This window comes from Magnolia sinica, chromosome 14 (assembly GCF_029962835.1).
Source record: "Magnolia sinica isolate HGM2019 chromosome 14, MsV1, whole genome shotgun sequence".
NCBI classification, from domain to species: Eukaryota; Viridiplantae; Streptophyta; class Magnoliopsida; order Magnoliales; family Magnoliaceae; genus Magnolia; species Magnolia sinica.
The window spans coordinates 63,687,409-63,759,497 of NC_080586.1; the positions used below are offsets into that span (position 1 = coordinate 63,687,409).

Here is a 72,089-nt window from a genome sequence, read left to right on the forward strand (position 1 = left end):
GCTCCCTTGAGAATCCTCTAAACTAGCAGAGATATCTTCGGTGGGATTTTGACGTTCCAGATATTTGCTCCCCAGGTTGTGTCGGGCCTGCGCATCCTATTGATATCCCAGGCCGATACAACTGAGAAGGCACCTGAAGGGTTTCGCAGCCAGATAGGTAAGTTTGGGCCATCAAATAAACAATGCCCCCCTTGGAAGATGGAGTCAATGTCCTGTTGGGACAGGATAGTAAGAACAGTTGAAGGCGGAAGCAGGCCAGATTTGTCCAGAAAATCTTTGATTTTAAGGTTTCGGAGGGGAGGCTTGATAGTGCAAGTCGCCCTGTTTTCCAAAGGACCCAAACCAGTCCAATTTACTCGCCATAAGTTTTGATTACCCTCACCGATTTGCCACTACATATGAGCTTCTAGAACTGGGAAGAGGTCTCTAATTCTCTTCTACAACAAAGAGAAAGAGGTTGACGATTGGAGATGGCCCTAACCCTGGAGGTCCTGGGAATACCTGGATTGTATAAACGAACACCACAACCCTTTCTGAGCACTAAACTTCACAGCCCAAGCCATTTTCAGGTGGAACGCTGTCATGACGTCAAACAAGCTCCTGATGCCCAGCCCCCCTTCTAACTTTGTAGCAGTAAATTACTTCCAACTCTTCCAATGTAGTTTTTTCCAGCCATCCGCCCAACCCCAAAGAAAGTCTGCAAATCATCTTTTCAAAGATTTTAATACCCCAGATGGGATATGCGTAGCAGCCAATGTGTGCACCGGGACGTTGGCCAGCACGTTCTTCACTAAAGTGACTCTCCCTGCCATAGAGAGGCACTGGGCTTTCCAACCCTTGATACGACCGTCCACTCTATCAACCAGTCTTTGAAACTCATCATTTTTCCTCCTTCCCACTGATATCGGGACCCCCAGATAAGTGATGCTATTTACAGATGTTGCTATCTCCAGCTCCCTTACAGATGTTGCTATCTCCATGTTCTCGACACAAAGGAAGACACTCTTCTGGAGATTGACTTTTTGACTCAACACCGCTAATAATCTTCCTAAAAACTATTTGCCAATCGGTTGGAGCGAAGGCCCCCATTAAGGAATAGTAATGTGTCATCGACAAAAAGAAGATGAGACACCACTACATTGCCACGGTGGCCTTTGAAAGGTAGACAGGATTCAGAAGCCACCAGTTTGTTAAAACCTCGACTAAGCACCTTTAAGGCTAAAATGAATAAGCTAGGGGAAAGCAGGTCCCCTTGACAAAGACTGCGAGTGGACTTAAAGAAGCCTCCTGATTCTCCATTAATTAGAACCGAGAACTAACAATTGCTCCAACAACATTCCACCAGCTTAATCTAAGGAATTGAGAAGCCAAAGCGTTCAAGCACCCTTTTGAGGAATAGTCAATCCACTCTATCATAAGCTTTCTCCATGTCCAGTTTCACCACGATGTTCCCACCTCTAACTTTTCTGTTTAACTCTCTAAGAAGCTCTTGGGAGAGGGCTATGTTTTCTGAGATAGAACGGCCCTAGATGAAAGCACCTTGCTCCAAAGAGATCAGCGAGGGCAATAACTTACTCAATATATTCGCAATAACTTTAGCAAAAATCTTATAAATCACGTTACAAAGACTAATGGGCTTGAAGTCTAAAAAATGATTCGGCACTGCCTTCTTAGGAATGAGGGCAATCAGCTAGAAGTGAAGGCCCTAGGCATAGAGCCTCCCTCAAACAAAAAGGTTGCTGCTTTAAATAGGTCCTACCCCACAATGTCCTAACAGCCAGTAAAGAAAGCGCCAGAAAACCTCTTAGGATAGAGTTAACCGCCAACTACACTTCCTAGATCGTAAGCTTGGCCATCAACTGAGCATTTTCCTTTGTCGACACCAAGGATGGGATGGAGGAGAGGAGTTCTTCCCCCTGGTCAACCTCACCTACGGAGAAGAGGCGGTGAAAATATATGGCTGCCTCATGTTTGATTTCCACCTGCGACTCCACAGTCCGAACTGAATCTAGCTTGATGGAGGTGATAACGGCTCTCCTAGCCCTCTTAGACACTGACGCATGGAAGAAGCCCATGTTTCTGTCACCTTCCTCCAACCAGTTGTTCCTGGCTTTCTGTTTCCAGAAACACATGCAACTTTTGCCTGAATGTTACAATTGATATTTGTTATAGGTAAAATCGAATTGACCAAACGACCTTTAATAAAACAGGAGATCATAGGAAACCGCAAATAAGGGCAGAGTATCGACCTGACATCAGGTGCTGACCAATGACTTTGAAGGTCAACCTTGTTCGCCAACCTCAAAAGATGACCTCTATCTTAAGTACCTCGAGTGTTGACTTCGACCTCGGCCTCAAGAGATGACCTCAACCGTCAGCTTCAAAGATAAACTTCAACCATAGACCTCGACCTCGGAGGTCGACCTCGGATGCTAGCATCGACCTTGGATACTGAACTTGGTCTCAAAATAGAAAGAAGAATCCTCTCCATATACAGGTGGATTACCTCTCGAGAGATCTCCGCCGAAAATCCCGCTAATCGGAGTAAGTTGGAGATATTCTTGAAATTAGAGTTTGACTCCAATATGGGGTCCTCAAATACGCAGACCTCCTAGAAAGCTTATAATTAAATACACCCCCTGTCATGGGTAAAGGTAAGCACAAATATACCAATTCTACTACGCCTACTATGAGTACATACACCTGACTTAGGCATCAAAGGGTTCCAACACCCTGATCTATAGCTCAAGTGGTAGACTGAGTGAAAAATACCTTGTTTCAACATTAAGGTCTTGGTATCGATTCCCTATTGGGGGTGGCTAACTGTGAAGTGTGAACTGACAGTGGGTGTACTAATAAGCTAACAAAAAAAAAGGCATCAAACGGTCCCCGGCCTTAACCAGCCCCCCTAGTGTATTATCTTATTCTCTAATAAATTACAGGTACTCAGTGGCTCGCAGGAGGTGAGGGAAGTAACATAGTGAAGCTATCACTTGTTGTGTCTTCGTCTACCCTGCAATGGCTAAAGGAAGAAAGTGGGCTTTGGCCGCCATTACTACACCAATCCCTGCACTAGATGAGTAGCCTGAGGAATCGCATTCGGAACAATATCATACTGACCCTATTCCAGCAGTGGCCTCGGGTAGGCCTCGTAAAAGAGCTGGTCAACTCATCTCCCTGGAGAATCAAGTTGAGGCCAGCCCTAACTGACAACGTGGATCGAATAATATGGATATTGGAGAGACAACAATCATTTCCTGACCAAGGCATGAAAGTGGAAGCAACAATCGAGAAATCTCAACCTCCACATGTACTTCACAGTTCATATGCGGTAAAAGACCAGCCAACACGATGCATATGAGTCCCCACACAAACAATGACAGCAACTGAGCTCGCCAAGTCCGACATGTGCCACACTCTAGAGAAGAGAAGGCGTGGGAAGACTCCTAAGGTCGTCGCAGAGAGCGAGGTCCCGTGGGACGCATAGCTAAAAGAGATTGGAGATCAACTCGGTGACATCTAACAGGAAAGCCAAGGAAAATTTTTTACCTGTGTTAAAGCCATGCTCGAGAAAGCTCAGCCCATATACAATGATGAGATCACGAGATATCAGCTACCGTCTAGGTTCTAGATGCTCCAAATCATCCCCTACTCTGGATACGGGGACCTGACCGAACACCTGGAATCCTTCAAAGCTTGGATGGAACTTCATGGTGCCTCTAAGTCCATGATGTGCAGGGCATTTTTCTTAACTTCGTCTGGGACTGTAAGAAATTGGTATAAACAATTACAGCGGAAGTTCATCAGCTCATCTTCTCACATTTGCATAGAGGAAGGACGAGCTGTTAAGGGATTATATCATTCGATTCAATGCAGAAGCAGAGCAGGTCGATGATTACTCTATCCAGATAGCTTTAACTGTCATGGTAACTGGTCTTAAATAAGGAAAGTTCTTCTTCTCTATTGGTAAGAACTCCCCGACTACCCTCGCTGACCTACTTCACTGAGCTCAAAAATATTCCAATGCCGATGAGCTCTTTATTTCATGAAGAGCTACTTGAGGAGGAAATGACTCAGCTAAGGATAGGAAGGGAAGGGAAGAAGAAGGACCCTCTTCCGCTAACGCCAAAAGAAATAAGGAGGACGACCAAAATTGAGGCCAGCGTACCAACTGACATCCGAAAAGTCGCTTCCATCAGTACACTCCCTAGAATACTAAGTGGGAGTAAGTACTTAAGGAAGCTGGGCTGAGCAACAAAACCTAATGACCGAGCTATATCAATCAACCAAGCTCAGTAATAAGGCTCATCGGCCAACCCCAACCTCGACCTCAAGTATTAAGAGACATATCGACTAAAAGATATGGAGCGTAAGCTCTTACCTCACCCATGGAACATCGATCATCTAAAGATCTACTACCCATGAGGAACTTCGATGGGTGAAATGATTGTGCTCGACTAATCGCCTCAATAGAAGTTATTTGTGTTCAACTATGAGAAACCTCCCTCAATTAAGGGAAGAAGGTTCTCCCCTTTATTTCAACCATTTTATCTACTGTTTTTATCTACATGCCCGACCTCGCGCATACTTGAAGCCTCTTGCTCACACGAAAAGTCGAAGTCATGTTAGTCCAAACCTACTTACTTCACGAACCATTGGAGATAGCTCTCGGACGTAGGGGAAACTGTTATAGGTAAAATCGGACTGACCCAATGACTAAGAATAAAATAGAGGGATAATAAGAAACCTTAGGGAAGGGCGGAGTATCGACCCGACCTCAGGTGCCGACCAATGACTCTGGAGGTCGGCCTTGTTCACCGACCTCAAAAGATGACCTCTATCTTAGGTACCTTGGGTACCAACCTCGGCCTCGAGGGACGACCTCGACCGTTAACTTCGAGGACTAGACTCGACCTCGGAGGTCGGCCTCGAGTACTAACCTCGAACTCGAATATAGACCTCGGCTTCTGAATATAAAGAAGAATCATCTCCATATATGGGTGGGATTACCTCCTGAGATCTCCTCTGAAAATCACGTTGATTGAAATAAAGTCGGAGATATTCTTCAAATTAGAGTCAGACTCCAATACGGGCTCCTCAAACCAACTCAGATATACAGACCACCTAGAAAGCCTACAAATACACCCCCTATTATGGGTAAAGGTACACATAAATATACCAATTCTACTACGCCTAGTGTGGATCCATATGCCTGACTTAGGCATCGGAGGGTCCTCGGCCCTAACTAGTGCCCCCAATGTATTTTCTTGTTCTCCAATAAATTGCAGGTGCTTAGCAACTCCTAGGAGATGAGGCAGGATCAACCAGATTTAGGCATCAACAATATTCATGCAACTGGTCACTTAACATGCGGCATGTGTACATGCCTCTCTAGTTAAACCATCTAGAACCGGGGACTCCCTCTATATGGGTCTTGGCTAAAATCACATCTAAATGATTACCCTAATTAATAGTTAGGACGTGGCTATTGTGGACCTCCTTTATAATGACATGGTAGGGTTTTCCAAGTGTGCTCCTTTGGAAGGGACACTAATTAGGTACAGCATTTGTACACTATCAAAAAAATAGGTAAAGGCTACGGATAAAATCCGTAGCTATAGACCTATGGCTACGGTTTTAGTCCGTAGCTAGTCCGTAACACGACCGTCGTCGTAGGTGCCGTAACAATAGGTCTGGAACCTATGGCTACGGATTTAATCTGTAGCTATAGGTTAAACTGCTACAGATATAATCCGTAGTAATTATATCTGTAGCGGAAACTTCAAACAGCTACGGATATTATTTGTAACTGAAAGTCCGTAGCAATATGCCAAGATTGAAAAGGCTACACCTGTCTGATTAGTGGCTACGGTCAATATCTGTAGCTATATTGTACACTGAAAAATTAAATCCTTTGTTTATTCAATTACCACCTGTATAATCATTCATTCATTCAATTACAATCATTCATTCACTTAATTACAATCCTTCATTCAATCAATTACATCATTCATTTATTCAAATACAATCCTTCATTTAATCAATTACAATTACAATCCTTCATTCAATCAATTACAATTACAATCAATTACAGTTACAATTACAATAATGCTGAAAATACAAATCTTTGGCTTCATTAGAGAAATGTGCTCGACTTCACCCTGAAATTTCAACAGCTTTGTATATTCCATCATCCTACAAACAGTCATGTCATTCATAAATTAGAATGCCCATTGGGGAAAAGAAAGACTGTGAAAGAAGTGCATCATGTATAACCACTTTTTTTTTTCTTAATGAATTAAAAAAAACTTAAAGAGGAATGAAATTGACACAAAAGAAATGGTCTCACCATATGTTATAGGTTTTGGTTTAGGTTTAGGTTAAGGTTAGGCTATAGGTTATAATTAAGTTTAGGTTATAGGTTACGGTTTAGGTTATAGGTTTTGGTTTAGGTTTAGGTTATAGGTTTAGGTTTAGGTTATAGGTTATAGCTTTTGGGAATTTGATTATAGGTTAAGGTTTAGGTTTAGGAAATCGGCTTCGGGTTCGGGATCGGGTTTAGGTTTAGATTTTCAAGTTTAGGTTTAGGTTAAGGAGTTGAGATTAGGATTAGGTGTAGGTTTGGGTTTAAGGATTTGAGAATACATTTAGGTTTTAAGTTTAGGTTTAAGTTAAAGGTTTAGGGAAAGGTTATAAGTTTAGGTTAGGTTTAAGTTTAGGTTTAAGTTTAGGTAATAGGTTATAGCTTTAGGGAATTGAGAATGGGTTATGGTTTAGGTTTAGTAAATCGGGTTCAGGTTCGGGATTGAGTTTAAGTTTGGGTTTTCAAGTTTAGGTTTAGGTTTAGGTTAGGGAGTTGAGATTAGGATTAGGTGTAGGTTTAGGTTTAGAGAATTGAGTTTAGGTTATAGGTTTAGGCAGAGGTTAGGTTTAGGTTATAGGTTTTGGAATTTGGGAATAGTTTTAGGTTATAAGTATAGGTTTAGGTTAGGTTATAGGTTAAGGTTTAGGGATTTGAATTTAGGTTATAGGATTAGGTTACGGTTTAGGTTTAGGTTATAGGTTTTGGGATTTAAGAATGGGTTCGGGTTTAGGTTATAGGTTTTGGTTTTGGTTTAGGTTATAGGTTTTGGGATTTGAGAATGGGTTCGGGTTTAGGTTATAGGTTTTGCTTTTGGTTTAGGTTATAGGTTTTGATTTAGGTTATAGATTATAGGTTTATGTTAAGGTTTAGGTTTATGTTATAGGTTTTGGGATTTGAGAATGAGTTCAAGTTTAGGTTATAGGTTTTGGTTTTGGTTTAGGTTATAGGTTATAGGTTTTGGGATTTGAGAATGGGTTCAGGCTTAGGTTATAGGTTTTGGTTTTGGTTTAGGTTATAGGTTTTGGTTTAAGTGATAGGTTATAGGTTTAAGTTAAGGTTTAGGTTTAGGTTATAAGTTTTGGGATTTGAGAATGGGTTCGGATTTAGGTTATAGGTTTTGGTTTTGGTTTAGGTTATAGGTTTTGAGATTTGAGAATGGGTTTGGGTTTAGGTTATAAGTTTTGGTTTTGGTTTATGTTTAGGCTATAGGTTTTTGGATTTGAGAATGGGTTATGGTTTAGGTTTAGGAAATCGGGTTCAGGTTCGGGATTGGGTTTAAGTTTGGGTTTTCAAGTTTAGGTTTAGGTTTAGGTTAGGGAGTTGAGATTAGGATTAGGTGTAGGTTTAGCTTTAGGGAATTGAGTTTAGGTTATAGGTTTAGGGAAAGGTTAGGTTTAGGTTATAGGTTTTGGTATTTGGGAATAGTTTTAGGTTATAAGTATAGGTTTAGGTTAGGTTCTAGGTTAAGGTTTAGGGATTTGAGTTTAGGCCATAGGTTTACGTTTAGGTCTAGGTTTAGGGATTTGAGTTTAGGTTATAGGTTTAGGTTTAGGTTTTAGGTTTAGGTTTAGGTTTAGGTTTGGGTTTTGGAATTTGAGAATGGGTTCGGGTTTAGGTTATAGGTTTTGGTTTCGGTTTAGGTTATAGGTTTTGGGATTTGATAATGGGTTCGGGTTTAGGTTATAGGTTATAGGTTTTGGTTTTGGTTTAGGTTATAGGTTTTGATTTAGGTTATAAGTTAACGGTTTAGGTTAAGGTTTAGGTTTAAGTTATAGGTTTTTTGGATTTGAGAATGGGTTCGGGTTTAGGCTATAGGTTTTGGTTTTGGTTTAGGTTATAAGTTTTGGTTTAGGTTATAAGTTTTAGGTTTAGGTTATAGGTTATAGGATTTGAGACTGTGTTCGGGTTTAGGATATAGGTTTTGGTTTTGGTTTGGGTTATATGTTTTGATTTAGGTTATAGGTTTAGGTTTTAGGTTTTGGTTTTGGTTTTGATTTAGGTTATAGGTTATAGGTTTAGGTTAAGGTTTAGGGAAAGGTAATAGGTTTTGATTTATGTTATAGGTTATAGATTTAGGTTTAGATTTTAGTTTTGATTTAGGTTATAGGTTATAGGTTTAGGTTAACGTTTAGGTTTAGGTTAAGGTTTTGGTTATAGGTTTAGGGAAAGGTAATAGGTTTTGATTTAGGTTATAGGTTATAGGTTTAGGTTTTACGTTTTGGTTTTGGTTTTGATTTAGGTTATAGGTTATAGGTTTAGGTTAAGGTTTAGGTTTAAGTTTAGGTTTAGGTTATAGGTTTTGGGATTTGAGAATGGGTTCGGATTTAGGTTATAGGTTTTGGTTATAGGTTATAGGTTATAGGTTTTGGTGATAGGTTATAGGTTTAGGTTAAGGTTTAGGTTTAGGTTATAGGTTTTGGGATTTGAGAATGGGTTCGGGCTTAGGTTATAGGTTTTGGTTTTGGTTTAGGTTATAGGTTTCGGTTTAGGTGATAGGTTATAGGTTTAGGTTTTGGGATTTGAGAATAGGTTCGGGTTTAGGTTATAGGTTTTGGTTTTGGTTTAAGTTATAGGTTTTGGGATTTGGGAATGGGTTCGGTTTTAGGTTATAGGTTTTGCTTTTGGTTTAGGTTATTGGTTTTGATTTAGGTTATAGGTTATAGGTTTATGTTAAGGTTTAGGTTTAGGTTATAGGTTTTGGGATTTGAGAATGAGTTCAAGTTTAGGTTATAGGTTTTAGTTTTGGTTTAGGTTATACGTTTTGGTTTAGGTTATAGGTTTTGGGATTTGAGAATGGGTTCGGGCTTAGGTTATAGGTTTTGGTTTTGGTTTTGGTTATAGGTTTTGGTTTAGGTGATAGGTTATAGGTTTAGGTTAAGGTTTAGGTTTAGGTTATAGGTTTTGGGATTTGAGAATGGGTTCGGGTTTAGGTTATAGGTTTTGGTTTTGGTTTAGGTTATAGGTTTTGAGATTTGAAAATGGGTTTGGGTTTAGGTTATAAGTTTTGATTTTGGTTTAGGTTTAGGTTATAGGTTTTTGGATTTGAGAATGGGTTATGGTTTAGGTTTAGGAAATCGGGTTCAGGTTCGGGATTGGGTTTAAGTTTGGGTTTTCAAGTTTAGGTTTAGGTTTAGGTTAGGGAGTTGAGATTAGGATTAGGTATAGGTTTAGCTTTAGGGAATTGAGTTTAGGTTATAGGTTTAGGGAAAGGTTAGGTTTAGGTTATATGTTTTGGTATTTGGGAATAGTTTTAGGTTATAAGTATAGGTTTAGGTTAGGTTATAGGTTAAGGTTTAGGGTTTTGAGTTTAGGCTATAGGTTTAGGTTTAGGTCTAGGTTTAGGGATTTGAGTTTAGGTTATAGGTTTAGGTTTAGGTTTCGGTTTGGGTTTTGGGATTTGAGAGTGGGTTCGGGTTTAGGTTATAGGTTTTGGTTTTGGATTAAGTTATAGGTTTTGGGATTTGATAATGGGTTCAGGTTTAGGTTATAGGTTATAGGTTTTGGTTTTGGTTTAGGTTATAGGTTTTGATTTAGGTTATAGGTTAACAGTTTAGGTTATAGGTTTTTTGGATTTGAGAATGGGTTCGGGTTTAGGCTATAGGTTTTAGTTTTAGTTTAGGTTATAGGTTTTGGTTTAGGTTATAGGTTATAGGTTATAGGATTTGAGACTGTGTTCGGGTTTAGGATATAGGTTTTGGTTTTGGTTTTGGTTATATGTTTTGATTTAGGTTATAGGTTTAAGTTTTAGGTTTTGATTTTGGTTTTGATTTAGGTTATAGGTTATAGGTTTAGGTTAAGGTTTAGGAAAAGGTAATAGGTTTTGATTTATGTTATAAGTTATAGGTTTAGGTTTAGGTTTTAGTTTTGATTTAGGTTATAGGTTATAGGTTTAGGTTAAGGTTTAGGTTTAGGTTAAGGTTTAGGTAATAGGTTTTGATTTAAGTTATAGGTTATAGGTTTAGGTTTTAGGTTTTGGTTTTGGTTTTGATTTAGGTTATAGGTTATAGGTTTAGGTTAAGGTTTAGGTTTAAGTTTAGGTTTAGGTTATAAGTTTTGGGATTTGAGAATGGGTTCGGGTTTAGGTTATAGGTTTTGGTTATAGGTTATAGGTTATAGGTTTTAGTGATAAGTTATAGGTTTAGGTTAAGGTTTAGGTTTAGGTTATAGGTTTTGGGATTTGAGAATGGGTTCGGGCTTAGGTTATATGTTTTGGTTTTGGTTTTGGTTATAGGTTTTGGTTTAGGTTATAAGTTATAGGTTTAGATTAAGGTTTAGGTTTAGGTTATAGGTTTTGGGATTTGAGAATGGATTCGGGTTTAGGTTATAGGTTTTGGTTTTGGTTTAGGTTATAGGTTTTGGTATTTGAGAATGGGTTTGGGTATAGGTTATAAGTTTTGGTTTTGGTTTAGGTTTAAGTTATAGGTTTTTGGATTTGAGAATGGGTTATGGTTTAGGTTTAGGAAATCGGGTTCAGGTTCGGCATTGGGTTTAAGTTTGGGTTTTCAAGTTTAGGTTTAGGTTTAGGTTAGGGAGTTGAGATTAGGATTAGGTGTAGGTTTAGCTTTAGGGAATTAAGTTTAGGTTATAGGTTTAGGGAAAGGTTAGGTTTAAGTTATAGGTTTTGAGATTTGGGAATAGTTTTAGGTTATAAGTATAGATTTAGATTAGGTTATAGGTTAAGGTTTAGGGATTTGAGTTTAGGCTATAGGTTTAGGTTTAGGTCTAGGTTTAGGGATTTGAGTTTAGGTTATAGGTTTAGGTTTAGGTTTTAGGTTTAGGTTTAGGTTTACGTTTGGGTTTTGGGATTTAAGAATGGGTTCGGGTTTAGGTTATAGGTTTTGGTTTTGGTTTAAGTTATAGGTTTTGGGATTTGATAATGGGTTTGGGTTTAGGTTATAGGTTATAGGTTTTGGTTATAGGTTTTGATTTAGGTTATAGGTTAACGGTTTATGTTAAGGTTTTAGTTTTGGTTTAGGTTATAGGTTTTGATTTAGGTTATAGGTTAACGGTTTATGTTAAGGTTTAGGTTTAGGTTATAGGTTTTTTGAATTTGAGAATGGGTTCGGGTTTAGGCTATAGGTTTTGGTTTTGGTTGAGGTTATAGGTTTTGGTTTAGGTTATAGGTTTTAGGTTTAGGTTATAGGTTATAAGATTTGAGACTGTGTTCGGGTTTAGGATATAGGTTTTGGTTTTGGTTTTGGTTATATGTTTTGATTTAAGTTATAGGTTATAGGTTTAGGTTTTAGGTTTTGGTTTTGGTTTTGATTTAGGTTATAGGTTATAGGTTTAGGTTAAGGTTTAGGGGAAGGTAATAGGTTTTGATTTATGTTATATGTAAGACCCGTGTCCTAATCCGTACTGTTCCGTTAGCTTCCGCGGTCCTTCCGGTCAAATTCCGGCAACCTTCGCACCGTATTCGGTATTTGCGCACGATCCTAAGCCAGGTCCCGCGCACCGACGTCGGCTTGGTCCGAAAGTTATATCATAGCGACCGCGTCGTCGCGGCTGCGAGACCCAGGCAAGAAGATGCCGATCAGCGTTTATTCCGAAGAAACACCGCGCGTTGCGGATTTCGAGGGAATCTCTACAATTAGTCCCATCAATCAACCATTAAAGCATCCCATACCTCAAGTACAACAACCCATCACCACCTTTTACAAAAGTCCACCATTCTTTCCACCTCACCACTCCTCTTTTCCAAATTTCAACAACAACCATACACCTTTTCACAAATTTCAACCCAAACCATCCCCCATCACTCCATCACCCATCTCTTTCTCTCTCTCTCCCTCCCTTTACAACTATCTCTCTTATTCTTTTTTTCAAAAAAAAATCCAAATCCAAGAGAGAGCACCATGAGTCCCCCATGGTGAGAAAACTTCATATGTGAGGTCCACCTTTCCCACCCCTTCATCTCTCATCTCAACCATCCATTTCCCATCTTCCTCCATCAAAGGGTAGTACAAGGAGCTAAGGAAGCCAAGGGAGCAAGAAGATCAAGCGGTGGGTGTTTGGATAGGATAGTTTTGATGTTTTTAAGATGGGCCAAGTGAGGCCAACCGATCAATGGTTTGGATCTCGCTTTGGACCCTAAGGTGTGGCCGATGGCCCACTTGGATCATCATGATCATTCCATGATGGGGCCATTCTCCATGGACCCCATCATGATGTTTATTTTCTTGTATGTTTAGGGTCGTCTAGACCGTTTAATTTGGTGGAGAAGGGATCTCCACCGTTGGATTTAATTTTTAATGGGCCACATAAAATGGGACCCACTTGATGTATGATTTGGTGCAAGGGAGGGCCCATAGTGCCGGGGTCCCTCCATCACACGGTCTCACTCTCTATCTCTCTCCCTTTTTATTTTTAATTGTTTTATTTTTATTTTTATTTTTATTTTTATGAGGTTATGTGTGGCCCACTTGAATGGACCCCACCATAGGGTATGTATTCCATCCAACTCACCTACGAGTGGGGCCCACCTTGTGTGTAGTATACACACCATCCTCCATGAGGTGGCCCACATAAGCAAGGCCCACCTCTAGTATATTTGGAGAGAGTCCAGCGTCCAGGGACGCTGGACGTTTCATGGAAACGGTAAAAAAAAAAAAAAAGGGGAATTTGCTTGGTTTGGGGATGGCCCACTTGTGTAGGCTCCACCTTGATGCATGTATTAAATCCACACCATCCACTCCCTTCCCAAGCTCTTTTTAGCCGTTGACCTGAAAGATGGGATCCATCAGACTTTCAGGCGGGCCATACCGTAGCAAATGATGGTCTTTACCATTAAAACTTTCCCTATTGGTTTTATGCATCGAAACAGGTCCAATATTGGGCTCGTTTAACTTGTCTAGGGCCATGGAAGGCCATTGGATGGAGTGGATGGCTTGGATATGGACCCCACCTGCAAAACCCATCAAAAAACAGAAATCAAAAAAAAAAAAAAAGGCTCGTGTCGAGCTAGGTGAGGCCCACGGCTGCAGCCGTGGCCCCACGTTGATGTTTACATGTCATCTAACCCGTTCATGGCCCACTCTCTGAAGTGGGCCCATCTCAAAACAGCCTGATCCAAGACTCGGGTGGCCCACACCGTGTGAAAGCAGTGGAATTGAACATTTACCTTTGAAACCCTTTGTGGGTCCAGAAGTTTTGGATCACGGTGAAATTTATTTTCACCCTTCATCTAGGCACTGGACCTTATCAACGGTCCTGGATGGGATATAAACACTATGGTGGGCCCCACATGGAGCCCACATTGATGTATGTGTTCATTCCCACCGTCCGCCCGGACGGTGGACGTGGAGCCACAGCCACTGTGATGTGTGTGATCAAAGGTGGGCCCACTGTGATGAGTGTGTGGGCCCACTGTGATGTGTGCGTGTGTGTGTGTGTTTATATATATATATATATATATATATATATATATATATAAAATATTATATTTCATATAATATTATATGTATTATGTATATATATATTATATACTATATATTTATTATATACTATATTATATGTATATTTTTTTTAGGCCCGTGATTGAGGCCCACCTCAGTACTTATGGCCCATGATTGAGGCCCACTTTGATGTATTATGGGCCCATGGGTCAAGGCCCATTTGAGGTATTAAGGGCCCATGGTTTAAGGCCCATTAAGACATATTGGGGCCTATGGGTTGAGGCCCATTTGATGTACATTTGGGGCCCATTGGTGTGGCCCATTTGATACACATAAGGCCCATAAGATTAGGCCCATTTGATACGTTCTAAAGCCCACAGTTTATAGTCCATTGCAATGCACATAAGGCCCATTGGTGCGGCCCAGTGATGTGGCCCACTTGATGAATACAAGGCCCATATGATATGGCCCATTTGACGTATTTAAGGCCTAATGGGACGTGCCTAAGGTCCATTGCAATGTACGATCCCAGCATGATTTATGTAATGATGTTTACGTCAGGGCTATGCCTTGGGAGCAATGGTGGTTTGACGTCCACATTGCAAGTATAGTGTGGTTAAATGTCCGCATTATGACATTCCCTAAGGCCCATTGTTAGGCTCGTGCGTGTTATGTGTAGGCCGTCTAGGCCCACCTTCGTTATGTACATCATCCATCCTATATAGCATGTTTAATTTCATGATTCATGATCATATGCATCATACGTATGCTTGATATGAGAAAGGAGATCATAGCATATGCCTTTGGGCGGATTGTTTATGGGATAGGCAGTGTTGCCCTACATGAGCGCACGATACGCGCAGGATTCCTCTGTATGAGTGGATAGTGTGATTCATGCATTTACATTGTGTGATATTGTTACGCCCTAGCGACATCGGGGCCATAGCCTCCACGGACGCATCGTGGTTGGCGGGATTGGATAGAAAATCTTGTCTACATGGGGTGCGATAGATATCCCAGGTGAAAGTCCCTAAACCCTTATGGTACCGGAGGTTGCTCCAACGTCTGGGACCGAGTGGATGCATGAGCGCCGAGTGCCGATGGAGGCCGCGTTTTCCACCGTGTCGTGGTCGGTTGGAAGGGGGTGCGGCCTTACCTACAGGTAGGGGGCAATGCTAGGCCGAGTTTGACCACTCGAGGAATGAGTCCGCTATTGACGAGCCGAGCCTGATATTGGTAGGCGGATAGTGAGGTCTTTTCCACTCACCTTATTACGCGCGATGGGGCGGCAATCTGGCTTGGAGTGTACTAGACCCCGGTGATATTTCAGATTTGAGCCGTATTGACATGTGGACTTAGATGAGGATTTGTATGCTTGACTTTGCATTGCATGGCCTTGGTATGGCCGACATCATTCTTTGCACCGCATGGCCTTGGTACGGCTAATGGGATTCTTAGCATTCATCAGCATGTTCCGCATTACTCTGATACTGCATGACTACATTATCACCTTGAGCATACACTTTCACCACCCTCTAAGCTTTCTATAAGCTTATGCACCGTGCAGGTGACGTTGCAGCGCTGAGGCTTGGACGCGTGGCTGATCTTCTTTTGGAGTTTTGGTCTATCTTCATTGTATTTCCCTTATGCTCATTGTACTTGGAAAGTTTTTTATTATAGTGGAAATGTGATGGAGTTTTTGGTTGTTGTTTGTGGGTTATGCCTTTGGTTATGCTTATTACGAATCAAACTGATGTACAAAATCCTCCTTGTAGCATCCCAGGATCGGAACCTGGCGAATGGGCGCTGGGAGCCGAGAATGGGGTTCTACGGAGGCTGTCGGCGCCGGATTCGGCGATCGGGAATTTTGTGAGCCCGGTCTCCGAGTTTGGGGCGTGACATTATACGTTATAGGTTTAGGTTTAGGTTTTAGTTTTGATTTAGGTTATAGGTTATAGGTTTAGGTTAAGGTTAAGGTTTAGGTTATAGGTTTAGGGAAAGGTAATAGGTTTTGATTTAAGTTATAGGTTATAGGTTTAGGTTTTAGGTTTTGGTTTTGGTTTTGATTTAGGTTATAGGTTGTAGGTTTAGGTTAAGGTTTTGGTTTAAGTTTAGGTTTAGGTTATAGGTTTTGGGATTTGAGAATGGGTTTGGGTTTAGGTTATAGGTTTTGGTTATAGGTTATAGGTTATAGGTTTTAGTGATAGGTTATAGGTTTAGGTTAAGGTTTAGGTTTAGGTTATAGGTTTTGGGATTTGAGAATGGATTCAGGTTTAGGTTATAGGTTTTGGTTTTGGTTTAGGTTATAGGTTTTGGGATTTGAGAATGGGTTTGGGTTTAGGTTATAAGTTTTGGTTTAGGTTTAGGTTTAGGTTATAGGTTTTTGGATTTGAAAATGGGTTATGGTTTAGGTTTAGGAAATCGGGTTTAGGTTCGGGATTGGGTTTAAGTTTGGATTTTCAAGTTTAGGTTTAGGTTTAGGTTAGGGAGTTGAGATTAGGATTATGTGTAGGTTTAGCTTTAGGGAATTGAGTTTAGGTTATAGGTTTAGGGAAAGGTTAGGTTTAGATTATAGGTTTTGGGATTTGGGAGTAGTTTTAGGTTATAAGTATGGGTTTAAGTTAGGTTATAGGTTAAGGTTTAGGGATTTGAGTTTAGGCTATAGGTTTATGTTTAGGTCTAGGTTTAGGTTTAGGGAATTGAGTTTAGGTTATAGGTTTAGGGAAAGGTTAGGTTTAGGTTATTGTAAGTGCTATAGTTTATATCCCTGTTTGTTGTCAAATTTGTAGTGCCAAAATCACTATTATACTCTGTTATATATAACTTGCATAAGTGAAGCTCTCTCAAGGATCAACATACATGTATAAGCTAAGCTCACATCAAGCAACGCTCTCAAGTACAAGACTCAAGATCTTGAATGAAAGAACTGATCACAAGACAAGACTCTTGAATGCAAGAACTGCTCACAAGACTCAAGCTGAACTCAAGACTCAAGCTGAAACTCAAGCCACTTTCATGATTGAGCTACTTCAAGGTTTAGTCTACATCAAGACTTCAAGGCTCATTCTTCATGGTCTCTTGTTTCAATGTCCATACTTCATGATTGAGGTTTGTTTGACCATAGGATGACCTTAGAAGTAGGTCATTTAGGATACATAAGCCGAATGTTATTTTTCATGTGATTGGTTTTCTTAGTCCTGCTTGACTAGTCTAGACTTGCTTGACAGTTAAGAAAATCCTCGATGTAAGTTTGTTACAAATTAGGATAAAATCATAGCCTTGACTAATCAGGAATCTGTTCGTAGGTTAGAGTGTTTAGCATCTTGAGGTCGTAGAATCTACGACTCGAAGTCCAAAGATATTGGGACTACGACGAAGGAAACCTACGACTTCGTAGGTGACCTACGACCGATCGTAGGAGGGCTACGACCGATCGTAGAACGGTTTATCCCGCCTAATCTTTCAAATATATGGCTTAGACTAGTCGAAGAGCACTCTAGATCACACGATCTTCTCACCTATAAATAGTGCGAATCTCGGAAGAAATCATCGATTTAATTATAGTATTCAAGCCAATCTTCGTCGAACTTGAGAGATAATTTTGTGCTCCATTTAAGCTAAGTGTGCTTATTTAATATCTTCTTTCCTTAGCTTTATTTTAATTGATTTTGTTTCTGCTATTCCAATCTGATTTGAAAAGAGGAATTGTTATTCCCTTTCTTTGGAATCAAAATCAATTAAGGCCCTGTTTGGTTTAATTTAAAATCTATTAGAACTAGAACCATTGTAATCGAGTATTGGACATTGAACTTGGACATTCAATCATCTACTTTGATTTGGTTCTACCGGGCTGCTACAACGAAGAAGATATTCAGGTATTTTACATATTGTAAATTCCTTTCTATTATTTTGGTTTCTTTCAAGATTTGCCAGAAAAATCTTGTTATATTGGTTATCTGAGGAAAGCCAGGAAAACTCAGAAGTGGGGGTTTTTTAATTGTGTAAGCCCACATACAAAGACACAATTGTAAGGGTTTTGGGTGAACCTGGGAAAACCTATCTTTAGTGAACGCTAATATCCCCTGTGTGAGGATATTAGGAGTGGAGTAGCTTTTTGTGTGGCTGTTGGATAACAGTTGGTGAACACACAGGCGAACCACTATAAATCCTTTGAGTTGTGGTTGATTGATTTATTCTTCTAATTTTTATTCTTTTTGTGGGATGTATGTATGGTGGTGAATGTTGTAATTATTTCAAGCTTTGTGAGAATGTTGTAATAGCTTAGAATTTACTTTCTGCTATTCCTTTATAAGCTTGATTTTCAATTTCATTTTGAAAGTTGTTCCAGCAAGGTTGCCCTGCCATTTTTATGGTGTATGGCTAGAACAATACATCTTTAATTACAAGTTATTTCAATTCAGTTCATATTTGTTTTTGTATTCCTCTTCGATTTGAGACTTGATACAAAGACCTTTCTAGAAATAAGGTTGTCCTACCATAAACTCTGTTTTTGGTGTAAGGTTGTCCTTAGAATAACGTTTGTATCAACCTCTCAAGATCTGAATTTTGAGGTTGTTTTTCTTTCCTGCATTATTATTTAATTTGGCTATCATTTTCTTTATTATTCCGCTGTTATAAGTTTTTATTTGGCATTGTCCTATTCACCCCCCCTCTAGGACATATAGCTTGGCCTTTTCAGTTATAGGTTTTGGGATTTGAGAATAGTTTTAGGTTATAAGTATAGGTTTAGGTTAGGTTGTAAGTTAAGGTTTGGGGATTTGAGTTTAGGTTATAGATTAGGTTTAGGTTTAGGTTTAGGGATTTGAGTTTAGGTTATAGGTTTAGGTTTAGGTTTTAGGTTTAGGGACTTGAGAATGGGTTCGGGTTTAGGTTATAGGTTTTGGTTTTGGTTTTGGTTATAGGTTTTGGGATTTGATAATGGGTTTGGGTTTAGGTTATAGGTTTTGGTTTTGGTTTAGGTTATAGGTTTTGATTTAAGTTATAGGTTAACGGTTTAGGTTAAGGTTTAGGTTTAGGTTATAGGTTTTTTTATTTGAGAATGGATTCGGTTTAGGCTATAGGTTTTAGCTTTGGTTTAGGTTATAGGTTTTGGTTTAGGTTATAGGTTTTAGGTTTAGGTTTAGATTTAGGTTTAGGTTATAGGATTTGAGAATGGGTTCGGGTTTAGGATATAGGTTTTTGTTTTGGTTTAAGTTATATGTTTTGATTTAGGTTATAGTCTATAGGTTTAGGTTTTAGGTTGTGGTTTTGGTTTTGATTTAGGTTATAGGTTATAGGTTTAGGTTAAGGTTTAGGGAAAGGTAATAGGTTTTGATTTAGGTTATAGGTTATAGGTTTAGATTAAGGTTTAGGTTTAAGTTTAGGTTTAGGTTATAGGTTTTGGGATTTGAGAATGGGTTCGGGTTTAGGTTATAGGTTATAGGTTTTGGTGATAGGTTATAGGTTTAGGTTAAGGTTTAGGTTTAGGTTATAGGTTTTGGGATTTGAGAATGGGTTCGGGTTTAGGTTATAGGTTTTGGTTTTGGTTTAGGTTATAGGTTTGGGATTTGAGAATGGGTTCGGGTTTAGGTTATAAGTTTTGGTTTTGGTTTAAGTTTAGATTATAGGTTTTTGGATTTGAGAATGGGTTATGGTTTAGGTTTAGGAAATCGGGTTCAGGTTCGGGATTGGGTTTAAGTTTGGGTTTTCAAGTTTAGGTTTAGGTTTAGGTTAGGGAGTTAACATTAGAATTAGGTGTAGGTTTAGCTTTAGGAAATTGAGTTTAGGTTATAGGTTTAGGGAAAGGTTAGGTTTAAGTTATAGGTTTTGGGATTTGGGAATAGTTTTAGGTTATAAGTATACGTTTAGGTTAGGTTATAGGTTAAGGTTTAGGAATTTTTATTTAGGCTATAGGTTTAGGTTTAGGTCTATGGTTTAGGTTTAGGGAATTGAGTTTAGGTTATAGGTTTAGGGAAAGGTTAGGTTTAGGTTATAGGTTATAGGATTTGAGAATGTCTTTGGGTTTAGGATATAGGTTTTGGTTATATGTTTTGATTTAGGTTATAGGTTATAGGTTTTGGTTTTGGTTTTGATTTAGGTTATAGGTTATAGGTTTAGGGAAAGGTAATAGATTTTGATTTAGGTTATAGGTATTGGTTTTAGGTTTAGGTTTTGGTTTTGATTTAGGTTATAGGTTATAGGTTTAGGTTAAGGTTTAGGTTTAGGTTTAGGTTTAGGTTAAAGGTTTTGGGATTTGAGAATGGGTTCGGGTTTAGGTTATAGGTTTTGGTTTTGGTTTAGGTTATAGGTTTTGGGATTTGAAAATGGGTTCGGGTTTAGGTTATAAGTTTTGGTTTTGGTTTTGGTTTAGGTTATAGGTTTTTTGATTTGAGAATGGGTTATGGTTTAGGTTTAGGAAATTGGGTTCAGGTTCGGGATTGGGTTTAAGTTTGGGTTTTCAAGTTTAGGTTAGGGAGTTGAGATTAGGATTAGGTGTAGGTTTAGGTTTAGAGAATTGAGTTTAGCTTATAGGTTTAGGGAAAGGTTAGGTTTAGGTTATAGGTTTTGGGATTTGGGAATAGTTTTATGTTATAAGTATAGGTTTAGGTTAGGTTATAGGTTAAGGTTTAGGGATTTGAGAACGGGTTCGGGTTTAGGTTATAGGTTTTGGTTATAGGTTTTGGGATTTGATAATAGGTTCGGGTTTAGGTTATAGGTTTTGGTTTTGGTTTAGGTTTAGGTTATAGGTAAACGGTTTAGGTTAAGGTTTAGGTTTAGGTTATAGGTTTTTAGATTTGAGAATGGGTTCGGGTTTAGGCTATAGGTTTTGGTTTTGGTTTAGACTATAGGTTTTGGTTTAGGTCATAGGTTTTAGGTTTAGGTTATAGGTTATAAGATTTGAGAATGTGTTCGGGTTTAGGATTTAGGATATAGGTTTTGGTTTAGGTTAAGGGTATGGTCCCTGCAAATACAAATATAAACACGGCCATCAGGTACAAATGGCCAGGCCCTTCCAATGCTGTCCATAAAAAATGTACAGCATCATGGTCATAATAACGGTTCCCTCCTTCCAGGAACCCCCGCTCATCCAAATAGCTCCGACGCATATCCGGGACTGCTCCATTAATTTCGAGCAAATACATAAACACGGCCTGTCCAAATGATCAGGCCCCTTCAATGTTGTCCATAGGAAATTGACAGCTTCATCATGGTTATAACAGCGGTTCCCACCTTCCAGGGACCCCTGCTCATCCGGATAGATCCGACGCACCTCCGGGTCTGCGTCATTAATTTCGAGCAAATTTAATGGAGCAAATACATAACCCCTTGGCCCCAAATACTTACTTTATAAAAGAAAATTTATCCTGTTTTCTCAAATTTTTCATTTCGATCTTTTTTGGCCCAAATCCATGTCAATGCATGAGAATCATGCATAAACATAGATTTTAAGCAAAATACATAAGGAAAATTACAACACAGATATCATGCACACGATATCACATAATGTGTTGTTTAATGAATTACACATGTGCATTCTTGACAAGGGACGTACCGGATGCTTGAATCTGAAATATGCAGCTCCAACCCTCCCACATGCAACATCCACCTGAAAGAATACGCATAACCGTCATGCTTGAGTAATCAATACAGGAATGTACAAGTAAAACCATAAAACCAGAGATACTGCATTTTCAGGATCTCCTTCATAGTTGACTATTCATTCTAAAGCCCTTCTCCCTCCTCCTTTACCCGGGCTTGGGACCGGCAATGCAAGGAGTTGCATTGGCGGAGTTAAAAAATGGCTTAGGCTTCACACTACGTGAAAAATGGAAAAAAATGACGGATTTAGAGACGGTTCTGGACCGTCTCTAAAATTGCTTGGTTTAAAGACGCTTTAGAGACGGCCGTAAACCGTCTCTAAACTTTTAGACGGCCCTTGACCGTCTTTATTATTGTCTTGAAAATTTGAACGTCCACAAATCATTTAAGACAGTCGAAAACCGTCGTTAACTGCAGATAAAAGACGGCCATTGACCGTCTGGAATGAGAGACGGTCCCTGAACGTCTTATATGCCGGAATTTGAGACGGTCAAAGACCGTCTCTATTAGAGACGGTCATTGGCCATCTCTTACTGGTAATTTGAGACTGTCAAGGACCATCTCAATTAGAGACGGTCGTTGGCCGTCTTTTCCTGTAATTTGAGACTGTCAAAAATAGTCTGTATTAGGGACGGTTCCTAGCTGTCTCTGTTTGAGACTGTCAAGGACCGTCTCTATTAGAGACGGTCATTGACCGTCTTGTATTGGTAATCTGAGACTGTCATGGACCGTCTCAATTATAGACGGTCAACGGCCGTCTTTTACTAGTTTTGTAACGCAGTCAAAAATAACCTGCATTAGGGACGGTCCTTAGTAGTCCCCATTTGAGACTGTCAATGACTGTCTCTATTAGAGACAGTCCTTAGCCGTCTTATTGTGGTTATTTGAGACTGTCAAAGACCGTCTGCATTAGACTAATGCTCAAGTCAAACATTAAAAACAAAAAAAATTATGAATTTTGAAAAAAAAAAAAAAAGTTAAAAAGCTTAGAAAAATAACTAACAATGTTTAAGAAAAAAATTTAGATTTTGAAATAAAAATTAAGAACTTTTAATAAAGTTGATAATTTTGAAAAAAAAAATTCGACAAGAAAATGATATTTTGAAAAAGAAAAATTTAAAAATTAAACAAAATTGTAAAAAAATTGTCAAATTGTAAAAAAATATATTTAAAAAAAAAAGAAAACTAGATTTTATATTTTGAAAAGAAAAATTAAAAAGTTGTATAACAAAAGTGATATTTAAAAAATGATATTTTGAAAAAGAAAATTTTAAAAATTAAACAAAATTGTGAACAAATTGACAAATTGTAAAAATATATATATATATTTTTAAAAAGAAAACTAGATTTTGTATTTTGAAAAGAAAAATTAAAAAGTTATATAACAAAAATGATATTTAAAAAATGATATTTTGAAAAAGAGAATTTAAAAAATTAAACAAAATTGTGAAAAAATTGACAAATTGTAAAAATATATATATTTTAAAAAAGAAAACTAGATTTTGTATTTTGACAAGAAAAATTAAAAGGTTATATAACAAAAGTGATATTGAAAAAATGATATTTTGAAAAAGAAAATTTAAAAAATTAAACAAAATTATGAAAAAATTGACAAATTATAAATTCTATATATATATATATATATATATATATATATATATATATATATATATATATATATATATACACTAAAAATCCGCGAACCAGTTCGTACGTACTACGTACGAACTTTTTGGAGAACTCATCCTACGTGATGTGGATCCAAAATCTGAACCGTTCATGTGAAGCAGCACCTTGTGAAACCCCTCGGGCCCAAGTTTTACTTTGATCTAAAACTTTGTTGGCCCATGAAAAATACAAATAGTTTCCTCCCTTGATTTGCATTTCTCTTTGCTATGGCCCACCAGAATTTTAGATCAGGGTGAAAATTTGTCACATGAGGTTTCATGGGATTCCGCATCACATGGACCGTTCAGATTAGACACCCATGTCACGTGTGCAAAGGTGCGCATGTGCGTAGGTGCGCAGGGGAGCATGACTCTCTCTCTCTCTCTCTCTCTCTCTCTCTCTATATATATATATATATATATATATATATATTAAAAAAGAAAACTAGATTTTGTATTTTGAAAAGAAAAATTAAAAAGTTATATAACAAGATTTCGATAAAAAAATGATATTTTGAAAAAGAAAATTTAAAAAATTAAACGAAATTGTGAAAAAATTGACAAATCGTAAAAAAAAATATATTTTTTTAAAAAAAAGAAAACTAGATTTTGTATTTTGACAACAAAAATTAAAAAGTTATATAACAAAAGTAAGATTAAAAAATGATATTTTGAAAAAAAAAGAAGAAATTAAACAAAATTGTGAAAAAATTGAAAAAATGTAAAAAAATATATTTTTTAAAAAAGAAAACTAGATTTTGTATTTTGACAAGAAAAATTGAATAAAAAAAAGGATCTATACCAAATTGAATGAATGTGGCCTACAATACACAGGGTGGGATTAAAACATGTAAACGTGAAAAGAAAAAAGAAAAAGAAGAAGAAGAAGAGTGTTAACTCGAGGTTAAAAAAAATTATACACGTTTAAGAAAGAGGAGTGCAAATCAAAGTTCCTCAATACCTTGGTAAAAAAGAAAATAGTCTAAATTCAACGGTAATATCAGATGGTTGAGATTATCCAATCATTGTGATATTAAAATAAGTGTTCTACCCAACATAATAGATGTGCCCTTCAACACAAGTGCAGACCAAAGGAGATTGAAGCATATAGATGTTTAAAAAACGAATAGTACAACTCAATGTTCCTCAGGATAGTTAAAAAGAAAATGGTCCAAATTAATCCAACGGCAATTTCAGACAGTTAAGATCATCCAATCAATGTGACCTTTGGAGAGGTACAGGTATGCCAGGTGTTGCCAACATTAAGAATTGGTACCAAATGCATACATTAGTATAGGCCATTCTCATGTTATCATTTTTCGGCTATTAACTCGTCTCCAAAGCAATGAGATGTAAACTTGCACAGCTTAGATATAGTTTAAGCTGCTTGTTAATTAAAAAGGAATTGAAATATAGTTTAAGCCAAATGGAATCTCAAAGGAAAAAAAGAAAAAAAAAAGACGACAGACATCCATCCAATCATACCAAGTCCACCAATCAGATTTTGTATTTTGACAAGAAAAATTAAAAAGTTATATAACAAAAGTGAGATTTAAAAAATGATATTTTGAAAAATAAATTTTAAAAAATTAAACAAAATTGTGAAAAAATTGATAAATTGTAAAAAATATATATATTTTTAAAAAAGGAAACTAAATTTTGTAAAAAAAAAATGTTAAATTTATTTATAATAAAAATGATATTTAGTTAAAAGAGTAAAAAAATATATACATTTTGAAAAAAAAAATTGTTAAATTTATTTGTGAAAAATAAAATTACTAAATTATTAGGCACATCCACTAATTGAACCTTTAATCGTTTTTGGACAATGTAATCAGTTCAAATTGAAGAGTAAATAACTTCAGATGTTTAAATCAAATTTCACTGAAATTGTTGGTCAATCTTGTATGCCCAATATCTTTCTCATATATATATATGTAGCCTGATTGAGGTGAGTAACTAGTCAAATTGAGAATTAATTAGTAAAATAGAGTGAATGAACTAGACATGTAAAATGGGCCAAATATTCTGGTTAAAATTGTGACCCAACTTATAACTGACCTTGTGAGAACCTAAGAATTGATGTTAGTAAGTTTTGTGGGCCTCATCATGATGTGTGTCGAACATCAACATCGTGGATTTGATGTGTCCCATTTATAGTTATGAGATATCTCAAAAATCATCGGTAAACGAAACTCGAGTGGGCCATACCATTTAAAACTATGTGAAGACATCCTAAAAAATATAAAAGCACTTGGTGGGGCCCACATGAGTTTTGGATGCGGTTGAAACTTGGTCTGACCCCTCATCCAAGTGGGACACACATAATGAGTGGGTTGGATATGTGAATCACATTTAGGCAGGCCCAATATATGATTATGAATGTTTTAAGGAAACCTTTCTCCACTACATTTAAGTGAATTACTCGTTACCTTTATCAGAGTAAACTCTGTGGGGTTCACCGTTATTTATTTATTTTATCCACTCCATTCATCCATGTTAACAGATAATTTGAGGTCTAAAGAACAAACAGGAAGCATATCCAAAGCTCAAGTTGACCACACCACAGGAAATAGTGTGATTGAACCTCTACCATTTAAAATTTCTTGGCGGCTATAGATGTTTTGGATCAAGCTGATGTTTGTGTTTTCTATTCATTTATATATTTTTGATATTATGAACAACCTTTAACTGTTTTTGGACAATCTGATCAGTCCAAACATGAAAAGTAAATAACTTCAGAAGTTTAAATCAAAATTCACTCAAATTGTTGATCAATCTTATTTGCCCAATATCTTTCTCATACGAAATATGATCGAGGCGAGTAATCATTTTTGGATGTTGGTTGGTGCTCTATGGGTCCCACCATGATGTATGTGTTTCATCCATGCTGTCCATCCATTTTTATAAATTATATTAGGGCCAAATATTAAAAATGAAAGGGATATAAATCTCAGGTTGTGAGACCCGACCCGAGTTCGCTTGTGTGCATGTGTGTGTGTGAGTATGCATTTTGTTCTTTTTGGTCCCGCGGTCCTACCGGTTAAATTTCGGCAACCCGCGACCTTTAGGTAGCGTTTGCGGTCATCCTTGAGTCTGGTCACTTTGACCCGACTCGGATCGGCCCGAGACCTATGCTATCTCGTTCGTATCGTCGTTGCGATTCCAGCGACGCATCTTGTGCATTCATCCGATTTATAGATCAAAAGTTGTGAGCATTTCATCATGTGGCCCACTTTTTGTACAAAAGCATATGGACCACTCTCAGGCACAAGTTCCCATGCACACCACCCACACACACTACAATTCCCATGGAATAAACACTACCCATCCTAAACACTACCCACACCTAACCTACCCTAGCAAGCATTATTTGTATCACCATAGGTCATGATTTCTTTCTCTAACCAAGGAGGGAGAGCAATGATGACTCTCCTACAACCTTCCCTTCCTCTCTCTCCTCCTTCATTCTCTCATTTTCTTCTTCCATGGTAGAATTTTCAGCCCTCCCTCTCCCAATTTCCAGCAACTTCCCCTTCCTTTCTTCCTCCATCTAGCCACCACAAACTCATCTTGACCATTGAACCTTTAAGCTTGGAGCTTGGAGTACCTAGTGTTGGTGGTAGCTTGAAGATTCAAGGTGGGTGATTATAATTGTTGATTTTCTTTTTTACCCTTTGATCTTATTTTTCTTTCTAGATGGATCATATGGGACCCACCAATCCATGGTGGGGATCCCATTTGATCCCATGGATGTGGTCCTTTGGCCCATCCTACATGCATGTCATGATCCATGATGGGGCCATTCTCCATGGACCCCATCATGATGTATTTAATGATCCACTCCATCTTAAGGTCATCTAGACCCTAAGGATCATGTTGGGATGGCATTCCAACCATCCATAGCAATTATATATCATGCATGTAGTGATTTTATGTTGCATGTACAATCAATGTAGTTGTATGGGTATGATTCACTCTTGGGAGGGCCCACTAGTGGCGGGGCCCTACCCCCATGGCCGGATTACTCTATTTCCTTCTTCTCCCTTCTCTGATGTATGGATGATAGTGTGTGTGTGGCCCATTTATAGTGGGCCTTGGATGTCCCAAAATAAGTAAAAATAAAAATCCAGCAAGGTAGGATGCTCTTATCACCTAACTCCATGATCATCGGACACCTTAATCAATGCATGCAAGTGTCCTAGTTCTAGTATGTGATCTGGACTTATGTGGGGCCCACTGAGGAAGGCCACACAACCTTTTTATGGCTGAGATTATTGAGATATAGGCTGATGTGTCCAGCCATGTATTGCTGTCCAAAAACCTGGACTGTTGCATGGATTGTCATGTTCAATCTTTGGCATGGATTTTTGGATCATGATTGTCATTATTTTCTTTGTAAGTATGGGGTGTAATGAGAAGGTGTGGACCCCACCATGAGGTGTGATGGGTCATACCTCAGATGGTCCATGATATGGTACCCAAAAAGGAGGCCCATAGGGGTGGGCGGTCCACCTTGTTGGGCTGTCCAACCCACATGTATGGAGGGAAAACATACACTTCAGCTTGGTTTCTCTAGAGGATGGGCCACTTTTATGGACCCCACCTTACTTTATTTTATGAAGAAAATACTAAACCTCTATTTTCCCCCTCTTGGATGAAGGTTGGGCCCACCTTATTGGGTAAATAATGCATGGACAGCAACATCTCTTCCTCGACAGATTGAAATTCCTAATTTAATTAAAATATTTATGAGTATCCAAAAATCATAAAATTTTGCAGATAGGTGGTTCCCTTATGTTAAGACCCACCTACAAAATTTTTGGGCCAATGGACACCTGTACACACCATGGCGGTGGCTGGACTGGCCCATTACAATACGGTGCCCAGATCAGTCCAATTTTTAGGACAGATTGATTTCTTTAAATAAATTAAAATATTTATATATGTCTAAAAATTCTGAAATTTTGTAGAGATATGTTCCACCCATTATAAGACCCACTTACCAAATTTCAGGGCCAATGGACCTCTGTGTACACCGTGGCAAGGGCCGGACTGGCCCACCACGTTGGGACGTCCAGGTCAGTCCGATTTTCTGGACAGTCTATTTTATTTAAATAAATTAAAATATTTCTAAGTGTCTAAAAACCTTAAAATTTTGTGGGGGTGTGGGTTACCTATGGAAGTATCACTCTGTAAAATTTTAGACCCAAAATACATTTGAGTTGCCCGTGGTATGGCTGGAAGTGGTCTGCTAGGCAGGGACGCCCAGGCTGGGGCATCTAGCCTGCTTCGTGGGCCCACCTTGATGTGTTGAATGTCCCACCACCCATCCATGTAGGTTCCTTAGGGGATTGATCATAATTGCCCCCTTTTTATTTAATTAGAACACATTAGGTGGATTTTTAGGCCAGATACCCCAGGCCCATAGGGCTGCCTACACATGGGACATCCCTGCCTTAGGCTACTGCTAGGCTTGCATTCTAACAGTCTGGCCCATTTCATATATGTATTGTATATCCTCTCTCATCTGGTGGGGCCCACAGTAATGTGTGTGAGCTATCCAGAATTAATTATACTAAGAAATACTTCTAATGCTGAACTCCAACCAACCCAGAAATTTGGGTGGGCTGGAATTTGGCATTGAGCCCAATAACTGTTGCCTATAGATGTTCTTTGGGGCAATATGGCCCACTAGATTTGAGGAGGATTTATGTCAGTATCTTATCATCTTAATTTTATTTTTTTTGGGCTTAATTAGTGTATGATTAAAGGCCCATCCCAAATAGGATTCTTCTTGGGCTAGTCTCTTAGTTAAGTATGAGCCTTATAACCTTGGTTGGGCTGAAACTTTTGATAGGCCCATTGAACCCTTGGGTCCTATATTTAGCATGTCATTGTAATGGGCCTTATGGGCCAAATACTCAAGTAGTTGGGCCCTTGTTTTCCCACTATAAATCCATACTTGGGCCGAGATGTGAGGCCCAACTTACATGTGTTAAAAATTTAAGAATTTCCCATATGTTGGGATAATGGGCTGCCCATTAGGCCCACCACAATGAATGAACCTATGACCCTTATGGTTGGGCCCTAACCTTGCTTAAGGGCCCACCAGGTTGCCTTTGTTTTTGGGCTTAGTGTATGGCCCACTAGGCCATGGGTTGATTGTGCCTTGGACCTTTCTTTGCATATGTAGTAGGCTACCTTTTGGGACCCAGTTAAGGTTAGATGTCCTCCTTGGTGGCCCTAAGGTAGGCCCATAGAGGCCCTTATAGGTGGTTAAAGGCCCACCTTAGGCCTGGCTAGGACTGTTCCTCCTTAGGATTTTGACTCTCTTAGTTTGTGGGTCATCCCAAAGTACTGGGCTCCCACTAGAGGACTTCTCTTCTTCTTAGAATACCTGTCGATGTGCCTAGATCTTGACCCTCCTTGGGACAGACGATTTCATATTCCTTAGGTAGCACACTTACATCGTTGCAACCCATATGCATCATCTGTATGAATTGATTGCATTGTATAGTGGTCATTCAGGGATGGAGTTTCTCCCCTTTTACACATTGAGTGCCTGAAACTTGTGCATGATCTATGTGTGCGACTCATGCATTGGCATCGCATTTCATGAGGATACTGCCCTTGCTTCATCAGGGCCTTGCCTCCACAGGGACATTTGTGGATGGCCGCATGTGTGGACACCGAAAATATTACTTGAGCATACTGGGTGCGTAGGATGCCCATGGGTGAGATTCCCAAAACTTGGGAGGAGTTCGTGGTCCGTTTCGACCAGAAGTTCTTCCCTGAGTAGGTTCAGATCCAACGGGCGATCGAGTTTGAGACCCTAGTACAGGGTGATATGACCGTATCTCAGTATGAGGCCCGTTTCTTGGCCTTATCTAGATTTGCTCCTCATCTCACCAGCAATGAGAAGATGAGGGCTCGTCATTTTGTGACTGGTTTACGTCCTGCCCTTCGCAGTCGTGTGGTAGGGCATTGTTTAGAGACGTTTGACCAGGTCGTTCATCGGGCACTGGTTTATGAGGAGGACTGGGCTATGACCCAGAGGTCGAGAGAGCAGAGTTTCGGTGGAGATCGGAAGAGGAGGGCACCAGCCAGCAGCTCCAGGCAGCTCCGTCAGCAGAGGAGGAGGGGCAGATCAGGATTTCGGCAACCCGCGGTTCAGTTAGTAGCTTCTTCATCATCATCAGCACCGCCAGCCGCTTCATCTTCCGGCCCTTTTCTGGTGTATGCTTCGGCTGTGGACAGGTCGGACATCGGAGGCGTGATTGCCCTCTCCCCATTCAGCAGCAGAGGCCACCGCAGTTGCCTCCTCCTCGTCCTCCTCAGCAGCAGCAGAGAGCTCAGCTTCCACCATCCGCTCCTAGGGCTCCTCCTCAACAGCAGAGGCCGTCAGGCAGCGACAGCGGCGAAGAGCAGCAGCCGCAGCACCAGCAGAGGGGATATCCATATGCTCGATCCCTCGGTCCAGTGTGTATTATAGCCCATCAGGCAAAGACTCAGGACCCTCAGTCTTCCGGGTTGCTTCCCCTACCAGCTTAGGGCCGCTTTTATTCTGCGCAGCAGGTGCCAGGCCAGGACCCGCAGTCATCGACCGGTGGAGTTGTCGAGGGTATTCTTCTTGTCTCTTCCTGCATTGCTCATGTTTTATTTGATTCTGGTGCCTCCCATTCTTTTATGGATGAGCAGTTTTGTCGATTGACCGGTATTCCATCGGAGTCCATGTCTGAGACTTTGACCGTTTCGACTCCCATGGAGAAGTCTATTATGTTGACCCGTCGCTGTCTTTCTTGCCCGGTGTTAGTAGGCGAGATATTCCTTCCTGCCGATCTGTTCGTGATGCCGATGTCAGGTTTTGATGTGATTCTGGTATGGGTCGGCTTACGAGTATGGTGTCGTCTTAGGATCGTGCCGCGAGGAAGGTTACGTTTCACATTCCAGGCTTGCCAGTGTTCCAATCGCCGAGCCCAGAGAAGAGCCATTATCTAGTTTCTTGGCCTCGGTCATTGAGGATTCCTGTGGCAGAGAGTATTGAGTAGCTGCTAGTTTATGAGTACCGGATGTGTTTCAGGAGATATCGGGTTTACTGCCGCGTCGGCAAGTGGAGTTCCAGATTGATTTGTACCGCGCCAATCTCGAAGGGCCCCTACCAGATGGCACCGTTGGAGTTGAGGGAACTACAGGAGCAGTTGGATGAGCTTCGGGAGTTAGGTTTCATTCATCCCGGTAGTTCACCTTGGGGAGCCCCGGTATTGTTTATGAAGAAGAAGGATGGTTCGTTGCGACTCTGTGTAGATTATCGTGAGCTCAATAGAGTCACCATCAAGAACTGATATCCACTTCCCCGTATTGATGACTTGTTCGATCAGTTGCAGGGTGTACAGTATTTTTCCAAGATAGACTTGTGTTGTGGTTACCATCAGATTTGGGTCCGAAAGGAGGACATTTCGAAGACGGCTTTCCGGACACGCTATGGTCACTTTGAGTTCCTGGTCATGTCGTTTGGATTGACCAACGCGCCCTCTATATTCATGCAGCTGATGAACAAGGTTTTTTGGCCGTTCCTCGATTAGTTCGTAGTGGTATTCATTGATGATATTCTTGTATATTCGAGGACCCGAGAGGACCATGCTGAGCACCTACAGATTGTGCTTGAGACCCTCCGTGCCCACCAGCTATATGCGAAGCTAGAGAAGTGTGAGTTTTGGCAGGAGGAGATGAAGTTCCTCGGTCACGTGGTGACGAGGGAGGGTGTCGCTGTGGACCCCTCGAAGGTTGATGCAGTGCGTCAGTGGGGCCAGCCCACGAACGCGTCCGAGATTCGCAGCTTCCTTGGTCTAGCGGGATATTACCGACGGTTTATCGAGAGTTTCTCCTGTATTGCAGCACCGCTGACCCGGTTGACGCGGAAGGGCGTCGAGTTCGTCTGGAGTGACGCTTGTGAGAAGGCATTTACAGAGTTGAAGGATCGCCTCACGTCCGCTCCTGTTCTCACTCTTCCTGATGGGAGTGAGGGTTTCGTTGTTTTCACTGATGCCTCCAGAGTTGGCTTGGGTGCTGTACTGATGCAGCACGGGAAGCCAGTGGCGTATGCCTCATGCCAGCTCAAGGTCCATGAGCTGAACTACCCCACTCATGATTTGGAGCTCGCAGCAGTCATCTTCGCACTGAAGGTGTGGAGGCATTATCTATATGGGGTCAGGTTTGAGCTCTTTACGGATCATAAGAGCTTGAAGTATCTATTTTCGCAGTCCGAGTTGAACCTGCGACAGAGGCGATGGATGGAGTTGCTGAAAGATTATGATTTTGACCTTCAGTACCACCCAGGCAAGGCAAATGTGGTGGCGGACGCGCTCAGCCGTCAGGTGGCACAAATGCACAGATGATGGTGCGTGAGTGGCAGATGCTCGAGGATGTATCAGAGTTTGACTTTGAGTTCGGTCTGCAGTCTTCCATTGTTCAGCTTTCGAGCTTGTCGATTCAACCCTCTTGGTGGCTAGGGTGATCGAGGCTCAGCAGACGGACAAGTCACTTCAGGAGTATCGAGCAGAAGCCGCATCCGTGGAGCAGTCAGACTGGCAGATTGGTTCCGATGGTGGATTACGCTTCAGAGGCCGGTTGTGTGTCCCAGATGTGCCAGAGTTGCGTTATGATTTGATGACCGAGGCACACCGATCGAGACTTACTATCCATCCGGGCTCCACGAAGATGTATCGTGATATGAGGAGGCAGTACTTCTGGCAGGGGATGAAGTGCCAGATTGCGATTTTTGTGGCCAAGTGTGACACATGCCAACGTGTCAAGGCCGATCATCAGAGACCCCCTGGTCCCTTGCAGTCGTTGAGCATTCCAGAGTGGAAGTGAGAGCATGTATCGATGGACTTCATCGCAGGTTTGCCGAGGACTCAGCACGGTCACGATACCATCTGGGTTATCGTCGATCGTCTGACGAAGTCGGCTCATTTCATTCCAGTACGTGCTTCCTTGTCTATGGACCAGTTAGCGAGGATATTCATTGAGGAGATAGTGAGACTGCACGGCATCCCAGTTTCGATCGTTTCAGACCGAGACTCCAGATTTACGTCTCAGTTTTGGAGGAGTTTTCAACAGGCATTGGGGGTCACTTTGCATCTCAGCACCGCTTATCATCCGCAGACAGATGGGCAGACCGAAAGGGTCAACCAGATCCTTGAGGATATGCTCAGGGCTTGTGTGATCGACTTTGCGGGGAGTTGGGATGAGCATATGCGCCTCGCCGAGTTCGCGTACAACAACAGCTATCAGGCGACTATCGGCATGGCTCCTTTTGAGGCACTTTATGGCAGACCGTGTAGATCTCCTAGTTGTTGGACCGAGGTTGGAGAGCGTCGTCTCTTAGGTCCCGAGCTTGTGCAGCAGACGTCAGAGGTTATTGATGTTATCAGGCAGAGGATGCGCACAGCTCAGAGCCAACAGAAGAGTTTTGCTGATCGTCGGCGTCGACCCCTCGAGTTCGCAGTCGGGGACATGGTGTATCTCAAGGTCTCGCCTATGAAAGGCGTGGTTCGCTTTGGTGTGAAGGGCAAGCTCGCCCCGAGATTCATTGGACCTTTTGAGATTACCGAACGCATAGGCGCTGTGGCCTATAGGCTTGCCTTACCTCCTGAGTTGTCTGCAATCCACGACGTGTTCCATATTTCTTTGTTGCGGAAGTGTGGGTCGGACACTATTTCCGTGATTGATTGGCAGCCACTTGAGGTCTGTGAGGATGTTTCTTATATTGAGCAGCCGATTAGTATTCTTGATCGGAAGTTGCAAGTCCTCAGGACCAAGGTCATTCCCTTAGTAAAGGTGCAATGGGGTCATCATTCTGAGGCCGAGGCATCTTAGGAATGTGAGGCCGAGATTAGAGAGCGTTATCCCCATTTGTTTGATGACTGATTGCTTGTATTGCCTTCTCTTGAGATTGATAATTGATATATGTATGATGAAGTTATACATTTTGCTGTTCTGGTTTTGTCAATTTCGAGGATGAAATTTCTTTGTTAGTGGGGAGGGTTGTGAGACCCGACCTGAGTTCGCTTGTGTGCATGTGTATGTGTGAGTATGCATTTTGTTCTTTTTGGTCCCGCGGTCCTACCGGTTAAATTTCGGCAACCCACGACCTTTGGGTAGCATTTGCGGTCATCCTTGAGTCTGCTCACTTTGACCCGACTCGGATCGGCCTGAGACCTATGCTATCTCGTTCATATCGTCGTTGCGATTCCAGCGACGCATCTTGTGCATTCATCCGATTTATAGATCAAAAGTTGTGAGCATTTCATCATGTGGCCCACTTTTTGTACAAAAGCATATGGACCACTCTCAGGCACAAGTTCCCATGCACACCACCCACACACACTACAATTCCCATGGAATAAACACTACCCATCCTAAACACTACCCACACCTAACCTACCCTAGCAAGCATTGTTTGTATCACCATAGGTCATGATTTCTTTCTCTAACCAAGGAGGGAGAGCAATGATGACTCTCCTACAACCTTCCCTTCCTCTCTCTCCTCCTTCATTCTCTCATTTTCCTCTTCCATGGTAGAATTTTCAGCCCTCCCTTTCCTAATTTCCAGCAACTTCCCCTTCCTTTCTTCCTCCATCTAGCCACCACAAACTCATCTTGACCATTGAACCTTTAAGCTTGGAGCTTGGAGTACCTAGTGTTGGTGGTAGCTTGAAGATTCAAGGTGGGTGATTATAATTGTTGATTTTCTTTTCTATCCTTTGATCTTATTTTTCTTTCTAGATGGATCATATGGGACCCACCAATCCATGGTGGGGATCCCATTTGATCCCATGGATGTGGTCCTTTGGCCCATCCTACATGCATGTCATGATCCATGATGGGGCCATTCTCCATGGACCCCATCATGATGTATTTAATGATCCACTCTATCTTAAGGTCATCTAGACCCTAAGGATCATGTTGGGATGGCATCCCAACCATCCATAGCAATTATATATCATGCATGTAGTGATTTTATGTTGCATGTACAATCAATGTAGTTGTATGGGTATGATTCACTCTTGGGAGGGCCCACTAGTGGCGGGGCCCTACCCCCATGGCTGGATTACTCTCTTTCCTTCTTCTCTTTTCTCTGATGTATGGATGATAGTGTGTGTGTGACCCATTTATAGTGGGCCTTGGATGTCCCAAAATAAGTAAAAATAAAAATCCAGCAAGGTGGGATGCTCTTATCACCTAACTCCATGATCATCGGATACCTTAATCAATGCATGCAAGTGTCCTAGTTCTAGTATGTGATCTAGACTTATGTGGGGCCCACTGAGGAAGGCCACACAACCTTTTTATGGCTGAGATTATTGAGATATAGGCTGATGTATCCAGCCATGTATTGCTGTCCAAAAACCTGGACTGTTGCATGGATTGTCATGTTCAATCTTTGGCATGGATTTTTGGATCATGATTGTCATTATTTTCTTTATAAGTATGGGGTGTAATGAGAAGGTGTGGACCCCACCATGAGGTGTGATGGGTCATACATCAGATGGTCCATGATATGGTACCCAAAAAGGATGCCCATAGGGGTGGGCGGTCCACCTTGTTGGGCTGTCCAACTTACATGTATGGAGGGAAAACATACACTTCAGCTTGGTTTCTCTGAAGGATGGGCCACTTTTATGGACCCCACCTTACTTTATTTTATGAAGAAAATACTAAACCTCCATTTTCCCCCTCTTGGATGAAGGTTGGGCCCACCTTATTGGGTAAACAATGCATGGACAGCAACATCTCTTCCTCGACAGATTGAAATTCCTAATTTAATTAAAATATTTATGAGTATCCAAAAATCATAAAATTTTGCAGATAGGTGGTTCACTTATGGTAAGACCCACCTACAAAATTTTGGGGCCAATGGACACCTGTACACACCATGGCGGTGGCTGGACTGGCCCATTACAATACGGTGCCCAGATCAGTCCGATTTTTAGGAAAGATTGATTTCTTTAAATAAATTAAAATATTTATATATGTCTAAAAATTCTGAAATTTTGTAGAGATATGTTCCACCCATTATAAGAGCCACTTACCAAATTTCAGGGCCAATGGACCTCTGTGTACACCGTGGCAAGGGCCGGACTGGCCCACCACGTTGGGACGTCCAGGTCAGTCCGATTTTCTGAACAGTCTATTTTATTTAAATAAATTAAAATATTTCTAAGTGTCTAAAAACCTTGAAATTTTGTGGGGGTTTAGGTCACCTATGGAAGTATCACTCTGTAAAATTTTAGACCCAAAATACATTTGATTTGCCCGTGGTATGGCTGGAAGTGGTCTGCTAGGCAGGGACGCCCAGGCTGGGGCATCTAGCCTGCTTCGTGGGCCTACCTTGATGTGTTGAATGTCCCACCACCCATCCATGTAGGGTCCTTAGGGGATCGATCATAATTGTCCCCTTTTTATTTAATTAGAACACATTAGGTAGATTTTTGTTCCAGATACCCCAGGCCCATAGGGCTGCCTACACATGGGACATCCCTGCCTTAGGCTACTGCTGGGCTTGCATTCTAACAGTCTGGCCCATTTCATACATGTATTATATATCCTCTCTCATCTGGTGGGGCCCACAGTGATGTGTGTGAGTCATCCAGAATTAATTATACTAAGAAATACTTCTAATGCTGAACTCCAACCAACCCAGAAATTTAGGTGGGCTGGAATTTGGCATTGAGCCCAATAACTGTTGCCTATAGATGTTCTTTGGGGTAATATGGCCCACTAGATTTGAAGAGGATTTATGTCAGTATCTTATCATCTTAATTTTTATTTTTTTTGGCTTAATTAGTGTATGATTAAAGGCCCATCCCAAATAGGATTCTTCTTGGGCTAGTCTCTTAGTTAAGTATGGGCCTTATAGCCTTGGTTGGGCTGGAACTTTTGATAGGCCCATTGAACCCTTGGGTCCTATATTTACCATGTCATTGTAATGGGCCTTATGGGCCGCATACTCAAGTAGTTGGGCCCTTGTTTTCCCACTATAATAAATCCATACTTGGGCCAAGATGTGAGGCCCAACTTAGATGTGTTAAAAATTTTAGAATTTTCCATATGTTGGGATAATGGGCTGCCCATTAGGCCCACCACAATGAATGAACCTATGACCCTTATGGTTGGGCCCTAACCTTGCTTAAGGGCCCACCAGGTTGCCTTTGTTTTTGGGCTTAGTGTATGGCCCACTAGGCCATGGGTTGATTGTGCCTTGGACCTTTCTTTGCATATGTAGTAGGCTACCTTTTGGGACCCAGTTGAGGTTGGATGTCCTCCTTGGTGGCCCTAAGGTAGGCCCATAGAGGCCCTTATAGGTGGTTAAAGGCCCACCTCAGGCCTGGCTAGGACTGTTCCTCCTTAGGATTTTGACTCTCTTAGTTTGTGGGTCATCCCAAAGTACTGGGCTCCCACTAGAGGACTTCTCTTCTTCTTAGAATACCTGTCGATGTTCCTAGATCTTGACCCTCCTTGGGACAGACGATTTCATATTCCTTAGGTAGCACACTTACATCGTTGCGACCCATATGCATCATCTGTATGAATTGATTGCATTGTATAGTGGTCATTCAGGGATGGAGTTTCTCCCCTTTTGCACATTGAGTGCCTGAAACTTGTGCATGATCTGTGTGTGCGACTCATGCATTGGCATCGCATTTCATGAGGATACCGCCCTTGCTTCATCAGGGCCTTGCCTCCACAGGGACATTTGTGGATGGCCGCATGTGTGGACACCGGAAATATTACTTGAGCATACTGGGTGCGTAGGATGCCCATGGGTGAGATTCCCAAAACTTCCATGGTACCAAGGATCTGCTCCAATGCCGTGACCGGGTGGAATACATGAGCGCACGAGGGCCTTATACCGTTAGGCCGCGACTCCCACTGTCGTGTAGTCGGTTGGATAGGGGTGTGGCCTTACCTGCCTAGTGTGATGAGGCATTGCTAGGCTGAGTCTGACCAGCTCATAAATGGGTCCGCTACCTTCAGGCCTTGTTGGTGATTGGTTGTCCACAGGCGGGTAGTGAGGTCTCTTACGCTCGTTTGACTGTGCGGGATCTGCAGAGCGGCAGTCATTCAGCAGTGTAATGGACCCCGGTGATTTCCTTATGATTGAAAATGTACTTGACTTATGGTTTGGATATGAGCACTGACATTACTTACATCGCATTAGCATTGGCTGTACAAGCCCCCCTTTCATACATTGCCTTGGTATGGCACCCATTACTTATTGCATCGCATTCATGGTAAGCCTTGGTAAGACTAGTGATATGTTCATTGATTATGCTTCTCTCCTTATACCTCCTACTATTCTTCTGTGCACCATTGTCACACACTTACACCACCCTCTAAGCTTCTATAAGCTTATGCACGATTGATACGTGCAGGAGACTCTAGGTAGGCACCGTAGCAGCAGAGCGTGGAGTAGAGTTGAGCAGTGAGGAATCCAGTGTTGCTGATTTCTCTCTCTTTTCCTTTTATTCTCATGTATGTCCTTTTGGACCTTTTGGATGATTGTAAAAGTTCAAATTTTTAGTGGATTTTGTGATGTTTGCCTTTGTTATTCTTAGATGTACTTGCTGTGATCTTGGGTATGCTCGCATTGGAAGTGATTATATTGTTATGAAAATCCTCCTTATAAGATCCCAGGATCGGAACCTACCTCAGGAGCCGGAATGGGGTACTACGGAGGCTGTTGCGGCCAGAACCGGCCATCGGGTTCCTTGTGAGTCCGGTTACCGAGTCTGGGGCGTGACACAGGTGGACCACACCACATGAAAACAATAGTGATTAGATATCCACCATTAAAACCCTCCTAAGGCCCACTGTACCTTTTATTTGACATCCTATCTGTTGATTAGGTCATACAGGCCCAGATGAAGGGGAAAAAAAATATCAGATTGATCCATAACTTTATATGGCCCCCAAAAGGTTTTTAATGGTCGACGCTCATTCAACACTGTTTCTTATACTGTGGTCCAATTGAGATTGGGATATACCTCATTTTTTGTCTCATACCATAAAATAAAATGAAAAATAGATGGATGACAAGGATGAAACATGCACATACATCATGGTGGGGCCCACAGAGCACAGACCATGTGACCCATGACCGCTCGTAAGAGAGACTCGCTCTCTGTCCTCTCTCACTCTTACTCTCGCGCCCTCTCTCACTCTCTCGCGCTCTCTCTCTCTCTCTCTCAGATGGACGACGTGGACATAATGGACCATACCATAGGAACACATTAGGAATAATGATTTCCACCGTTGAAATCTTCCTATGGCCTACAATGATTTTTATTTGTCATCCAACCTGTTCAATAGATCACAAATACATGGATGAAGGGAAAATCGGTGGCCTTACAAATTATTTTAATGGTAGACGTTCAGTTTATACTATTTCCTATGATGTGGTCCACTTCAGATTTTTATAGGCTTCATTTTTGAACTTATGTAATAAAATTATATGTTAAAATGGATGGATGGAGTGGATAAAATGAATAAATTATGGTGGCCCCCATAGGATTTACTCTGTACGCTTGAGAACGGATTGACTACTCCCTTGACACTAACCAATGACTAGTGTTCAGTGCTCTATGGCTCCCACCACGATGTATGTGTTTCATCCATGCTGTCCATATATTTTTACAGGTAATTTTACAATATGAGACCAAAAATGAGATATATGCAAATCTCAAGTGGACCACATTACAGGAAACGTGTTGAATGAGCGTCGACCATTAAAAATATGATCAATAGGCATAAAAGTTTTGGATCAAGCTTATTTTTATTTTTCCCTTCATCTGGTCCTGGATGACCAAATCAACAGATTTGATGTCAAATAAACAGTACAGTGGGCCTTAGGAGGATTTTAATGGTGAATATCCAATCACTATTGTTCTCATGTGGTGTGGACCACCTGAGATTTATTTCCCTTTAATTTTCGGCATAAAGCTCTAATATGATTTGTAAAAATGGATGGATGGCATAGATGAAAATCATACATCATGGTGGGGCCCACAAAGCACCGTCCAATCTCACCCAAATTTAGGCGCGCGCTCAAAAGAGCCGCGCGCGCCCGAGCATAATCCCTCCTCTCTCTCTCTGTCTCTGTCTCTCTCTCTCACCCCTGCCCTCCCTCGGCGAGGGCTCTCTCTCTCTCTCTCACTCTCTCTCCCTCGCCGCCCTCTCTCACTCACGCGCATCCTCTCTCTCTCTCTCTCTCTCTCTCTCTCTCTCGGTCGGCTCTCCACCGCGCCCTCTCTCTATTTTTGTCTCTCTCGGTGCTCTCTCTCTCGTACATCCACATGAGGTATCTCTCTCTCTCTCTCTCTCTCTCTCTCTCTCTCCCTCCTTCAATCTCAATACCGATTGAAACGATTTGGTGATTTAGGGATTTTGGGATTTAGGGATTTTGGGATATGGGGATTTTGGGATTAAGGTGGGCCCTACTGAGTTTACTCAATACAATAAGAGCGTACTGAGTAACTCAGTATGCAATCCGATTTCGTCTGCAGCACCACCATGATCTATGGCCCCACCATGATGTATATATTTTATCCATGCCATTCATCCATTTTTACAGATCATTTTAGGGCTTTATCCCAAAAATTAGAGCTGGTGCTTTTGATCAGTTGAAGCAGAATGCAACTAAGGGCCTGTTTGGATGCCTGTAACTTTTCTAAATTATAAGTAAGTTACAGGTGACTTAGTTACAGTTGGCGTTTGGGGGAGGAAAGTCACCTGTTTGGGGTGAGAGGATTTTAATACACCAAAAAAAAAAAAAATAGTTGCTAGCAATTTTCTGTGCATAGATGGTTCTCCTGCACAATAGGAAAAAGACTGGAGGATTTTTTGAATGTAAATTCTAAGGACCTGTTTGGGTTCCACTTAAAAATGAATTCATATCTTATAATTACATGAACTTGGATTACACTCTAAATTTCAGTTTATATAATTCACATTTTGGATCTGACATTAATAGAGATGCAGAACTTGTACAAGCACTTTTGCAGAAATTTGTCTGATATGTGCTCATGTATAGTATCTTTGAGCTGACTGTTCCAAGATTGTATTCCTCCTACCTGTTCTTGGCAATGCTGGGAGCAATACATTGAAATCATACATGACGAACAGGGTATACTATTTGCTGGAAGTAAGTGGCAGCTGATGTAGCATGCCACATTAGCATGTACTTCCTACATTGCTTTTTCTTTACCACTGTTTCCAAGGATTTTGTTGTAGGAAATGAGGATTTGCAAATGATATTGATTTTCTGCTGTTGTATACTCGTTCCTTGCTCATTCTATTGCCTTGGTTAAGGAAATGAGTACAGATTTTGCTGATTAGTTTCACTTGTGTTAATATCTTGATTGATTTTGGTTAAAAAATGAACTGTGTTTCTCTTAATACGCTGTTTTTCTTATTGGTTATTCATGTTTTCCCTGATATGATTGGATTTTGTTGCAAGCAAGGAGAATTGAGCTGTTTTTTGTCCCCATGAAGAACTGCTGAATCAAACTGTAGAATCTTCTTCTTCTTCTTCTTTTCTTTTTTCTAATTGGCAATGAAAATTTCATTTCTCAAAAAGAAAAAGAAAAAGGAGGTACCTATCCATTGAGGCAATTGATACAACAGAAATGGATCGAACATGACCAGTCATAGCATTGTTTACAATACAACCTTCCACCACAATACTGAAAAGAATGGGAAAGAGGATCTCATTTCCTCAGACCCCTGGAATTATCGAATGTTCAGTCAAATGTCTAAATGGACCTGAGATCTCTTTGCTTTTCAGAGGCATTGGGTAGATTTTGGTATAAAACAGTCACCAAACTCATCAGTGTACATGTTCATTTAATGTGGATTGGGCAATTTTTGACACCATCAATTGCTTTATCACTCTACCTGATGATTTGACCCACCTGATCACCAAACATCAGGCACCCCTGATGGTTTTCTCAGATGACCCAGACATGTGACTGTGCGTTGCCTTCGCAAAGCTCTGTAAATATAAGAAAAATTGCATGGCTATCTGCATTCTTACAAAGTGCTCTATAAATACAAGAAAAAAAATTGCATGGTTGTCCTGTTCAAGATGCTATTTTCTGGATACATACAAATGTGATGCAATCAGCAATTGCAGGATTTTTCTTGACATCACAGTGTGACTTTTTCTTCCTTCATCAAATTGATCTGAATCCGATTAGTTCATGGAGATCCTGGTCAAGTGTCTTTATTTTCAAGTTCTTTAGCTTTGTTGTACATTCTGTCTGGAACACTGTTAGGACCTGAAAAAAAAAGGCCCTCGTTTGCTTTAAATGAAATGTTTAACCCGGCCTAGATCCCAAGAAAAATAGCTGGAAAGTTATGGGGATCTTTGAGAGCTACTGTGCTTACATGTTGTACATGTAAAGCTGCAATTCTCTTGATCCTTTGATGTTTGATTTTTGGGGGATCCAAGTGTTGCGGTTGTGCATAGAGGTCTGTTTTTTTTTTCATTATATAACTTTGTATTGAGGGGTTGGTTAGGGCCATCCCCTATCTAGGTGTATCTATTTTGTTTCATGAAATATACACAGCAGTGGCAGTGTGGTATTATTATTTATTATCATGACTCCCTTATAAAAATTGAATGTGATTTTTTTTTTTCGGTGCTGATGCCTCAAAAATTTTGAATCATAGGTATGAGTTCAAAAGCAACCATGGAGAATGGTATGTATTGATGTGTATTGTGTTTATGTTGTAAGTTAAAGTTGTAACAAACTTATGGTACGTAAGCCATGCAGTTACAACTTTTTTCTCCTTTGAATTGTAACAAACTGTATCAGTTGCATTTTTCTCTGTCATACAGGTTGTGGCTATCAAAGATATAATATCTCCTCCTTATAGGGAAACATTTAACAATGTGTACAGGTAAATTCATTTTTTCTTATTCCTTATATTGTTTCCCAGTTATATTCCAAATGTATCGGTTGCATTTTTCTCTGTTATATAGGTTGTGGCTATCAAAGATATAATATCACCTCCTTATAGGGAAACATTTAATGATGTGTACAAGTAAATTCATTTTTTCTTATTCCTTATATTGTTTCCCAGTTATATTTGTGTTGGTTTCAGAGTACAGGTAGCAATAGAAAGTGTTAGTCGATTGTGGCTTATAGACAAAGGGATGAGTAACTAATAATACGAATATGGGAGGCCTACCCCAGGTATCCAGATGCTTTTAGATATAATTATGTTGTTTTTAAATGTATTAGCTCAAAATTAATGGAGTAGACCCGGGTGTGCGTCGGAGCTATCCGGATGTTGAGCAGGGGTCCCTAGAAGGTGGGAACCGCTGTTATGACCATGATAAAGCTGTCCATTTTCTATGGACAGCATTGGAGGGGCCTGACCATTTGGACATGCCATGTTTATATATTTGATCGAAATTAATGGAGCATACCCGGATGTGCATCGGAGCTATTCGGAAGAGCGGGGTTCCCTGGAAAGAGGGAACCGCTATTATGACCATGATGAAGCTGTCCATTTTTTATGGACAGCATTAGAAGGGCCTGGCCATTTGCGCCGGATGGCTGTGTTTATATCTGTATTTGCAGGTACCATACCCTTAACTTAAACAGAAAACTATGACCTAAAACCTTAACCTATAACCTAAACCTAAAACCTAAAACCTAAATGTATTCTCAAATCCCTAAACCTAAACTTACACTTAATCCTAATCTTAACTCCCTAATCTAAACCTATACCTAAACTTAAAAACCCAAACATAAACCCAATCCCGAACTTGAACCTAAACCTTAACCTTAACCTATTCTCAACTCCCTAAACCTATATCTTATAATCTAAACCTAAACCTAAACCTAAACCTTAACCTATACCTATAACCTTAACCTAAACCTAAACCTAAACCTTAACCTAAACCTATAACCTTAACCTAAAACCTAAACCTATAACCTAAACCTAAATCAAAACATATAACCAAAATCAAAACCAAAATCAAAACCTATATCCTAAACCCAAACGCATTCTCAAATCCTATAACCCATAATCTAAACTTAAACCTAAACCTAAACCTATAACCTATAACCAAAACCAAAACCTATAACCTAAACCAAAGCCAAAACCTATAGCTTAAACCCAAAACCATTCTCAAATCTAAAAACCTATAACCTAAACCGTTAACCTATAACCTAAATCAAAACCTATAACCTAAACCAAACCTAAACCTAAAACCAAAACCTAAAACCTAAACCTATAATCTGTAACCTAAATCAAAACATATAATCAAAACCAAATCCCAAAACCCAAACCTAAACCTAAACCTAAACCTAAAACCTAAACCTAAACCTATAACCTAAAGTCAAATCCCTAAACCTAAACCTAAACCTAATCCTATAACCTAAACTCAAATCCCTAAACCTTAACTTATAACCTAACCTAAACCTATACTTATAACCTAAAACTATTCTCAAATCCCAAAAACTATAACCTAAACCTAACCTTTCCCTAAACCTATAACCTAAACTCAATTCCCTAGACCTAAACCTAGACCTAAACCTAAACCTAAACCTATAGCCTAAACTCAAATCTCTAAACCTTAACCTATAACCTAACCTAAACCTATACTTATAACTTAAAACTATTCCCAAATCCCAAAACCTATAATATAAACCTAAACTTTTCCTAAACCTATAAGCTAAACTCAATTTTCTAAAGCTAAACCTACACCTAATCCTAATCTCAACTCTCTAACCTAAACCTAAATATAAACTTGAAAACTCAAACTTAAACCCAATCCCGAACCTGAACTCGATTTCCTAAAACTAAACCATAACCCATTCTCAAATCCAAAAACCTATAACCTAAACCTAAACCAAAACCAAAACTTATAACCTAAACCCAAACCCATTCTCAAATCCCAAAACCTATAACCTAAACCAAAACCAAAACCTATAACCTAAACCCGAACCCATTCTCAAATCCCAAAACCTATAACCTAAATATAAACCTTAACCTAAACCTATAACCTATAACTTAAACCCGAACCCATTCTCAAATCCCAAAACCTATAACCTAAACCTAAACCTTAACCTAAACCTATAACCTATAACATAAATCAAAACCTAAACCTAAACCTAAAACCTAAACCTATAACCTATAACCTAAACCAAAACCTATTACCTTTCCCTAAACTTTAACCTAAACCTATAACCTATAACCTAAATCAAAACCAAAACCAAACCTAAACCTAAACCTAAACCTATAACCTATAACCTAAACCTAAACCTAAAACCTAATGTATTCTCAAATCCCTAAACCTAAACTTACACCTAATCCTAATCTCAACTCCCTAACCTAAACTTAAACCTAAACTTGAAAACCCAAACCTAAACCCGATCCTGAACCTAAACCCGATTTCCTAAACCTAAACCTTAACCTATAACCTAACCTAAACCTATACTTATAACCTAAACCTATTCTCAAATCCCAAAACCTATAACTATAACTTAAACCTTAACCAAAAACCTATAACCTAACCTAAACCTAAACATATAACCTTAACCTAAACCTAAACCTATAACCTTAACCTTAACATATAACTTTAACCAAAACCTATAACCTAAACCTATTCTCAAATCCCGAACCCGATTTCCTAAACCTAAACCTTAACCTATTCTCAATTCGCTAAACCTATAGCTTATAATCTAAACTGAAACCTAAACCTATACCTTAACCTAAACCTATAACTTATAACCTAAACATAAACCTAAAACCTAAATGCATTCTCAAATCCCTAAACCTAAACCTACACCTAATCCTAATCTCAACTCCCTAACCTAAACCTAAACTTGAAAACCCAAACATAAACCTGATTCTAAACCCGAACCCGATTTCCTAAACCTAAACCTCAACCTATTCTCAATTCCCTAAACCTTAACCTATAACCTAACCTAAACCTAAATCTATAACCTAAACCTGAACCTATAACCTAAGTGTATTCTCAAATCCTTAAACCTAAACCTACACCTAATCCTAATCTTAACTCCTTAACCTAAACCTAAACCCGATCCCGAACCCAATCCCGATTTCCTAAACCTAAACATTAACCTATTCTCAATTCCCTAAACCTATATCTTATAACCTAAACCTAAACCTAAACCTAAACCTATAACCTATAACCTTAACCTAAACTTAAACTTAAACCTGTAACCTATAACCTCAACCTAAACCTAAAACCTAAATGTATTCTCAAATCCTTAAACCTAAACCTACATCTAATCCTAATCTCAACTCCTTAACCTAAACTTAAACCTAAATTTGAAAACCCAAACCTAAACTCGATTTCGAACCCGAACCCGATTTCCTAAACCTAAACATTAACCTATTCTCAATTCCCTAAACCTATATCTTATAACCTATACCTAAACCTAAACCTTAACCTAAACCTATAACCTTGACCTAAACCTAAACCTAAACCTGTAACCTATAACCTAAACCTAAACCTAAAACCTAAATGTATTCTCAAATCCCTAAACCTAAACCTACACCTAATCCTAATCTCAACTCCCTAACCTAAACCTAAACCTAAATTTGAAAACCAAAACCTAAACCCGATCCCAAACCCGAACACGATTTCCTAAACCTAAACCTTAACCTATTCTCAATTCCCTAAACCTATAGCTTATAACCTAAACCGAAACCTAAACCTAAACCGAAACCGAAACCTATAACCTATAACCTAAACATAAACTTAAAACCTAAATGTATTCTCAAATCCCTAAACCTAAACCTACACCTAATCCTAATCTCAACTCCCTAAACCCTAAACCTAAACCTAAACTTGATAACCTAAACCTAAACCCGATCTGAACCCGAACTCGATTTTCTAAACCTAAACCTTAACCTATAACCTAACCTATACCTAAAACCTAAGTGTATTCTCAAATCCTTAAACCTAAACTTACACCTAATCCTAATCTCAACTCCCTAACCTAAACCTAAACCTAAACTTGAAAACCCAAACCTAAACCTGATCCTGAACCCGAACCCGATTTCCTAAACCTAAACCTCAACCTATTCTCAATTCCCTAAACCTTAACCTATAACCTAACCTAAACCTAAATCTATAACCTAAACCTAAACCTATAACCTAAGTGTATTCTCAAATCCTTAAACCTAAACCTACACCTAATCCTAATCTCAACTCCTTAACCTAAACCTAAACCCGATCCCGATTTCTTAAACCTAAACATTAACCTATTCTCAATTCCCTAAACATATATCTTATAACCTAAACCTAAACCATAACCTAAACCTAAACCTAAACCTATAACCTATAACCTTAACCTTAACCTAAACCTAAACCTAAACCTATAACCTATAACCTAAACCTAAACCTAAAACCTAAATGTATTCTCAAATCCTTAAACCTAAACCTACACCTAATCCTAATCTCAACTCCTTAACCTAAACTTAAACCTAAATTTGAAAACCCAAACCTAAACTCGATCCCGAGCCCGAACCCAATTTTCTAAACCTAAACATTAACCTATTCTCAATTCCCTAAACCTATATCTTATAACCTATACCTAAACCTAAACCTAAACCTTAACCTAAACCTATAACCTTGACCTAAACCTAAACCTAAACCTGTAACCTATAACCTAAACCTAAACCTAAAACCTAAATGTATTCTCAAATCCCTAAACCTAAACCTACACCTAATCCTAATCTCAACTCCTTAACCTAAACCTAAACCTAAACTTGAAAACCAAAACCTAAACCCGATCCCGAACCCGAACACGATTTCCTAAACCTAAACCTTAACCTGTTCTCAATTCCCTAAACCTATAGCTTATAACCTAAACCGAAACCTAAACCTATACCTAAACCTAAACCTAAACCTAAACCTATAACCTATAACCTAAACATAAACCTAAAACCTAAATGTATTCTCAAATCCCTAAACCTAAACCTACACCTAATCCTAATCTCAACTCCCTAACCTAAACCTAAACCTAAATTTCATAACCCAAACCTAAACCCGATCTGAACCCGAACCCGATTTCCTAAACCTAAACCTTAACCTATAACCTAACCTATACCTAAATTTATAACCTAAAGCCTAAGTGTATTCTCAAATCCTTAAACCTAAACCTACACATAATCCTAATCTCAACTCCCTAACCTAAACCTAAACCTAAACTTGAAAACCCAAACCTAAACTCGATCCCGAACCCGAACCCGATTTTCTAAACCTAAACATTAACCTATTCTCAATTCCCTAAACCTATATCTTATAACCTAAACCTAAACCTAAACCTAAACCTAAACCTATAACCTATAACTTTAACCTAAACCTAAACATAACCCTGTAACCTATAACCTAAACCTAAACCTAAAACCTAAATGTATTATCAAATCTTTAAACCTAAACCTACACCTAATCCTAATCTCAGCTCCCTAACGTAAACCTAAACTTAAACTTGAAAACCCAAACCCGATTTCCTAAACTTAAACCTTAACCTTTTCTCAATTCCCTAACCTATATCTTATAACCTAAACCTAAGCCTAAACCTAAACCTAAACCTGTAACCTATAACCTAAACCTAAACCTATAACCTAAATGTATTCTGAAATCCCTAAACCTAAACCTACACTTAATCTTAATCTTAACTCCCTAACCTAAACCTAAACCTAAACTTGAAAACCAAAACCTAAACCCGATCCCGAACCCCAACCCGATTTCCTAAACCTAAACCTTAACCTATTCTCAATTCCCTAAACCTATAGCTTATAACCTTAACCTAAACCTAAACCTAAACCTAAACCTAAACCTGTAACCTAAACCTAAAACCTAAATGTATTCTCAAATCCCTAAACCTAAACCTACACCTAATCCTAATCTCAACTCCCTAACCTAAACCTAAACCCGATCCCGAACCCGAACCCGATTTCCTAAACCTAAACCTTAACTTATTCTCAATTCCCTAAACCTATTGCTTATAACTTAAACCGAAACCTAAACCTATACCTTAACCTAAACTTAAACCTAAACCTATAATATATAACTTAAACATAAACCTAAAACTTAAATGTATTCTCAAATCCCTAAACCTAAACCTATACATAATCCTAATTTCAACTTCCTAACCTAAACCTAAACCTAAACTTGAAAACCCAAACCTAAACCCGATCCCGAACCCGATTTCTTAAATGTAAACCTAAATGTATTCTCAAATCTTTAAACCTAAACCAACACCTAATCCTAATCTCAACTCCCTAACCTAAACCTAAACTTAAACTTGAAAACCTAAACAAAAACCCGATCCTAAACCCGAACTCGAACCCGATTTCCTAATCCTAAACCTTAACCTATTCTCAATTCTCTAAACCTATAGCTTATAACCTAAACCTAAACCTATAACCTATAACCTTAACCTAAACCTGTAACCTATAACCTAAACCTAAACCTAAAACCTAAATGTATTCTCAAATCCCTAAACCTAAACCTACACTTAATCCTAATCTCAACTACTTAACCTAAACCTAAACTTGAAAACCCAAACCTAAACCCGATCTCGAACCCGAACCCGATTTCCTAAACCTAAACCTTAACCTATTCTCAATTCCCTAAACCTAAACCTTAACCTATTCTCAATTCCCTAAACCTATAGCTTATAACCTATACCTATACCAAAACCTAAACCTAAACCTATAACATATAACCTAAACCTAAACCTAAAACCTAATATATTCTCAAATCCCTAAACCTAAACCTACACATAATCCTAATATCAACTCCCTAACCTAAACCTAAACCTGAACTTGAAAATCCAAACCTAAACCCGATCCCGAACCCGAACCCGAACCCGATTTCCTAAACCTAAACCTTAACCTATTCTCAATTCCCTAAACCTATAGCTTATAACCTAAACCTAAACCTAAACCTAAACTTAAACTTTAATCTAAACCAATAACCTATAACCTAAACTTAAACCTAAACCTAAAACCTAAATGTATTCTCAAATCCCTAAACCTAAACCTACACCTAATCCTAATCTCAACTCCTTAACCTAAACCTAAACCTAAACTTGAAAACTCAAACCTAAACCCGATCCTGAACCCATACCCAATTTCCTAAACCTAAACATTAACATATTCTCAATTCCCTAAACCTATAGCTTATGACCTAAACCTAAAGCTTAACCTAAACCTAAACCTAAACCTATAACCTATAACCTAAACCTAAACCTAAACCTATAACCTATAACCTAAACCTAAACCTAAACCTATAACCTAAATGTATTCTCAAATCCCTAAACCTAAACCTACACCTAATCCTAATCTCAACTCCCTAACCTAAACCTAAACCTAAACTTGAAAACCCAAACCTAAACCCGATCCCGAACCCGAACCCGATTTCCTAAACCTAAACCTTAACCTATAACCTAACCTAAACCTAAACCTATAACCTAAACCTGTAACCTAAACATAAGCCTAAAACCTAAACCTAAACCTAAAATTGAAATATATTCTCAAATCCCTAAACTTAAACCTACACCTAATCCTAATCTCAACTCCCTAACCTAAACCTAAACCTAAACTTGAAAACCCAAACCTAAACCAGATCCCGAACCCGAACCCGATTTCCTAAACCTAAACCTTAACCTATAACCTAACATAAACCTAAACCTATTACCTGCACTTATAACCTAAACATAAGCCTAAAACCTAAACCTAAACCTAAAATCGAAATGTATTCTCAAATCCTTGAACCTAAACCTACACCTAATCCTAATCTCAACTCCCTAACCTAAACTTAAACCTAAATTTGATAACCCAAACTTAAACCTGATCCCGAACTCGGACCCGATTTCCTAAACCTAAACCTTAACCTTAACCTATTCTCAATTCTCTAAAGCTATAACCTATAACTAAAACCTAAACCTTAACTTAAGCCTATAACCTAAGCCTAAACCTTAACCTAAACCTAAACCTAAACCTATAACCTATAACCTAAACCTTAACCTATAACCTATAACCTATAACCTAAACTTATAACCTATAACTTAAAACCTAATCCTAAAGCTAAACCTAAAACCTAAACCTAAACCTATGTTAATGATCAGTTTTATTTTTAAAAAGTGCCCACTTTTTTGGAAGAAGTTTATGCAATTCTTCATGATTTTGAATTATAATGTTTTGTTGGTTTAATATTTTTTTTTCAGGTGAAAGACACAAAAAGAAAATTGTTGCTGATTTTTTTCCTTTTTTTATTTATGATGTTAAACCTATATGTATTTATGTGTGGATGAATGTAATGTGGATAAGATTGCTTGTGTTTGGATGGATGTAGTTTATGCTTGGATGATGTAGTTTATGTTGGATTTACGTAGTTTGGGTTGTTTAGATGGATGTGAATGTGAATATGATGAAATATATTATATAACAGGTGTATATCAGGAAGAAGACGATGAAATATATTGTAACAAGTGTATATTGACCCTCTTATAAAGGACGGTCCATGACCATCCTTTGAAGGCCCATAAGAGACGGTCCATGACAGTCCTTTTTAAGGACGGCCTATGACCGTCCTTTAAAAGGATGGTCTATGGCCGTCCTTTGAAGGCTTATTAGAGACGGTCTACGACAGTCTTTTTTAAGAACGGTCCATGACCGTCCTTTTAAAGGACGGTCGATGGCAGTCCTTTAAAGGCTTATAAGAGACGGTCCGAGACCGTCCTTTTTAAGGACGGTCCATGACCGTCTTTTTTTCGTCAATAAAAATGACGGTTTTCGACCGTCCTTTAAGTAATACGACACGTCAAAATTTGGCGGCCCTTGCGACGGTCCATGTCCATCCTTTTTGGTCATTTGAGACGGTTTTGGACCGTCCTTTTTTCGCAGTTTTGGCGTAGTGCCATTTGGTTTTCAAAAAAAAAATGTTTTCATAAATACTAATGTGATGACCAAATGGAGCCTAAGACTATAAATACGTTCAAATATAGAGTACAAAATTTATTCAATATTAAAAAAATAAAAAAACAAGTGCCAAATTAGTTCAAAATTAGTTCAAAATACACACAATAAGTTCAAAATTAGTTCAAAATGCACACAACACATGTTCAATTAACATTATAACGACAACCACATTAGCTTTAGCTACCCAAATATAGATTATGGGTAGGTAGAAACCTAGTTATCCTTTAGCTAATGACAACCAACCTGAATTCACATGTTCACTGCAAGGCCCAGCTGATGGATAAGACTTATATTTAAAACAAGCATAAATCAACTACACAGCACGAGAAGACTTATTTCCGTAAGCACAAGATATTTTCCTGATATTATGGTAAGCCTAAAACAAGTGGAGAAATTTTCAAAAGCAAATAACAAAAGCAACATTTCATAAGCAGGATTTATAAAAACAACATTCCTTCCTGAAAAGCATAAATCCTGAAAAAAGTTTGAATCACAAATTAAAAAAAAAAAATTTAAAAAAGTTAGGTAAAACAGAGTATATATCCTCATCCCCTTAGAACATGTAGACAGACGAAACTCTGGATAAAAAACAGCCACTTAGCCAACAGAGACTGGCAACATCTGAACCAAACAAGAACATATATCATGTACCTCATCATCATCACCTTTGAATTCTCCTGTTGTTGTTCTTTGGGAGTTATTAGTGAAGAGTCATCATCATCATTACAACCACCACCTTGTCCCAGCAATTTTTGTTGGCTTTTGGAGTCCTATTTCATCAATCATTCCTATCTAAGGCCCAGATCAGAAACAAGAACTCTCATAATTGCTTAGTGAAATTTTGAAACAGTACAGGATGATATGAATTGGATAAAGTCTTCAGAAACTAGCTGTTCAGACCATATGGAGATGAATACCTGTACTTTAAAGCAAATAGCACCCTGCCAAATTAAATGCTTCTTGGAAGTTGAAGTTATTAGAGATCCATATACTTTAAAGGTATTAATAGATAACACCAAATTTGGCCACTGTTGACATTTTTAGAAGAATTAGATTCATTAAGCACCTCAAGAATCCAAACTGCAAACTGAACCTAAACTGAACTGAACCATAACTATGAAAACTGTGTGACATGACATCCCAGCCATCTTTCATATGGGCTCACCACATAGATGACTTGATCCTAGAGTTAGGTCATTCTACTCATCGAAAGATTAATTCATCCAGTGGCAACAAATTGATAAGATAATTGGAATAGTCCAATCGTAGTCAACTACTAAACAGAGGCAGGTGAATACCAGTTAATTATCATATAATTGAATGATACATGTGCCAATGCTTACATGCTAAGGCAATGTAACTGTCTCCCTTTCACTAAGAAGCACCAACAAGCATGCATGTATTTTATCCATATGTTCACAAATTTCAACTAACTGATTTAATCCTCACTTTTCTTTTCCTTTTTTCCCAGAAGAACAAGGAAAAGATCAAAGGCAATCTCAAATTGCTGGTGGAAAGTTATGACAATGACAATGATGGTGGCCAACAAGGAAAATGCTTGGGCCAAGAGCTTGTCTAGTGAGCTTGGGTTTTCAGCATGAATAGCTGAGGCCCATGCGTCAGTGATCCAATTATACAATGCTGGGTCTCAACATGGATGGTCCATGCGCTGAAAATCCTGAATGTGCATTTGCCCATGCATATACTGCAGGTGGGCCCCACATTTTCAACATATTGGTTGGCTCCACTATGAGCATGACCTGGGCCAAAGCTTAGGCCAGATGTGCCTGAGAGAAATGGATGATAGGACAAATATGACCAATGTTCTGCAGTCAACATACATGAAGAATGAGGGGTGAACCTCATAATTATCATGCTGAAGCTGATTTACTAGTTTATATAACATCATTTCCACTTATAATAGAAAAATAGCAAACTACATTATTTTGAAGTATTTTATTTATTCATTGATCTACAAAAGCATAGCTTATCAATAAAAATATAGTTACCATTCAAATACATACTGAGAAATTAAGTATTGCACAAACAGTCTTTAATAGAATAGTACATGTACCTTCTTTTGGATCCTCCTGTCTGTTGTATCAACATCAACATAATAACCTGCTTGATGAATCTGATCCCATACCTGTGGAAATGTAGGAATAACATCAAAATCCATTCAACTTCTACATCATGCAGATAGAAAGAGGTAAAACTCTTAGTTGATATTAAAGTTCTCAAAAGCATTGTGTCCTAAATCCTTGACCTTTTTTTAAAAAAAAGAAAAAAGAAAAAAGAAAAAGAAATTACTATCTCAACTCCAAGGAGCATTTTTTGGAAGGCTACTCAACTTATATTATTATTATTTTTTGAAAGATCTCATATTAAAGAAAAAGAAGAAGAAGAATAGAAGATGATGAGAAGGCCTCCATTGCAAGTACAAGAAAAAAGCCAAAACATGACCAAAAAGCTAGGCGGATCAACCTGCATAAAAGGACTCCAAGGTGGAATGGATTCAAGGAAAGAGACATCCTAAAAGTAAGCGAAGACATTGCCCATCCTGTAGCCATGAAAAGGATTCTCCAACACAGCATGGCAATTTGCCAAGACTTGCTTGCAGAGATTCTACAACATCTTTCATTCCAGATTCACCAAAAGACAATAAAAGAAAGCATCTTCTAAGACCACATCTCCATGATAAAAAAAAAAAAAAGAAAAAGAAAAAAGCACTGCACCTCCATACCGCATGCAATTCAGCAATCAAGTGACAAGAGAACCAAACAAAATAGAAGAGCCTTAAAAAAGGAATTTCCACACACCTTCAGATGCCACACAATGGATATTTGTCAATTCTTCTACCTCCCATAAAGCACATGTCAATTCTTCTGCCTCCCATGATTGAAAATTTTTAATATACACATTAGGTTGGGCCCCGCCATGATGCATGCTAAAGCTCAGCTTATTGATCATCATTTTCATATGAAATCAGAGAACTATAACAATTTCATACATCTATAAATCTTGTGAAATATAAGAAGATGAAATTGGTGTTGAAAAAAGAGGCCCTTCCAAAAGAAGATCCATGATTCTTCAGACTGATCTAAATTAAGGGCAAACCTCTGTGAAAGAGCATACAAAATGCCTTTCCCAAGGTAGAAATAACCCAAAAATATTCTAGATTAGAACACCATTGTATGAAAAAGCAAAAGATACCAATACAAACATACATACATACATACAGGCTGGCTAAATGCATTTACTTCAGTCATTCAAGGGAGAAATAACCCAAAATATCCTACATTAGGACATCACTATATGAAAAGGAAAAAGAATACAATGCCACAACTATACATGCATACATGACACATGCATGCATGTATGCAACAAAAAGGGATTGGTTGAGTCTTTGAAGGGAGAAATAACCCAAATGTGTCCAACACCACCTAAAGTGCCAAATCCACAGATTCATGCATATATACATACATGCAATGGATGCAAGCAAATGGATATTTTAGTTCAGTCTTTGAAGAGGAAAATAACCCAAATGTGTCCTACATTAAGACACCATTTCATGAAAAAACAACAACAAAATACAATACCATCAGCATATATGACTGAATGTGTCAAGCAGGAAAATGGGTATTCTTGTTTATTTTTCAAAGAAATGAAAAATCCCATTTATATATATATATATATATATATATATATATATATATATATATATATATATATATATATATATATATATATATAAAAGCCAAAAATGTCTAATCCCCAAGTGATCTTTTAATGTGGTAGATAAAATTCCATAAATTTCAAAAAAAAAATAAAAAAATCATATATAAATGTAACCTTCCTTACTAAACAAACAGAGGAAAATAAAAATTCATAAAAAAACAAACAGAACTCAAAATATAAAATAAAAAAAAAACCCCTATGACCACAAACACTAGTTTTTTTTTTAAGAGAGAGAGAACTCAAAAACCAAATGGTATAGTTCATAACTAGCAATAACAAAATCCCAGTAAACGCACTAATCATATATAATATTACTAATAAGGGCAAAATGGGAAACAACAATGGGCAATCCAATATTTTCAAGCATGAAGGAAACTGAATACAACTCACACTGTCAAAGACAAAAATTCAACTAAAAGCACGAATCATGCATTCAAGCAGCAAAATTAAATCACTAACCCACTTGTCATCATGATCTCAGCTGAATTTTTTTATTTTTTTTTAAAGGTTGAAAGTGGAGATGATACCTCGTTTCTGCAGTGGAGCTGGATACGTAATAGGAAAGGAGGGATGGGGAAACTCCTCGTATATTGGCCGGAACAACCTCTGTAGTGGTTGATGCGTCAGAGATCGACGCCGAGAGGGATGGCTGGAAAAATTTGGCGACCGTCTGCATATTCCAGCGAGAGACAGATACAGAGGGATGACCCGTCTGCGTATTCCAGCGAGAGAGATATGGAGGGATGACTGGAAAACCCTAACGACGACATGAGAGAGAGAGAGAGAGAGAGAGAGAGAGAGAGAGAGAGAGAGAGGGTTTGGGTTTGGGTTTTGGGAGAGGGGCGGGCGCGCGAGAGAGATTTGAGAGGGATTTGGGGATTGTGTTTTGGGGGCGGTGACGGACGACACTTTTAAGTGCTTAGTTTTAGCTCATGTGGGGCCCATCGTGATGTATGTTATTTATCTAATCCGTCCATTCATTTTTAAAAATCATTTTAAGGGTTGATCCAAAAAATGAGTTATATCGAAGCTGTAAGCGGACCACATAAAATATTAGCAGTAGAAATTTATTTATTTTTTATTTCTTATGATGTGGTCCAATTAGACCTTCATTCTACCTACTTTTTGGGCTCATCCACTGAAATTATATATTAAAATTTATGAGCGGCTTAGATAAAACACATATATTCCAATGAGCCCCTTAAGCACCATCCATCTCTAATAATATCCCGGTGGTAGCTAGGCTTTAGCTACAAAATAAGGAGGTTTTAGCTACGGATTAAATCCATAGCATTTTAGCTAAGGTTTTTATCTGTAGCTAAAAACTTCCAAAGTCCATAGCCGTTACTCGATTTTTTGGTAGTGGTAATGACACCATTTTTCAGGGACATAAGAATTGAATTAACTTAATTACTAAATTTATTTTCAAGTTATAATAAAACTAAGCATCTACATTAGTGGTAGACATACCCTTGGTGAAAGGATAAGTTAAGGGATTGACTTTTAACATTATAGTATTTTCTTCTTTTTCTTCTTTTGTGCCAAAATTTATTAAACCCTAGTTGAATCTTCTAGACCCAAACCTCTCTCTCTATTTAAAGAAGGGAGACAGGAAATTTCCTAAAAAATCTTAAAATTATGAAGAGCATCCGAAAGAGAGAGAGGCATGAGGAAGAGAAGTCTCTGCTAGTAAGATTTCAACTGCTTTTCCTTCGAAAATCCTATAAATTATTTTTGAACCATATATCTAAATAATAAACAGGTTGGATCATCATATACAAGACCATGAAATGCGCGGATATGACCATGAAATGAAGGGGCATGACCGTGAAATGCGCCGAAATGACCGTGAATCAACACGGAATAGGCGGAAATGACCGTGGTATGCATGGAAATGACCATGAAGTGAGGCGATTGGACCGTGAAATGCGTGGAAATGTCTGTGAAGTGAAGGGGCATGACCATGAAATGCGCCGAAATGACCGTGAATCAACACGGAATAGGCGGGAATAACCGTGGTATGCATGAAAATGACCGTGAAGTGAGACGATTGGACCGCGAAATGCGCGAAAATATTCGTGAAGTGAAGGGGCATGACTGTGAAATGCGCTGAAATGACCGTGAATCAACACGGAATAGGCGGGAATGACCGTGGGATGCATGGAAATGACCGTGAAGTAAGGCGATTGGACCGTGAAATGCGCGGAAATGACCGTGAAGTGAAGGGGGCATGACTGTGAAATGCACCGAAATGACTGCGAATCAACACGGAATAGGCGGGAATGACCGTGATATGCATTGAAATGACCATGAAGTGAGGCGATTGTACCACGAAATGCGTGGAAATGACCATGAAGTGAAGGGGCATGACCGTGAAATGTGTCGAAAAGACCGTGAATCAACACGGAATAGGCGGGAATGACCGTGATATGCATGGAAATGACGATGAAGTGAGGCGATTGTACCGTGAAATGCGCGGAAATGACCGTGAAGTGAAGAGGCGTGACCGTGAAATGCATCGAAAGGACCGTAAATCAACACAGAATAGGCGGGATGACCGTGTTATGCATGGAAATGACCGTGAAGTGAAGCGATTGGACCGTGAAATGCACGGAATGACCGTGAAGTGAAGGGGCATGACCGTGAAATGCACCGAAATGACCGTGAATCAACACGAAATAGGCGGGAATGACCGTGATATGCATGGAAATGACCGTGAAGTGAAGCGATTGGACCGTGAAATGCGCGGAAATGACCGTGAAGTGAAGGGGCATGACCGTGAAATGCGCCGAAATGACCGTGAATCAACACAGAATAGGTGGGAATGACCGTGATATGCATGAAAATGACCGTGAAGTGAGGCGATTGTACCGCGAAATGCGCGGAAATGACCGTGAAGTGAAGGGGCATGACCGTGAAATGCACCGAAATGACCGTGAATCAACACGAAATAAGCGGGAATGACCGTGATATGCATGGAAATGACCGTGAAGTGAGGCGATTGTACCACGAAATGCGCGAAAATGACCATGAAGTGAAGGGGCATGACCGTGAAATGCGCCGAAAGGACCGTGAATCAACATAGAATAGGCGGGAATGACCGTGATATGCATGGAAATGACCGTGAAGTGAAGCAATTGGACCGTGAAATGCGCGAAAATGACCATGAAGTGAAGGGGCATGACCGTGAAATGCCTTGAAATGACCGTGAATCAACACGGAATAGGCGGGAATGACTGTGATATGAATGAAAATGACCATAAAGTAAGGCGATTGGACTGTGAAATGCGCGGAAATGACTGTGAAGTGAAGGGGCATGACCGTGAAATGCTCCGAATTGACCGTGAATCAACACGGAACAGGCAGGAATGACCGTGGTATGCATGAAAATAACCGTGAAGTGAAGCGATTGACCGTGAAATGCATGGAAATGACCGTGAAGATAAGGGAATTGACCGTGAAATGCGTTAGAATGACCATGAATCAAAACGGAATCGCTGGGATTGACTGTGAAATGCATGGAATTGATCGCGAAGTAAATGAAATGAATGAATTGACCGCGAACTGATTGAAATTGACCGCGAAGTGAATGAAATAGATTTTCGACCATAGATCTGATGGAATCTTGAAAAATAACCAGGTTGGTTTGCTAAAGTAGCTTCTCCTACCCCAAAGTCATATAGGGTATGTCAAGTAACTAATTTTGGTTTAGAAGATATTCTTGTTAAATGAATAAAGAAATAAATGAAAAAAAGTGAGATTTTTTTTTATATGCTTATATATACATATTTATATAAATATGTATTAGAGAAAATTGTAGGTAGAATAAATTTATCCATGTAAAAAAAATTAAAAAAATTAAAAAAATTTAAATTTTTTTTTCATAAACTGGCAGAGACTACAGTTATGGCTACGGTTATAATCCGTAGCTATTGGTCATATCACCTTCGATACACATCGAATACTATTCGATACAATCGAATACTCTTCGATATATATCGAAAATTGCAGGATTTTTGAGGGAAACTCGCTGGATAGTTCCGGACCTTTTTTGATTAATCGAAAGACCTTCAATGCATATCGAAAGACATATCGAAAGACCTTCGATACATATAAAATGACATAGTGAAACGGCGAGGGGCTACGGATATGGCTAGGGTTATAATCCGCAGCAATAGAAAACACCGTAGCCATAAGTTCCTGACGTATTTATTTATTATTATTTTAATTTTTACTGTTGTAATCCCCACCGCTTTTTGTGAGTCCTATTATGAGGTATGTGTTATATTCAAACCGTCCATACATTCGACGAACTTGTATTAAGGCTTGAAACAAAAAATAAGATAGATCTAGCTATCAAGTGGACCACACTGTAAAAGGCTGTGGAGGATTAAACGTCTACCATTAAAACCCTTCTAGGGGTCACAGAAGTTTTGGATTATTATGAAATTTGTATTTCCTCTTTATCCGGGTCTCTGTAACCTTACGAGACCTTATGAATAGATTGGATGGAAAATAAATGTTATGGTGGGCCCTATAAAATTTTTAACGGTGAAAATCAATTTTCCCGTTGCTCTTTGTGGTGTGGTCCAGTTGATCTTTGGATATAAATTTTTTTTTTTTTTATATAATGCTCCCAAATGATCTCGAAATATGGATGAACGTTGTGGATATAATAAATACGTAACTGTGGGGCCATGTAACTTTGATATCTTTTGAACCGTTCGTACAACTCGGAGTTCGAGGGGTGTCAGCGCTCGTCTTCGAGCATGAACCGCGTGAAGGAAAAAGTAAGGGCATTTTCGACCTTTGTAAGCCTTCCGTACTGCTGGGGCTTAATTTTGCACGGTAAAATAAGGTGGGCACGGTCTCGCAAATGGGCCATAAATGAGTCGTACAGTCGCAAATTTCTCGCTAGGTCAGGACGCGACAGTTGGAGGCGGATTGGGTACTGAGTAACTCAGTACGAATAAACTCTATGGGTCTATTATAATTTATGTATTTTATCCAATCCGTCCGTACATTTTACCATATTATTTTAGGGCCTTATTCAAAATGAAACATATAAAAAACTAAAATAGGCCACACCACAGGAAACACCATGAATTGAAATTTTACCGTTGAAAATTTCTCGGGTTCATAGAAGTTTTGGATCAAGCTTATATTTGCATTTTCCAGTCATCCATGTTTGCGTAACATTATTATAAGGTTGTATGACAAATAAACATCACTGTAGGGCCTATTCCTGTGGTATGGTCCACTTGAGCTTTGGCTAAGCTTCAATTTTGGGCTCAACTCCTTAAACGAGCCGAAAAAATGGATGGACGGTGTGTATAAACCACGTACATTCACTGTGGGCGTAACAGAGTTTACTCGGTGCGATAAGAGCGCACGGAGTAATTCAGTACGCAATCCGATTTCCTTACCGTTAGGTCAGGTCGTGATCATGGGACCCACCTTGATTTATGTGTTAAATATCCAGGCTGTTTATCTGTTTTTCCAACTCGTTTTAGACTCGAATCCAAAACAGAAGCTGATCCAAATCTCAGTGGACCACACATGAAGAAACAGTGGAGATAATGGTGTCCATGTTGAAACCTTCTTAGGGATCACCGTAACTTTTATTTTCCATCCAACCCATTGGTAAAGTCAAACAAACCTAGATGAAGTGAAAATAAAATATCAGCTTGATCTAAAACTATTATGGCCCACACACAGTTTTAATGGTCAATCACCGCTCTTTCCTGTGGTGTGGTCCACCTGAGATTTAGATCTGCTTCAGTTTTAAGCCACGTCCCAAATTGATATGGAAAAACAGATGGACGGCGTAAAAGATACAACACATACACCAAGGCCGCGACCTGACCGAACTTGGTCAGGTCCCAACGTGACTGAATACGCCACCGCAAGTCACCTAACCCTAACCCTAGCCCTAACCTTAACCAACCCCGGTATTTGAACATCGTGAATACGCGGAGAATATTGAAAGCGTAGGTTTTCTAATTCTACACGCGCGTGTGAGAGCCCTTCGCATTCTCACGCTGTCGCATTTGTCACGATATAACACGTACGTTAGATCTGAACTTTCAGTCAGATGGAAAACACTTCTTAGATAAAATCAGTCCTTTTATCATCCTATGTGGACCACATCTTATCAAAAAAAGGACAGAAAAATATCTTAACTGTTAATGTACTGAGTATGTTGTGGCCCACCTAAATAGTTCTAATTTCTGATTTTTTTTAGTAAAAATATCAAAGAATTATTTTGAATCTTATGAAAATCTCAGATCTCACACATGTTTTCATATTACCACGTGTCCCTGCGTGTGAATGCGTACGTATCCACATGCGCGTGAATCAGCAAACGTCTCAAAGCGTACATTTATAACGCGGTTGCCGTACGTTGGACGCTAATATAAAAGAGGAAATACTCTGATACTCTGGTAGACTGCAACGGAAGATACGCAAAGATACGCAGGAATTTAGAAAGTACCAAGAATTTTCATACCTGGCATACAATTAATTTTATTTTATTTTTAAAATCCAAATAATGGTCACAGATTGATATCTATTATGAAAAAAATATTACTCTTATATGAAAATCTACCTATTAATATATAAAAACTTATTGGACGGTTAAAATTAAAATCCAACGGTCTTGTTTCAAAAAATAAATGTCTACAAATCAGAGGTTTTTATTTTTCGACAAATCTAATTTTTAGAATATAAATTAAGGAAGCTGTCTTCCACAATTTAGTCGGTTTAATTTGAGTTAATATATGTTATTTGTAGTATCTGTATGTGCCCGTGTATCAAGCTTCATAGACAGGCAGATTCAAATTAAATTCCCAATATAAAAATCAGAGAGGTATACTTACGAAACCTACCCACTAGTTTCGATTATTGAAAATAGCTCCCCTTCGGTTTACCCATACCGTCTAATTTGTATTATTGTAAATACCTCCCTTTTTGTCATATATTAGTTGTAGATCCCCACGTGGTCATTTACAACCGTTTCCTTTGAGAAACTGACAGTGCTGACCGAGGTGGGTGGGATCCTGACCGTTGGCCCCCACCATGATGTATTTCCTTCATATTCATGATTCACGTTATTTTCTAAACTCATTTTAAGGCATGAAACTAAAAATGAAGCAACCCAAATCGCAAGTGGGCTATAATACAAGAAAAAATGGTAATTAACTATTAAAAATCCTTCTTAGGCCACAAAAAGTTTCGAATCAAGCTGATATTTGTGTAGTCTTTTCATTCATCTCTTTGTGACCTTATCAATGGGTTGGATAGTAGATAAGTTTTCCAGTGGCCCCATGAAATTTTTAATACACGATTCACTCATGGTTGTTTCCTGTGTTATGGTTCACCTAAGATTTTGATTTGTTTCAATTTTTTTTATTATCATATCCTATAACCAGCTGGCAAAATAGATGGATGATGTGAATATAAGGTACATGCATATCACACTCGCCCCACAATTAGGAATCCACCTACATTGGTGAACCTAGGGATCCACCTAAACTGCACCAAAAACTTAGGCCCGCCGCACACATGCATGTCATATCCAACTTGCTCAATGTGGATGAGTCTACCATGAAAATGAGAAACTCTAGAAATCAGGCCACTTCAATAGTATGGTAACCCCCATGTTTGATAAGTATGGCTCACTTGATGATTGGATTATCTTAATTATTTTTACCATGATAGCCTAACTTAAGCAAGCAAATGAATTTTTGTGATTTGTGCTTATTAAACACTTAAAAAGTTGACAATGGACCGTCTTGAGCTCAACAAAATCAAATTTTTGAGCATGCTCAAAATTTCCCTACCCACCTTTTCTTTTAGTGAGGCCCACTTGAGTATTGTATCCCTCTCATTTTTGGCCTCGTGTCCTAAAATGAGCTCACAAAATTGATAAATAAAGTGGATATCTCACAAACATCACGGTCGGGCCCCACCTAGGTTTCCAGCTTAGAAACTTCTTATGAAAGGCTTTAGCATAAAATCTGTTTTCTGTTCAAACTTACTCGTTAAAAATCCACACCTGATCAAACCTTTGCTAGGTTTAATTAGCACCATGTGGGACAAATATATAAGACTCACCTATCCTTTAGGTACGACACTATAATTTCACCATAGGTCCTAAACATCATTTCGATCCAAGGCTCATTAGCCACCTACCCATGAAATGGTGTAAAATCACAGCTAAAACCTTTAAATTAACATGTGGTCTGCATAAGTCTTGAAATGCCCTGATTTTTCTGGAATCCATTCATCCTAGCGTAACATTTCATATGAATGGACTGGATGGTATATACACACCACAATAAAACCTGCAACAATTTCAATAGTTTTAATAGTGGGACTTTCCATCTCAACTATTTAGAGCAGTACTAAATTTCTCTAATTTTAGCTTAGTCCAAGCACAAGATTCCTCACCTCATTGATGGGGTGGATCTCAATAACATAAGTTCATTCATTCTATCCACCAATGAAAATTACACTCCTCATTTAGCCAGACAAGTCATGCTGACCTTGCTGGACGAGTTGGATATCATTTACACCTCATTCTTCCTGGCTAACAATAGGGTATTTTGGTCGTTAGTGTTAATTCACCAAAGTGAAGTTAACTCTAATAATCCGAAACCAGGGGTGTTTTTGAAATTTTCAGAAACCAAGGAGATATTTGTAACTATCCCAGGAAAGAGAAGGAAAAAGAAAAAAACGAGGAAAAGTAGGAAGAAAGAGAAAGGAAAGAAGCCAGAGCGAGAGAAAGAAGGCTATAAATACTCTCGCAATTCCTTCTCTTTCTTCAACCTTCAAGTCGCCCATTTCATGGGCTCTTCTGTTTGGGACGTTTTCTGATTATTTTCTCCTCTCTTTTTTTTTTTTTTTTTTTCTTCCTTTCTTCTTCTCTCCTTATTTCAACAAGGACAGAAGCAAGAGAGCTATAGAGAGAAAGAGAGAGAGAGAGATGGGAAAATACGTGGAGATATTGGATTTAGGCGTCAGAATCGTGGCTCGCTTCCACTCTCATTGCCCACAGACGGCTCGGATGTATTACAAGCCACCCGCAACTGGCGATAACGGCAGCCATAACAGTAGCAGTAACGTTAACGGCGACGGCCGTAGTGGTCATGATGCTGCTTCTGCTCTGAGAGGTTGCGGTGCTGGAAACAATGGAGGTGGCGTCGATACGAAAGAAATTATTCTTTATTCGATTGTCTAAGAAAAAAAAAAAAAGAGGAGGAAAAATATCAGAATTTATTAAGAAATAAAAATAATTTTGTTTTTAATCTTTTCTTATTTTTTCTTCTTTTAATGCATTTTTCTTACCTTTATTATGAAATTTGTTTGAACCAGTTTTGAAATTCTTTCAGTTTTTCTTTTTGGTCTGTTTGGTTGCACCAAATATCATGATTGTTATTGTTTTGGTGGGGTAGCGGGTTTCTTGTGCATGCTGTCGGTGAGGTTGGGCGTTTTCGTTGATCCTATACCACGTATCTGCCACAGTTATGTTATGATCTGAACCGTACATTCTGTGGGTTGGGCGTTGATTATCTGACCCATTTACCAAATTTTGATCTGAATGAAATATCATAAACATCTGTTAAGTTGTTTTTCTTCAATTAACGGGAGCCGTTAGTTTTATTTATTGGGTTAGAATGGTGCAAGCATTGTTATTTTTTAGCATGGCTGGAAGTATGAAATTGGCAGTTTGGATTCTTTTCATGTTTACCACGTATTCGTAATGACGCGGGGAGGTGTGAGAATGTGAGGTTCCTCGAGATGCACGGAATCAACTGACGAATTTTTCGTTTATTTTTTAACGGGTTAGATTCATCTGATAGTTTAGCACTGCTGTGGTGAGTCATCCTGCTATCCGGACCATTTAGGTTGTGGCCATTTCATGGATGGAGCATATGCATCTTGATGAAGCAATCCTAACGGTTGAACTGATGGTTGAATTCCAATGGAAAAATCAGACGGTTCCTGTAGCTTTTCAAGTGTGAATTTTCGTTTATGAGACATCCAGAATTGGGCCACTGATTTGGATGGTCTAGATTGCTGTACAGGTATGCCATGTGTGTTGAAAGAGTCCATGATATAGAGTAGTCGTGGACTATCAAAATAATAACAAAGAGATATGGTCCAGTAACCCCATGTACTCGGATTTCCCGTCAAAGCATTTCGCATGAAGGTCCTGAGCAAGCCTTTGGCCTTTGGCAAGGTTCTGCGTAAGGATTCTGGCCCTGTGATGTTTGTGAGAAATTCAACTAGTCTACCGTTGAAGTATTTATATGGCCACAAAATTTTTGCTTGGATATAAGCTTCCGGTGTTTTCCTTTCATTTAAGTGAAAATGACCTTATAGACTATTTGGATTGGATAGCATGTAAAGATCAAGGTAAAGCCTAAGAAGGTTTCAGTGGTAGGCATTCCTTTCCCCACTATTTCATCTCATATGCCCTACTTGAGTTTTTGAATCCTCATCGTTTCTTATCGAAAAATGAATGATTGGGTTGAATTTCTCACAAACATCACGGTGAATCCAGAATCCCTGTGCAGGAACTTTCACAAAATGGCTTTCACAGGAAATCCCCGTCCATTATTCATCCACGGGTACCATCATGATTGGACCATGGTGGGATGCATCTGTGGGCCCTGCCCACTACGGCTTGGAGCTTTAGGTTACAGCTAAATGGTTGAACGGTTCACATTTGTACAGACCCACCTTGAATAATTAAGAAGCCAGCTATTATTAAAGAAACCAACTTAAACCAACCACCCAAACCCAACTCATATATGAATGGGTACCTTCTGGATCTTTTTGGTCGGACGCGGTTTGGCCAGTGACCCAACACCCACCTATTAGCTGGTGTCAAAGCTTTGTGGGCCCCACAACGATGATGTATCTGTTTTATCCACGCCGTGCATCCATTTCTCCAGCTTATTTTAGGGCATTAGTGGTTGAATCCCAATAACATATGGATGGACCTGTTGTTGGTCAGGGTCCAGTATAGACCCAAAGGGATTGGGTTTGGCTAGTGACCCAACACCATCCAGCTAACTGATGTCAAAGCTCTGTTGGCCCATCATGATGTATCTGTTTTATCATGCTGTTCATTTATCTTGTCAACTCATTTCATGGCACAAGCCAAAAAATGAGACAAATCCAAATATGAGGAAAACCACACCACAGGAAAAAGTGGGGATTGAATGCTTGCCGTTGAAAACTTTTCTGCTATCAACTGATGGAAAATAAACATTACTTTGGACCTTAGGATGCTTTTAATGGTAGACATTTAGCCAGCACTTTTTTATGTGGTGTGGTCCATTTGAGATTTGAATGTGCTTTATTTTTTTTGACTTTGTGCCCTAAAATGAGTTGAAAAAATGGATGGAGTGTAGATGAAACATATACATAATCGTGGGCCCCCATCCATCTGATATTGGAATCCAACCACTGATGAATATAAACCCAACTATTAGGGGTAATTTTGTCACTCAAAGGGCATTTCTGGAATATAAAATAGTGGATGGCTCCGAGAGACTCGAAAGACAGGAATATAAAATGGTTGATGCCTCCGAGAGACTGGCAAGGCTGGAAAGAATCGAAGTATTCGATTGTTGCGTGTATATTTATTTCTTTGAGACCCACCTGCAGCGGTGGTGGGTAAGGAACCTATGTGGGTCATGAATCTGTGGGGTTCAACATGATGTCGTGTAAAATCTACTCCGTTCATCAGTTTTTCTTTGTCATGCCAGGATTAAATCTCAAAAATGAGTTAGATCTAAGACCCAAGTGGACCACACCACAGGAAATAGTGGGGATGCAAACACCCTCCATTTAAAGTAGAAGCTGACGGACGGAGTGGATTTTACAGGACATCATGGTGGACCTCACGGAACTCCAACTGTTCTTTAAATTCCTCCGCATGATTCTCGGATTCGAGGATACAGCGTACCTAATACCCTCAGGTCTTTTCTTGGTAGCAGTTCGTCTCGTGGTTAGGTCAGGCTGACCGTTCATCTGTCAGATCTAGATGACTTTGACTCCAGAACAAGTCGTTTGCGAATTTGATTGTTAAGATTTTATTTTATTTTCTTTCTTTCTTTTAAAAGCAATCGCACGTATATGGAAGATTAAATGGATGGTGTCTTCCAATCAAGTAGGACTCATCCGATCAACGGACTGGATCGCTGAACCATGGACCCACTTTGACAATTTGAAAACGTCCAGAGCCGAGGATCGTGGACCGTTCTTTTTCTTTTTTGTATTTTTCGGTGGAAAATAAAACGCGGACAAAAACACGTGAGCTGTTAAAAGTGACAAACGAGGTTAGTGTGAACGGGAAATATGCTTCCAAGGTTCGCTCCGATTTTTACACTTCACGTGGAGCATGTGCATCATACGGCTCATTTGGTGGGCCAGGCCGTACTTTTTAGACAGCACTAGTTTGACTACACCTTAGTGGGGTGACATTCTTATCGTAGGGCCCACCTTGATGATGTGTTGCATATGTCGTCCATCCAATTTTCTAGCCCATTTTAGTATGTGGTTTCAAAAATTAAGCATATTCAAATCTCAGGCGGACCACACCATAGGAAAAGTGGTGATTGAATGCCCACCGTTAAAAACTTCTCAGGGCCCATCTTAAGTAGATCCATAATTTTTATTTGTCATCAAACCCGTTGGTGAGGTCAAACATACTTAGATTAAAGGGAATACAAAGATCAGCTTGATCCAGAACTTCGTGGCCTGTAAAAAGTTTTTAATGGTCACCTGCCATCTTGTAGTGGTGCGGTCTATTGGAGATTTGGATTTGTTTAATTTTTGTAATTACGTTCTAAAATGAGATGAGAAAACGGATGGGTGGCATGGATATATAACACATTCATTAAGGTGGGCCCCACACACTAAGGTAACACCAGGTAGGGGTATCAATGGGCCGGGTTCGGGCCAGCAAAATCAGAAATTTAAATAAGACGAACTTCAAGCCCGGCCCAAAACATTTAAAACTCGGGCTAAGACTAACTTAAGGCCCGGCCCGTTGACGCCCCTAAGACCGGGTGGCGACCGGAAAAAGCGGACGGAAGGCGTGTATATACAACACACTCGTCAAGGTAGCCCCACACGGTAAGGTTATGTGTTTGACGGAGTGCCATAGCGTGCGGCACGTGGGGGGAACATGCATGCTCGCAAATTGCCTTGCCCCTAGCCACAGGAAGTTCCACGTGGTCGGAAGCTATGTGGGCCACGGATATGCCCGTGATAAATCCACTCCGTCCATCAGTTTCTCAAGATCACTACAGGAAAGAAGTCCAAAATCAATCAGATTCAAAACTCAGATGGGCTACACAGAAAATGAAAATTTCCACCGTTGGAAAACTTCCTGGAGCGACCATGATGCTTATATGTCATCCAAACCGTTCGTAGGATTATTCCCACTCAGATAAACTGTAGGACCAAATGTCCTGATACAAAACTTCTGTGGCCCCGCAGTTTTCAATGGTGGGTGTTAATCCCTGATATTTCATTTGGTATGGCCCACCATCTACCTGAATTTTGGAATGATATCCCGTATTGATCTTGAGAAACTGATGGACGGAGTGGATTTATCATGGGAATCTCTGTGGACCCCACATAGCTTCCGACCACAGGAACTTTCTGTTGCCAGGGGGCAAAAACAGTCCCCTTCCAACATGCATGAGAACCCCAGCAATCATGCCGTTCAAAAGCTCAGGTGGCCAAAAAAAACACCATGTTCATAAAGTTAGGTTGGCGCTCGTGAATTTAGAGGTTTTAGGCATGTATCTACGCTCTTTCCCCAGGTGAGGCCCATCTCTATTTTAGATTAGCTTGGTCTCCATCCACTTATGTAAGGCGTGGATCGAAGTCGTTCGGAAACCGGAAATGGATTGGCTCTCTCCCTGCCACCTGCCAATGGCTGGTGGTCGGTGCTCTGTGGGCCCCACCATGATGTATGTGCTTCATCCATCCTGTCCATCTATTTTTCCAGATCATTTTATGTTGTGAAACCAAAAATTAGATATATAAAAATCTCAAGTAGACCACATTACAGGAAACAGCGTTGAATGAATGTCGACCATTAAAATTTTTTGGGGCCATAAAAGTTTTGGATCAAGCTTATGTTTGTTTTTTTCCCTTCATCTCGGTATTTATTACCCAATCAACAGATTGGATGTCAAATAAACAGTACAGTGGGCCTTTAGAGGATTTTAATGGTGGATATCCAATCTCTATTGTTTTCCTGTGGTGTGGTCTACCTGAGATTTATATCCCTCTAATTTTTTAGATCAAGCCCTAAAATGATCTGTTAAAATGAATGAACGGAATGGATGAAACACATACATCATTTTGAGGCCCACAGAGCACCAGCGATGATGTAGGCACACCCCTGCCTAACGACGCATGGTCATGCCAGCGTTTTCCATACTTACACATGTACGCGACTCCGTATCTATCGTAATTTCGTAACCACGCAAGCCCACCCAATGACTGGACAAGCGTGATTATGGGATATTTAACCTGATCGGTGGGGTTCACATGATGATGGATGGATCGGATCTCTCGATTACTTAGTTGGAGAAAATAGCGGCCTTCCCACTTCACGGCTCCGGAAAGTCTTGCTCGAGAAGAGAATAGCGGACGCGTATTGCGGCAAGCCCCCGTCCATGCAAGGGCTCTGTGGCGCCCACCTGTGATATATGGGTTTTATCTACGCCGTCCATCCATTTTTACGGCTTCATATTTTTTTGGCTCATGACCTAAAATGAGGCAGATCAAGGTTCAAGTGGACCACACCAGAGGAAGCTGTGTAGATAATAACAGTCACTGTTGAAGCCTTCTAGAATATACCGTGATGTTTATTTGTCATCCAACCTGTTCATAAGTTAATATGTAACTGTACGAAGGGAAGGCACAGATATCAGCTTGATCAAAACCACTACAGCTCCCAAAGTTTTTAATGATGGCCATTCAATCCTCACTGTGTGGTCCACTTGAGTCCTGGCACTGTCTCATTTTTTGGGCCCATATGCTAAAATTATCTGTAAAAATGAATGGACCGCGTGGATAAAATCCCTACATCACGTTGGCCCCACAGAGCCCCTGCCCGGACCGCAGGACGCAATCCGCGTGAGAGAATAGCCGCGGCAAGAATCGGATTCTTCGCGCGTAGAGGAGTGAGTTGTGCACGTCACTATGAATGTTCCAGACACCTTTCTCCACCGTACACGTGGTAGGAGTATATATGACTCAAGTTGTCATTTTTAGGGCGCAGTTTGGGTGGATCCTTAACTGTGGGGCCCGGTGTGTGATGTATGTGTCATACATCAACGCCGTCCATCCATTTTGAGAGCTCATTTTAGGGCACGATGGGAAAAATGAAGCAGATACAATCTTGGGCGGACTATACTACAGGAAACGGTAGTGATTAGATCCCCACCATTAAAAGAATCATGGATCTACTGGAATGTTTATAAGCCATCCAACCTGTTGACAAGGTCACAAAGACCTCTACGCAGATACCACACAAATATTAGCTTGATACAAAACTTTTGTAGTCTACGGGAAGTTTTTAATGATTATTACAATTGTTTCCTCTATCATAGTCAACCTGAGGTTTGGATCTAATTAATTTTTGATATCGAGTCCTAAAATCAGTTTTAAAATGGGATGAACCACTTGGATATAAGGCACATTCATCAAGCTGGGCCCACGGCCTGGGATCCCATCCACTTGGTGGATCTCAGTTTTATGCGGTGTGTAAAACATCCAAGCTCTTTAGGACCCACCATGTTCTGCATGTGAAATTCCCGGATGAACAAGTTTGACGACGGATACACACCATAGTAGCCACCCACACAAACCTATAGCTGGCATACTATCATCCCCTCTGTTCCCTGTGGTGCGGCCTACCTGAGCTGTGAATTTATCTGATTTTGGGCCACACGTCCATAGAATGGAGGAACACACCTGATGGATGGAGTGGATTTCACATATACAACATGGTGGGGCCAAAGAGCTTGGGTTCCGGCCCTGACGTCTTAATGGGTATCGTAGTGGCCTATCCATGGTGGGTATACTGAACAGTTAAATATTTGACTGCCGATCAACCATTGAATCTAGAGCCCAGATGATTTGTCTGTGCCCAGCATGTACGGTGCAAACAGGTGAGTGATACAAGTCAAACTAAGTAGAGAAAATGACCACAGTAGGTTTTTACGAAGGAATACAAACTTAAGT

The 72,089-nt window shown here is 39.6% G+C and overlaps 1 protein-coding gene across 1 annotated transcript; it reads right to left on the reverse strand.

The window, feature by feature from the left end:
* Positions 1-6,037: 6,037 nt before the first annotated feature.
* Positions 6,038-56,508, reverse strand: LOC131225909 (uncharacterized). The gene is made up of 4 exons (XM_058221519.1): positions 56,333-56,508; positions 54,142-54,213; positions 21,311-21,364; positions 6,038-6,195 (listed from the first exon to the last, which is right to left on the reverse strand). The coding sequence occupies exons 1-4, from the start codon at positions 56,479-56,481 to the stop codon at positions 6,069-6,071; spliced, it is 402 nt and encodes a 133-aa protein (XP_058077502.1). The 5' UTR covers positions 56,482-56,508; the 3' UTR covers positions 6,038-6,068.
* Positions 56,509-72,089: the final 15,581 nt, after the last annotated feature.

Coding starts and splice junctions, on each gene's coding strand:
- LOC131225909 (XM_058221519.1), bottom strand. CDS start 56,481: ATGCAGACGGTCGCCAAATTTTTCCAGCCATCCCTCTCGGCGTCGATC. Junction 21,365..54,141: donor ACAGGAGGATCCAAAAGAAG/GTACATGTACTA, acceptor GTATTCTTTCAG/GTGGATGTTGCATGTGGGAG. Junction 6,196..21,310: donor ATTTCAGATTCAAGCATCCG/GTACGTCCCTTG, acceptor GACTGTTTGTAG/GATGATGGAATATACAAAGC.